This window comes from Haliaeetus leucocephalus, unplaced genomic scaffold (genome assembly GCF_000737465.1).
Source record: "Haliaeetus leucocephalus isolate CR32 unplaced genomic scaffold, Haliaeetus_leucocephalus-4.0 Scaffold295, whole genome shotgun sequence".
Taxonomy (NCBI): Eukaryota; Metazoa; Chordata; class Aves; order Accipitriformes; family Accipitridae; genus Haliaeetus; species Haliaeetus leucocephalus.
In genome coordinates, this window is record NW_010972731.1 from 7,069,845 (window position 1) to 7,120,338 (window position 50,494).

A 50,494-nucleotide genomic window follows, 5' to 3' on the forward strand; every position below is an offset into this window, starting at 1 on the left:
CGCGGGCAGGGCAGGCAGGGCGGGCAGGGCAGGCAGGGCACCCGCGGTGCTGCCCCGGGTAGGGCTGGGCGAAGCTCAGCCTGGGGACATGAGCAGCAGCACAGGGCTCTGCAGCCCCTGGGGGGGGGCTGCCAGGAGGAGGAGGAGGAGGAGGAAGGATGCTCGGAGGGATGCAGGCGCAGCGCAAGGCAGCAGGGATGCTCCCGAGGAGGGCAGGGGGCCTGAATCTGGTCGGGTGTTGTGTTGGGGGGTTTTGCTGGAGCTGGGTGTGAGGGCCATCCAAGGCAGCGTCCCCCTCACCCCGGACACAGCAGGGCTGTAGCGTGGCTTGGCTGTCCCAGCATCTCCCTGAGCAGCCGGGCAATAGTCCTCAGGGAAATGGGAGCGTTGGTGTTGCTGAGGGATTTCTGTGCCGTCCACGAGTGAGGGACGGGGCCCGGGAAAAGCCAAATTCCTCTTTCACATCAGGCTGATGAGAAGGTCTGACTTAAAAACACCTGTGAGGATCTATTACCAAAAAAACTTAGCAAAAGGTGATGCTTAAATAACATTCAGGATAGCAGAAGCTTCACCTACAACACCGAGAGGGACAGCTAGAACACACGAATGTGTGGAGCGCGGTGCATCAGCACTGCTTGAGAAACGGCTGCTGCTGAGCTTTTCATCTCCCTCGAGTGTGGTCGCGCACTTGGACATTAATTTAAACGCTATCCAAAGGTTTACGGAGAAATTGCAGTTGCCTGCAGGGTGGGAGGGAGCAGCGATTTAAACAGCCCCTTGCAGCCCCATCCCTGCCTGCAAGGAAACATCCTGCCCGGCAGCAGAGGCACAAGGACACTTTAGGGAGAGAAAGTGGGACGGTTTCCCATGTTTATTGATCTGTGTGCCAGACAGTGAAGAGGTTTAATAGCCGATTACAGAGCACAAATGTATCACCCCAAAATAACAAAAAGATCATTAAATTGAAGAGGTTGATGGAAAACAATGAGGGGAATAGGAAGTGCCAACCTCTGGGGGACAGACAAATCAAATATCTCGATTTGGTTGGACTAGATGACCTTTAAAGGTCCCTTCCAACCCAAACTATTCTATGATTCTATGATTGGTGTTTGTTGTTAACCATACAACTATTAATAGTGCCAGGAATGGGTAAAAATAGCCTGCTTGAAGCCTTCTCTTAGGTTAACAGGCTTCAGTAATGGAAAATCCATTTGCTCCCTCCAAAAGGCTCTTTGGTGACAGCAAAGGCAGAGCACACCACGAGGCAGATGTGCCGCCGGGGTCCCAAGGGCTCGGCTCAGCTCAGGGGTGCAGGGTGCAAGCAGAGCCACCCTACTAGGGACCCCTTGGGATCAAGGACAGGGATCCCGGGCTGGTGGAAGAGATGTGATGGCTGCAGAAGCTCCTGGGGAGAGGACGTGGGCACTGCCTGCGCTGTGCCAGAGCCCAGCTCCTCGCAGAGTCACGCAGAGCCTGAGAAGAGCATTACGAGGCATTAGGCTGAGTCCCCCAAGATCATCTAGAAACTCATCTCCTGGTGAAGCAGAGCACGTTTGCTGCGAGACAGCTGCCAGTGATTGATGATAAAGGAACCACCTCGCTGCGAGGCAAAAGCCTTCCCACGGTTATGACTCTGTTAAAAATCACTACCTATTTCTGACCTGACTGCAAATAGCCCGAGTCTTGAACAGGGGCAGTTAAAATAGCGTTTTGCCCCACGGCTGCCATACCACCTGCGCAGAGTTTGATCTTGCCATTTGTGGGGTGTTTTGCTCCTTGCCCAGTTTTGGAGGATACAAGCTCTTTGCTTGCTCACGCAGCAGCTCGGTACAGCAAGAGCCGCAGGCAGGTTGCCGTGCACAAAACCCAGTGACTGCAGACACCTTTAATGGAATCAAACATCTTTGGCACAGATCAATCCCCTGTTTCTTGCTATTTCTTTCCCTGTTTGCTCCCTCCTGGGTTTACCAGCCACCTGCCAACGAACAAAACCTGCCCGGCCGCTGTGAGTGAGTGGGTGAAGAAAGAAAATTCCACGAAAGTCACACAAACATCCCGGCAACAGAACATGCGGCTCCCCAGGGTCCAGCTTGGACGAACTGTGCAAGCAGCAAAATAGAGCTCGCAGCACCACCAGCCTCTGCAAAAATGTAGGAAGCAAAATGTACCAGGAGGCAGAAGCGTGCATCGCGCTACCCAGCCCAGGGACAGGCGAGTGGGGGGATACTCGGAAAAGAACGATTACATCAGAACATGACTTTGATTTCTGAGTGCGCTGCAGAGCCGGGAAGTATCATCACCCCAGGGTCGAGCCGGCCTCGGTTCCCGGCTGCATCCTACGGGTCTAAGTGGTGAAAAGTCAAGACTGGAACAGCCGCTTGTGCCTTTCCCACCCCAGCACACGCAGACCCCAAGGCATCTCCCAGGCCACAGACAGGACCACATCCAACATGAGCTCCTTATCGTTGCGTTAAGATGTTTCACGTCCTACCAAGGGCTTGTCCCCTGCACATGGCATTCCCTGGCTCCGGAGCAGGGCTTTGCAGGTACGCACATGGAGCCAAGCCAGCTCCCCAGCCAGGCTTTCCTGGCTTCCCTATTCCTGCTTTTTTCCCCCCAGGACAGGGACTTGTTCTTCAGACAGGGACCCTCTCTCTCTTTGGTGTACAGCACCCCAGTGTGCTGCTCATTAGCCCACTCACAAATAACCACAGCGTGGGCTGTGCGTTTCCCAGCAGCTGCTGGTGAATAGCGGGGTCTTGTGGGACCCCAAATCCTGCCCTGGCTGCTCCCTGGGATGGGAGGAGCGGGGGGATGGAGGAAGAAGGGAGCAGCTGGGTAGGGAAGGGAAGGGAGGCTTTAGCTAGAGCTCTTGCTTGTCCCCCTGGGGAAAAGCATCTGATTAAATCAAGATGCAGCATCCAGGGTTGCTATTCATTCCCTATATTATTAGCTTGTCTCATTTTATTAAATCTCCTTTAAGGCTTTTCAAAAGAAGCACGTAATTCACAACATATAATTTTTCCCAGATGAGATATGATGCAGAAGCAGGCTGCTCTGCCACTGGGGACCAGGGGGGGTGGGTTTATTTGTTTCCTTCCCCCGCCCCCTACTTCTTTAGCAACACTTTTCATGTCTCTTGATTCCTTTTAGCATTTGGGATTTGATTAACAGAGAATTTGAAAGCCTGAGACATGTCTCAAATCCCCAATTCCTTGAGTCATCCAGGCAAGGGGTGGTGAGAGCTCCCTTAGAGACACCATCCCTGTGGCCGGTGAGATGCAGTTCCCGAAGCAGGCTTGTGCCATGCCGTGGTCTCCAGACTTTCTGTATCTATTCCCCTTCTCCCATCTTTGGTGTGTGCTTGCTGTGATAAACTTGCCAAAAACCCACGGCAGGGGCTAAATGCCCGTATTGCGGTACAAAGCCGGGAAGCGGCACGCTCCGGCAGATCGCTTGGTGCTGCTGCTTTCCTTACCGGCAGCGCAAACGTGTTCTGGATGGCTGAACACATGGTGAGACCTGGGGTTTCGGTGGCACCGCTCCACAAGGAGACTTGGCTTCGCCGCCCGGCTGCCCTGGGGATGGTGCCCCACTCTCCCACCATGGAAACATCTTCCTTCCAAGTTCACCAAGGTGACATTAACTCATCGTCGATAACCACGTGGCACAGCTGGGTCAAGAGCTCTGTACAGAGCAGAACTGGGGTTCCCCGAGCTGGGGGCACCCTGGGAATCCTCTGCTCCCAGTTTTCATCCCATCTTATGCCATCCGCTCGCCTGCGGTTTGCTCGGAGACAGCAGCATCCCGCCAGCATCCGGTATGGACAAAGGCGTTTGTGTGTCCTGGACGTGTCCCCAAACTCCGGCACCTTCTGCTCCTTTCCAAAGAGCGGCAGCCTCCCTGGGATTAGAGAGAAATGTCACCTGTAACCGGAGACGGGCAGCAACTGGGCTTGGAATATAAGGCACGGGAGAGAGGGAGGCTTGGTGTCCCCAGCAGACGCATTGTTACAGATTTCAGGAGTGTTCCCATGGAAATAGTGATGGCTGCCAGGGTTATAGGTATATAAAAGCCCAAGAGGAGGCAGGGAGCCGGCCGGGCAGTGACAGGCTGGAGCTGGCAGAGGGATGGGCAGCTGGTGCTGAAGGCTCGGAGCCTGGAGGTGTTTCGTGTCTAGGTCCCGCATCTGCCCTCTCTGCTTCGGCTGTGGGGACCGGAGGGTGCTGAGGCCAGCGCAGGGTTTGAGGCTGCGAGTGGAGGTGTTGAGGTTGGGGAGGGTTGAGCTGGATGAGGGCTGAGCCCTGCTCGGTGCCAGTGCCCAAATTGAGGACCCTCGAGGCTCTCGCAAATGCTCAGCCCTGGTGCAGCAGCAAAGCAGAACTGCAGGCAGAGCCTGGCCCCAACTTCTCCTTCCCGGGGGCTCTGCCTCCCTCCTGCGATCCTGATTCAGAAAGGAGCCGCGCTCCGTAAGCAATTCCCCTCTGAAGAAAACACAACATGGAAAAAGCAGCACATTCCTCAGATTTTTTTTTTTGAAATAAGATCCAAGGAGGATGCAGCGCAGCGTGGCCAGCTCACCGGGCTGTCGCGGGGCGGCTTTTTAGTGTGCAAATTAAAGAAAACAGCCTCGTAACTTGTCCTCTGGCACATGGTGGGAGCTCTGTGCGTAAAGGCCCCTGGGGTGGAGGGCGGAGGTGGGCCGGGGTGGGTTGGATGACGTTTCCGTGCTGTCCCTGGCAGGATTGATGCGGAGGGCAGGGTGCTGGTGCTCTCCTGGCGCTGGGGCTCATTTTGAAGCATCCCCTGGGCACCCACGAGACGGGGGTTGCCTGCATCCGCAGACCCCAGAGCAGGACACTGCCAGCGGTGCCCATGCGGCTCAACCCCAGCTCTGCCAAGGCGGGACGGATCCTGGTCCTGCCCCAGGCATTTGTTTGGGGACCAACACTGGTGGTTTCCCACTTGGAAATAGCTTCCCACCAGGGCGTTCTTCCCATCACATTTTTTTGTGACCATTTAAAGCCCAGACTGCTTTCCCTACGCAGTGGGGATAGAGGAGACTGGTTTATTCCCCTGTAAAGATAAGTCCTGCCATGTCCCCCATCTGCCTTCTCTGGATTAAGGGGTCTCTGATAAAGTAGTCGGTGCCCAAACTGCTCCTGAAAGCCCCTGTACCGCCCGCGCTCAAAGCTCATCTTTTTTATTTGCATCAAATCCCAACTGCTGGCAGAGAAGCACACCTCCCCTGCCCACCGAACGGCCAGGCGGAGGATCAACCTCAGCATCGGGATGGGGGCAGGAACCACCTCCAGAGCCCTGAGCCCCCCATTTCCCTCCATCTTCCCAAATAGCAAAAGTGCAGACTCAGCAAGCCAGGCCTGGCAGGAGCCCGATGAGAATCGTGACTTCTCCATCGCTCCATCGATGTGACATGTGCTGCCTTGATTGCACCATGTGTTTATTCTCTGTTCCTGGCTAATCGTGTGTGTTTGCCACCTAAGGGCCAGTGGCCATCCCTCCCCTGGGTGAAGGCAGTGCAGCTCCGCTGGATGAAAGCAAACACAGGCATGGGATTACGGGTAGTCACAATGGAGAGCAGAGCTTTTGGGGATGTGTCCCCGGTTCTAGATGTCCCCGCCATCAGGTCGCCTTCAAAGGAAAGGACCTCAAGATGTAGCCTCCATCTCCCAAAGCATCCCTGGGTGAAGTATCCCACCAGCGTGGAGCTGGCCCTGCATCGCGTGCCTGTCGCTGGGGCCGTTTGGCTTTGTATGGGGGATCCCCCCACCCCACCAAAAATTACATGTGGTTTCAAGGAGGGGAGACACGTGCTGGGGAGCCATGCAAGAGGCCACATGGAGAAAACCCGGGTGGACACAGCCACTGGCGGGGGCTGCGCAGCAGGACGGGTGACCCGAGGCAGCGCGGTGAGATGGACTTGGTGACCCTGCCGTCCCTGCCATGCAGGAGTTGAGATTTAACCAATTTCTCCTTTCTCAGTGTTTGCTCTGGAGAAATGTCCCAAACATCAAGGGAGGTGTTATCGGTGGCATCTGCACACAGCCTCACGTGCGGCATTTCCCAAGCCCGCAAACAAACCACCCTGCCAAACTCATGTGGGCCCAGCAAGCCCCACACTGGATTTTTTAAGCCACGAAGTTCTGAAAATGGACCCATGACCACTTTTCCAGGGACCCCCCACTTGGTCCTCAACACCTCCCCAAGAGCCGGAGGGATGCGCCCAGCCGTGCCGGCACGGCACCGGGTCTGCAACCAGCTGGTCCTGCGGATCGGAGAGTGCAGATCTCTCCTTGGGAAGCAGCAGGAGTCCCCCGTCCTGACCTGGAGGCCACGAGGTCCATCCCTGCATCAATGCAGGATACGGCCCAGCTGCAGCCAGGCACTGGCCCTGGGGATGGGAAGGGGCGAAATAGCTCCGACACCACTAATGCTTCATGCTCAGCCTGAAGGTTTCATCCCCACCCTCTGTAATCTCAAATTCTTAGAAATATTAGGTAATTGGAGAGGAATCCATCTTTTTCCTTAAAACCGGCGAAGGAGAGTTCCTTAGTCCCTCACTGTTAAATACTATAAAACAATATAAATAATGGTCTCTCTGTTTTTCCTCCCCGCAGCACCGGTGTGCAGCACAGCACCACCGGGACTGGACCCGGCCAGAGCCAACCCCCCCACCCGACGACCCCACAAGATGGGCTTGAATATCACCTTCCAGCTCCTTGGTTTTGCTTTAGGAAACAGAGCAGATGCCTCTGAAACGTCAAACTCCAGCTTTACGGCAGCCAGAACCAGTTCTGCGAACGCAGTGACACATTAATCCTCACTGGCTGCTGTGGGAAGAGCTATTAAAAATGGGGATATATCTGGCATAGCCCCAGAAAAACCCTTGTGCAATGCAAAGCCAACACGGAGCGGCTGGGAAGTGAGAAGGGTTGGGTTTGAAATGGCAGAGCAAGGGGGAAGGAGTCCATGAAGCCGGACCCAGCGCAGCACTAAACCCCTGTGCTTTTGGGATGCTGTGGGCATGGAAGGGGAAGCAGCTGTCATTGGGGTGACAGACACCCATCTAGGGGGGCTGATCCTGGCTGGGGATGGGAATGGTACAACTGGGGTCCCCCCGGCCTCGCAGCGGGGACAGGGAAAGGCGTACACGGTCTCCAGACTGGGAATGAGACAGCACGAATACAGCCCTCGCTGTGTTCTCGTTAAGATTAATCCTTCCTGAACAAGCATGTGTCTCTTCGGTAAATACTGATTTCACCTATCAACAAATCTGAATTTATTTACATCAGAGACTTTGAGCCAGGACTGCCAACTCTGACATAAATTGTCTGAATAATGCAACGTGTCCTCTCCTTGCTGGTTGCTATGGGTACTGGGCTGTTTTAGCCTCCTTCTATAAACATTAACCATGAAGGGGATGTGGAAACTTATCTAAAAATAAAATACTATGCCCAAATCTTTTAAGAGGAAGGTCGTTGAGATGGCGATAAAAAAGTCCTTGGGTAATGGTTCTGAAGCAGTGAAACACAGCATCCGTGAGCCGGGCCGAAGGAAACAGAGGCTGGACTGAAAAGAAACCAACGCTTTTAATTCCTGCTGAGCAATGCCTGAAAGGTGAATTACAACATGCAAAAGCAAAAGGAAATCGGACCGTTTCGCGGAGGTGACGCTGAGAAAAGGGAGGACCCTCTGCAGAGGTGCCTGCGTGGGAGCTGGCAGCAGCACAGCTCCCTTCTCCAGCGCCACTGCCGGGGGCTTTACGTTGCTTTTTTTTTGGTCATTTACAGCTTATTTCTCAAACTGTTCTGGGAATCTGTAAACACTGAGCCTGGGTCTGGAGCATCACCCTTGGGATCTTCCCATTCAGGGCAGGATCCGGCACCAGGCTCTTTGGGACTCGCTGAGGCTGGTGGCAGGGGCGGAGGGGCAGATCCGTACCTGGCTGCTGCACAGCGTGGAAAGCAGAAGCAGCCCTTTCCCTCCCTCCCACCCACTGCCCCTGCAAGGCAGTGAAAAATAGCTGGAAGGCACTGGGTGATGGGGAAGGCAGGCAGGACCCTCACGTGGTCCCTGGGGAAAAGGAGTGGGAAAGGCTGGGTGGGTGCAGGGGGAGCCAGGGCACGGACACGGCCAGGAATGGGATATCTGCAGGGTGCGGATGGGGACTGACTCTTCCCCTTGGTCTTCTCCATGCCAGGGCTTCCCCGCGGGATTGCTGCTATCCTTCCATCATTCCCCTTGGGCGGTGGTTTAGGTCATACGTTCACATCTACGTGCTTTTCAGTCACCTTTCTCGGAGCCTTTGCAAATAGCGCAGAGATGCTACAGGGCTCCGCACAGGTGGGAAACCACAGCTCTGGATGGGAAGGTTTCCCTCTCCCAGAAAAGAGCGGGTCTGTTGTTGGGTTTGCAGCAGGTTTTTGTTGTTGCTGAGTTTGCAGCAGTTTCCCCTCTTCCTTCCCCAGCCGTGTTTGAATGCCTCAGGGGTTCCTGAGCCCTCTCCGTTGCTTCGCCTGAGCTTTTGTTTGCTTCCTGTGGCTCTTCAGCAGCATCTTCAGATGATCTTCAGGATCAGCCGGAACCAGTGCTTCCTTGTATTCAGAGCTCGCTTACGAAAGCCCCGCCGGTGTCTCCATCATTAACTCTGCTTGCCCTCCAGTCCGGGGCTGGAGCTGGGTTGCTTTTTTCCCTGCAGATCTCCAATAGTCGGTGTGGGAGAAGAGGTCATGAGGTCCCACACCATGTGGCTCCAGGGAGAGCATCGCCTTTGTGGCAGGAGCCACAGTGACCCGGCAATGGGGACAAGGACCTGGGGACAGGGACCTCCAGCTCCCACGGGCTGCAGCGAGGAGGTGCCGCCACGCTTGGGCTGTTCCTCTGATCGCTTCCAATACTGCAGGGTGCTCAGTTGGCTCATTAAGGGTTGCTGGGCTAATTAGTAGGATACATCTCAGTAGGAAAACGGGCAAATCGGACAGCGTGGGGACTGGAGAGGCACGCTGTGCCGAGGTATCCAAGACACTGCTTTGCAAAAGGCAAAGAGATGAGAGTCTGTTAGGGACCTCACTGGTGCTACAGCATCTTAGCATCTACAGCATGGCAGAGGCTACGGGACTGCCAAAAACTCAGCAGTGCCCTGTGCTCGTCCAGCCTCTCCAACCACCAGCTGGGAGACGCACTGGGAGTTTCATTTAACCCTAGGGAAAGGAGTCTGGGCAGGAACTTAACCTTTTGTAGAAACTTTTGGCCCAAAAAAGCGAACCCAGACTGAGTTTCTGGGGTGAGCCGGTGCAAGCCTGCATCCAGAATGGTCCCGGCTGGGGCACGGAGCAGCCTGGAGGGGGGATACCCCATTTCCCTGTGGGGTGGTGGGGCACGCATGCCCTCTCGCACCATCCCTGCCGCTCGCTGGAGCACCCCCCATGGCCAATAGCTGCTTTTTTTCTACCTGATTTAGACTAAGCCTGGAGCCTCAAAGCTCTCCAGCAATTTTCCCCCATGCTGACTCTCAAGTATATAATCAAACCAATTTGGGGGTTGCTGGTCGAGTGCCAAGAGGCGGACACAACCGCCACCGTGTAAAGCCTTCCCGCCTGGGTTTTTGTGGAGCTTTGAAGCCCAAATCCCTTGAGAAGTGCAGGAAGGGCTCTGGAGGAGCTGGGGAGGGCAGGGCTGGGCAGGGGTGTGCTGGGAGGGCAGGTGGTGCTCCCGTCCCCATCTAACGCGCTCGTAGGTGGGGGAGCCCAGCAAAGAAGCCCCTCTCACCGAAATGCTGATCGGCAAACATACCTGTCGCTACTTGTTCTTCACTCCTTTCTGTTTCTGCCGATATATTTCCTCTGTGAAAGGCCTGTGGTTGGGAGGATGGGAATTTGGGGATAGAGGGGGCAGGGACACAAGAGAGGGGCAAAAGAAGGGGGGGAAGAATTAAAATCAAGACTACGGTGTGCTCTCCTTTGGGCCCAGAAACTCTGCCCTTCACAGGTTGGCACAGTCTGACTATTCCTGTGCCATGGCAATCCTCGGCTCGGTCTCTCTGGACCACAGAGCAGCTCCAAGCTGCTCCCACCTGGGACCTGCCCTGCACCGAGCAGGATGAGGCTCAGCACACGCTCAGACTCCCCCTGCACGCAGACCGGCCTCGGCTCTCTTCATTTCCTCCTCCCTTGCAAACACAAAAGACCTTTTACTGCTGAAGTACAACCGCTGCTTCTCGGAATAATTCTGGGCTGCTCCATCCTGGGCTGCCGGGCTATTGTTGCGCAAAATATCAGAGAAGCCCATCCGAGGAACAACAAAATGCAAGCTCTTTTTGCAGGGTGTCTTCAGATGAGACAATGAGTCCTCTCACTGCCTTGCTTATTGTTCTTGTATAGACAGAATCAGGCACCCGAAAGAAAAAAAAAGATCTCATTTTGGAAAAAATAAACAAATGCATAAATGTTCCTAGAACTCAGCAAATTGTTTCAGAGAGGAATCTGCCCATTATCAAAACAATTGAAAAACAATCCTCTGTTTCCCTTCCTCCCCACTGAATTAATTGGAAAAAAAACCACCTCTACTTCTGCAGTTCCCCGAAACCTCGGGAGTTAAAGCTGGTAGAAATAATTAGAAGCTCTCCAGTTTTACAAAGCTACTCACCCCTCATACAGCATTGCGATTGTGTAGGAAATTGCCACTACAGCTGTCAGCAAAAGGCCAGCTGGGCTTGCATGCCTGTTTTGAAAGAGAAGGAAAAGATCAGGTAAGTACCTGGGCTTATGCAAGACCTGGTTTAGAAAGTGAAATGAGACGCTGGGCTCCATGAGAGCACTCTCTTGCTCATTAAACAGAAGCGAACAAAAGGGTGGGGGTTTTTTGTACTTAATGTTAAGTGCCTTAGACAGATGTTCCTTGGCAAAGACTCTTCCACAGCCTACTTCGGCGACTTCTTTTAAGTCTGATCCCTGCTCCTCTCTGCTAAGAGAGCTTCTGCTTTGATGCTAAGTCCTGAGATTATAAGGCTGTTTAATAATAGCTGAGCAGCTGCTTACGTATGGCTGTGGCTCCCAGCCAGCGCGCTATAAGGGAAATGCCTGGTGTGCACCGAAAGATGGGCCACCCAAAGTGCAGGAGGCACCTGGCAGACGGAGCAGCGTATGGTACCATACACATCGAACCTGTGGCTGAGCCAGCACAGGGCTGGGGATGGAAAGGGATGGAAATATCCATGCCTGCCCTGTGAAAGGTGCTGGAGTGGGTGCTGTGTCAGGGCCGGGTGCGTGGGGGCTCAGTTCACAATTAAACCCATTTCAAGATACTTAGGGATATGTCCCGTCACCTCCCCAAGGCCCAGATGAATGGTGTCCTTCAGCAAGAGGTCACCAGGCACCGCACCGTGTGGTTATGGGCACGGGTCCTCGAGGGCTGGGGATGCGACGGGAGCGGCTGTTCCTTTTAGCACCAAGGCCAAAGAATCAGGACCAAAAAATCCCCATCACCTCCTGGTCTAAAGAGAGATGTCAATGTAGGCAGCAAACCTGCACCACCCACGTGGGGCCACTTCTTTGATGCTTGGCCTGAAAGTGTCTGAGATGCCAGCGAAGGCAGCGGGGGCTTTGCTAAGGCACCAGGATTTCAGCGGGCGGGTTACAGTCCCCAAACCAGATGCCGACATCATCCCGGGGTGTGTAAATTCCCCCAGGTGAGAGCGGCTACACCAGCAGCCCTTCCCCTCTTGCTAACCCAGCACCCACGAGGTCCCAGCACCATCTCTCCCCAGCAAGAAGCGTGGCTGCGTCTGGCTCACCACAGGCACCAGCCCCCTCGCAAACACCCTTTCTGCACCCTACACCTCCAGCTAACGGCTGGAAGTGTTGCTCTTAATTAGGACACTGCTGATTGCCTTTAATTGCTGGTCACAGCTCAGCTCTGAGGGAGCTGGCTGTCAGCAAAAAAAAGTACTGAGCTGGTCCTTGGTGAGGATTAACATCCCACAAGCCTTGTGCAAGGGGACTAGCCCTGTCAGGAAAACGTGCCTTCAGAGGAGAGACCAAACCACCTAAACCTCGTGCTGGACCTGCCGTCAGGTGCTGCCCGGCCACATCAGTTCTTGGAGAGACGCACACAAATCTTCACCTTTTCACTGTTTCCATTTTGCAATAAGTTTTTCCCTCATTAGGAAGCATCGGGCAACTTCTTCCTCTCCCAACCCCCTGCTATTACATGCTTAGTCATGTCTCCTCCTTGATTCCTATCAGAGAGAACAAATTTACATGATTGTTTGTTGACAGCAAGACCTCTAATTGCATCATTTGGCTGCGGCTCCAGCTCTGATTTACACAGCCTGTTGCCATGAGTTAAAACACTTTCCTACCAGAGATACACAAAGCTGTCCCCAAACAGCTAATGCTCCATTTGTCTTTCAGGAGAAACGAGGTTGCTCGACGCGGGTGATGAGAAGCATTTGGGTGAGTTGTTTCTCTCCTCTTAGGAGCTCGACCTACTTATTGGGCAACGGCTCGTGTTGTAGCAGCATTGACGATGAGTCAGCCAGGAAGGTTTCTTGGTCCTGGTAGGACTTTTCTGGGGTAGGAAATCTGTCCGTCCCCAACCCTTGCTGCAAGAGCAATAGCGTGGGCTCGCATCCTTCCCCACTGGCCTCACTGGTCCTGGGTGTTGGACGTGGAACACCCACTTTGCCCTTTCCTCTTGGAGCTCCTGTTTTCATGGTGATCAGCAGAGGTGCCTTCTCCAGTGTATCTGGCGGACACATTTTTGGCTGCAGAGCTGCCATCAGTTGAGCTGGGGATAGCTGCAATTTCATGCAAGGGAGAAAACGGCGGCTCTCGACCCATGCGATGCTTTTAAGGTTGGACCGGAGTTGGAAGGCAGGCTGTCTGGTGTGCTGCCAGGCTCACTTACGTTATGTGGTATGTGCACTTACAGATGAAAATGAATCAATCCTTTGGGCTCCAATGCCACAATATGGAGCGTGATACATCACCAAGGGAGGACAAATATGCTTTACGTTTTAGATCTGACCAGAACCAGACGGCAGACACATTCCTCCGGCATCCCTCCCGCCGCCACGGAGCTGGGGCGTTAGCTCTGGCCTCCAAGGGCAGATACCTAACATCTTCTGAAAGCCCTGGGACCTCAGAAGAGACCTAGGACTCCCCCCAAAAATCTCAGCAACCTGAGCAGAGATCCCAGGGAAGAGAAAGAGTCAAAACCACCACATGAAGGGTTGTGCAGAGCTTCCCCAGGGCAGGCAGGCGGTGTCCTGGTGCCACTTTGCACAGCTCCAGCAATTTGTTAACAGCAATTATTTGTCATGCCTCGCTGCCCTTTATGGTGGCAGCCTTTTAATGAGAAAAAGGAGGCAATCACACTGTTGTCTCGAGCCACTTCAAGTGGCTTTTGCCCAGGATTGCGGTGGAAGACCAAGCGACGTGCACCTGGTGTGAGGTTGCTGTCTCGTGGCAGCAAAGAAGGGATTTCTGTGACAGAAACAGCTCAGAAGGGTTCAGCTGGTTCTGCAAAGGTTCTAGGAAATAGTTTGATGCTGATCTTAAACAAATAAAAACCTCCTTATAATTCCTCCTGGTCAAATTCCTCCTTCTGTGCTGTTGTAGGGGTAGTGGTGCTGGTCATCTCCAGTTGCGGTACAGTATGGGGGGGCTCATCCTGCCCCAGCTCTGCTCCACTCTCCCCAGCAATATCCACGCTGCCAACCCCATGGCTGGCTCTCCTGCACTTTGCTCTGGCTCTTGTGCCCCACTTCCCGGGGTTTAGACCCCATCCAGTGTCGTGGGTCTGCCAGGAAGGCAAACAGCCTCGTGTAGCCAGCCCTGACAGCACCGAGGGGAATTTCAAGTGCAGAATGAACAGCAGCAAGTCTCAGTGGAGACAGGAGAGAAACCATCAGCTGTTACCATTTACTTATTACCAGAGTCCAGAAAGCACTGCACACATGGCTGAAAAGGTGACTTCGTTTTTCCCACCAAAGCAGAAGAGAGCTGGTCACACTCAGGAGCACCAAAGAAAGTATTTAGTGATAAAGGCCCACAATGCTCTACAGGCTCCTGATGTAACACAGCCAGGGTTTATTTCTCCTGGGCAAATAAATAAAATGCGATATTAAATGAAAACCACATAAAACTTGTTACACAGAATAGAGTATATTTCTCATTTGCTGCTAAATTACAGCCTATTCATTTCCTCCTAAGCAGGCTATTGAGCTGTGTTGTATCACATGAGGAGTGTTTCGGAAGTGTTATCACCATGCAGTGGGGAAAAGGGTGTGTTAGCTTATTTTGCTTTTTTTCAGAGGTAATTACAGGGTCACACTGATTCCCCCGTATCAGTGCCCTGCCCCTGCCGAGTGACACCCACCATGAATTCGGCCCTGACTGTTGATTTTTCCATGTGCAGAGCCTGCCAAGGACCTCATTCAGCTGCAGAGCATTTGCTGATACTTCCTCTCCCCAGCACTTGGCTGTTATTTATTTTTCTACAATTAATGCTGCCAGTCTTTTATGATAGCAGAAGATTTTGCACGCACAAAAATAGTCAGGAAGCAAGAAGTTAGGACATGTTACGCTTTCCCTGCCTTTTTTTTTTGCTGACTGCCATCACCAAGAGTTTCTTTGGCCCCTGATGCAGCCCAGCACCTTATTCCCTGCTGAGCACAGACCCCTCTACTTGTCCTACAACCGGTGCTGTTTGCAGGGGCACGTACTTACATGAGAGACCAGCCCAGGTAGACGGCTGTGCTGCCCCAGTACATGGGATTATCCAGGATGCTGAAGGGGAAGCTGGTCACTTTTGCCTCCATCAGGATGCCAAAATAATCACCTGCAAGGCAAATAGAGGGTTTCTGGTTAGGCTCCATAAAGCTGGGAGTCGTGCGGGGCTTTGGCACCCCGATACCCTCCCGGTGCCATGGGGCATCCCTGCCAGGGATGCAGAGCGAAGGTGAATGAGGGGTTTTGCTGCTGACTTCCAGGCTGAGAAAACAGCAACAAACAGGTTGGCTGTTTACTCGGTATCTATCAGCTTTTCCAGGAAAGGCTCTTTGCCCACGAGGAAGGTTTGTGCATTGCAATGAGGCTACAGCAGCCACATCCCTCATCAGGAGGCAGCTCTCAAGGTCCCAACTGGCTGATTCTGGCTTTCTCATTTGAAAACTGCCCATCTGATGCCACCTGACAAGGAAGCAAGTGGATAGGATCAAATTCATTTAATGGGGAAATAAGCCCAGTGCACTGTAATAGTGTTTTGAGATGTTATAATCACGACCGCCACCACCAAATGCCCTCATTCAGTGTCACCTTTATCTCACAGTTCAGAGAATTTCTCAGAATTTCAGAAAATAGCACCTCTGCCTACAAAACACTCAATTATCAGCATGATGGTGATAATAGGTGATTGTCATCTGTAATGAGGAAAGCTTTCAGAACTGTCAGCATCCAACCAGCTTCCTATCTACCTCGGAGTAATCCTTCCACCCTCCTGAAAGGAGCCTGGCAAAGAAATGACAAGCAAGGAGATGTTGTGCAGTTTGTGAATGGCATTTTGGGGGGAGAAAGGGCCAGGATACAGATCTCTGACTTCTGTTGGTCTTACCAGCGAGACCACAAAGCCCAGCAAGGATTTTGCTCCATGTCTGCCGCATAAGACGCAGCATCAATCAGCGAGAAGCAGTGCCGGTCATCAGCCCAGGGAGCTGCCACTGACCCGGGTCACGTTCCCAGCTTTGCTGCCAGCCTGTTCCCTGACCTTGGGCAAGTCTCCTCTGTCCCTCCCGGTGCTATTGTGCACCGATCATAATATCTGTCTTTCTTATAGCGTGGAGGGTGGTGAGGATTAATGTATGGTGAGAAAGTGCTTGGAAATCCAGATAAAAGGCATTACAGGAGTGCAAACTATTCAAGGTTGTTATTATTATTAGCTGGATCGTAGTGTAATTTCTTTGACCTCACATGGTGCAAAAACATTTATTTCTAAGGATAAACAGCGCCTGCCCAATTAGACAATGCTTTTGGGCTTTAACTATAGGCCACTAAGTGAGATAATTGCCTGGTATTCATACTATATGTTCTCACAGTTACTTGGCAATGCATCTCTGAGATTGTTCTGGTAGAAAGAACACATCACCCCCTGCCACAGCCCATTTCTGTGCTTTCTTATGTGTCAAAATGCTTCATTATACCCTGCTCGCCTTCGCCTTTGGGCTGAACACCTCGCTGCCCAAACGGTGCTGGCACCGGGGAGGTTCGCACAAAGCCCTGGGTCCGTGGGGCTGGCAGGGGCTTATCTGAGCCCAGCACCGGTGGGGCCGTGGGACCCTCCAGGCAGGCTCCCTGCAAGCAAAAGCACACAGCAGCTGGGGGGAGCAGGCAGCTCTCCCAGGACACAAGCTTTTCCGATGTAAACCCTGCCTCCAAACCCACACAGTTAAATGAACGTGACCACCAGAGAGGACCTATGATATTTTTATATTCAGGCAGGTGCTAAGGGAAAGGACCGTGCATCAGTTCGCACACCATCAGCCTGAGCATCTCCAGTGCCTCCATTAAGCTCTCAAAACAGGAATCCGCTCCTTGTCAGGCTGAGGGACTTTGGGATCTAATTTGGGTTATTTTTTTGCTGGAGGTCAGTGTAACCATCTCGCTGCACAGGGTAGACACTTTGGATCGCAGCAGCAAAAAGCCGGTTGATGCACTCCGCAGGGACCCCCACGGTCCCTGGAGCCCAACCTGGGCTGAAGCACCACCTCCGCTTCGCTCCGGAGAGCCACCGGCTTCACCATAGCCCAGTGACAGACTTCAATCAAGTCAGATTTACTTGAAATCTTGGTCAGCGCTGGAAGGAACCGCGGCCGGGTGCGAGACAGATGGGCTCAGACAGGCAGAGCCGCCTCTCGATGCCCGCGGCCTCTGGGAAGCCAAGCCCTCGTTACTACATTTGTCAGGAAATAGGGCAAACGGCGAGGCAGACGGCGCTGAACTGATGCCCGAATCCCTGCGAGGGCATGGTGCGGAGACGGGGTGCCAGGAGGATTGCTCTGCAGAGAAGGCTGCTGGGGCGAAGGGCCACATCCAGCCACTGCAAACAGAGGCTGGGGTCGGTGCTGGTGTGCGGGAGACGGGGTAGCACCGAAAGGCTTCTTGCAGAAGGGTGACTCCCGCTGCTCCCGCTGCACCGTTTAGCCCACACATAAGAGACAAAGTGCTCTGCAGCCGCTCCAAAGCTTAAATGTCCTGTTAAAGAGGAATCTAACAGGCAGCCCCAGTGCAGTCTCTGTGCCCTGCATGTTTTAGCCCTCATTGCCATAGGAAAACCCAAAAAGGAAGGGTCAAATGCTGTGCTAATCAGTTCTTGAAGTGCTTGGGTGTCAGAGGCTCTCTCAAAACTTCTCTCGAGCTCAGATATTGACTGTGAGAAGAAGCTGGATGATCCTATAACCCCCTTCTTGCCAAAGCAGCCCTTTGCTAACCTGGAGTCAGAAGTGCTTTTGCTGCTGGGGGAGCCTGCTCCTCCCGCAGCACCAGCACATCACTGAAACCCTGCGTGCAGGAGGACGTTGGAATTACCAGTCCCAACTGAGTCCTGAGCAAGAGACCATCCCACATGAGATCCTCGGAAACCAGCAGACCCCTCGTCTTCCCCAAAGCTGGGTAAGAAACCATGCTGAACAGCATTCTCCATTAAGAGTTTGCTGACTTGGGGGGTTGCATGGAGCTGAGAAGTCATGCTCAGTCCCAGGATGGATGCTCTGCAGGGCTCGAGCTGGGCCATGCCTCTGTGGCACAGAGGTCCTGAGCCAGCCGGCTGCACCAGCACGTGGTCTTGGCATCTCCCCACCCTGACTCAGCTCTGCCCCAGTGCCCGTCATGCCCCAGCTAGCAGAGAGAACTGGCCTCGCTCCCTGCTGTGTCATGCAAGACTCGGAGTCATGCAGACTCAACCTGGTGTGCTGCCGGTGGCAGGGAGAGCCTCCGCTGGCCGAGAGGATGGAGCAAAAGTGCCCGATACGGGCCACTAACGCCTGCCTCTTCCCTGCCCGGGGGGATACCGGAGCCTCCCACCGTGCAGAGTGGAGCGGGACAGGGCCACTCTCACCACTTAACACTGAGCCTGACTCACTTGTTTGCTTTCCTCCAGCCGTTCAAGTCCAGTGGATCTCCTGGTTGGATGAATCAGGCTTTACGTAAACAACCCCAGACCTGGCTGAACTTTAGGAGCATTCGAGCAGCTCTTGCTGGTGGGTTCTCCTATGCCCAGCCTCTCCGGACATGTCTCCGCAGGCACCGCATCGCTCCTGGGGGCTGCAGGCGATTCTGGAGGATGCCAGTGCCCGGTAGCTGGGGGACAGGGGTGTAACACAGGGCGAGGAGCGGGACTGCACAGAAGTGTGAGGGCACGTGTTCAGGAGTGCTGAGCTCTATTTCTGGCAGCAGGATCTTGGCCAACTCAACACATTTCGTTACAACTCCACTTGAAACCAGGAAGGCTTATTACCTCCCTCTCTTCTTCCTGGCGACGCTGCAGGAACTAATTGAATTTGGTTTGTAAAGCACTTGCAAAAGCACAGCCTAAATGCAGTGTCAAAGCTGGGGCTGTGATTATTTCAGCCAGCGGGAGCTGCCCCTTTCCTTAGATATTTATTGTTCCTGTCTCTATTTTATTTTTATGAATTCCACACATACTGGCATGTTTTTAAAGTCAACAATGCTAATAGAATTACTCTCTAAATGGGAAAGCAGGCACAGTGGAAAATGCTTCTGCCATAAAGCGGCAGATAAAAGAATCTGTCAACGAACATCAGGTTTATTGCAGAGGGAAGAGCAAACGAGATCCTGCCTCGGCGCATGTGTCGAGCGTGTGGGGGCTCAGAGCAAGGCTGCCGGACAGCTCGTACCCGCTGTGCTGCTGCCGATGTGCTCGCGGGGTCTGCACTTGGGGTCCCTTTTCTGGAGGGCATTTGGATGGTCAGAGGATCAGCTGCTTTCCATAATTTCAGGCTTGACACGGAAGGTGATGGGACTCATCGTATAAACCACTGCACCATCTTCTCCATGAGAGGTAACAGCATGGCTAGATCATGCTTTGGCATCATAAAGACCAAATCTAACAGCCCTGAAGGCAAGGACGAGGAAATTCTTACTGGACTCTGCCCTAGCAAAAGACCCCTGCAAGGATTAAATGCACTTTCTGGTTAAGCTGTTGAATTTTCAGTGCTTACCTAGGAACGTCCCGGTGAATCCCAGTGCTAAGAAGCTGGAGATGACAAACAAGGTCCCTACAGCCAAGACGGCCAAGCCTAAGTAATAGGCCCAGTGGCAGTCCAAGCCCTCCAGCTTCGGCTGGCTCTTCATGGCTTCGGTGAAGCTGTCAGAGAGAAAACAAGGGCTGTTAAAAGCAGCGACTCATTACTAACACCACTCACCTCTCCCTGGGAGATGCGGAGCTTTGGAATAGGATGCTGCTGAGGACCCTTCACCAGGTCCCTTTTTCCACCTGGATCTACTCAACTTCCCAACAGGAGAAGCAAGGAGCCAAAGTCTTGTGAGCAGCCAGGGTTTGACCCGGGGCAGCTATTTCTACTTGTAACCCTTACCCACTTGTGGAAATACCAACCCCACTGAACTGTAATATCAAAAGCTTTGCCTCGCTTGCCAAAGTCCAGGTTTTATCGTGACCGGGAGCTCTGGGAAAGATGCCCTTGCAAATGCTGGAGGCTGCGATGCCTCAGCACAGGACTTGAAGGGTTGGGAACAATCGGCTGGGTTATCTATCTCATGCTCCACCCCCGTTTCTCTCCATCAAAATATTTTGCAGCATTCATGTGTTAGCCACGTGCCCAGGAGTGATTCATGGCTGACGCCTGACAGTCAGGGGGAGGATTGGAATGGCGAAAGGAAAATACTAGAGACATGCATTTTCAAGTGCGAACGCAGCTTCTCAGCTCCAGGCTTGTTCAGGCATTTCAGGTCTGACCTTCCAAACACTCATTTGTGAAGTGGAATAATTGTGAACCCTCCCCTCAGCCCCCTGAACTTTGCCCGGAGCAGGGCCTGGCAGGCTCAGCATCTCACGTAGCTCTGATACAAACATACAACTACAAAGGAGACAACACCGTGATTAAAAAAAGATGCCCATTAAGAATAGCAAGAGGAGATAACAGACCCGCAGAGCCATACACAGTGTTTCTCCACATGTTGCTGACACATGAGGTAGGAAACTTTGAGTCTTTTTTTAATGAGCACCCTGGAGGCTGAAATTCAAGTGGAATAACAGCTCTCCCGTGCCTCCTGCCACCGCTGCCTGCCAGGGCTGGGCCAAGAGAGCTGCTCCTGCCCGCTCTCCCAGGCTCCTCGGCTGGAAAATGCTTCCATGACGTTACCTGTAGGGCTTGGGACAGTTTTTTTTCCCTGCTGTCCAGCTTCCCCAAACCCTGCAAATTCCTGGATTTTCTCTGTTGCCCAAATGAAAGCTGAGAGGGACAGTCCCGCCTGATGGACAAGCAGCTGGAAACGCACCTTTAGAAGGCTCAAAGACCAGATGGCAAGTTACAGGCACCAAGCAAAGTCCAGGATGATATTTTAAACCTCATGGTTTAGGGACCTGGATGATATTTTTTGTTTTCCCTGGAGCTCGTTCCTACTAGGTTTTCTATTGTTGGGGAGTTTTTAGGACCCCAGAGCAAGCCATTCAATCTTCGTTTTGGACTGGAGCAAGGAAACAAAACACAGAATAAAAGTAACGTGCTTGGGAGCGAGCAAGAACACAGCATCTTGGTGATTTATGCTCTGCTCTGCCACACTGGAAATTACAGGGAAATTCCCTTTTCCAGGGAGCAGAGCGCAGGCAGAGGAATGACAGCGTGGCCCTGGGCGATGTAACGTCCCTGGGGCTGGTCCTCCTCCAGCACCCAGCACACCTCCCTGCACTCACCAGGCTGACGGTGGTTTAGCTTAAAATCATTACTGATTGGAACACACGAATCTGGCTGCAACACGAAGCAGCAGCAGCTGCACAACCTTTTGCACAGTTTCCCTGGTATTTATTTTTAAATGACACAAGTCTCCCCTATGAGGAAGCCCAAATCCACATCCCTGCTGCCAGCGCTGCCTGGGATTGGGAAGAAAGCAATCCCCCTGCAAGGACGTGCCTTGAGCAACCCTCGTCTGGCCGTGCTCTCAAATCACAACATGACATCCCCGGGGATGCTCTGGAGCAATTTGCTCCCACAGAGGAAGATGCTAATGCCTTTTCACAGCATTGGGGGGTTGATTCCGCAGCTGGCCAGGACCTCTCCGCAGGGCATTAGCACCGGGAAGGAATCTCACAGCAATCAAAACCCACTGCTGCTGATCCCTGGGGAAGCAGGTCTGGGAGAGCAACACTGAGCCGGCCGCTGCCTGGATCCCAGCTCCCAGCAAAGAGATGGCAGAGCAGCAAAAGGTACAGCTAGAGCACAGCACTCGGAGGCTGCTTCTCACTCCGGATGAGCTGGATTCGTGCTATCTTACATCCTTGAGGCTCTTCTATCCTATGCTAGTGACCTGACTTGGCCTTGGAGCACGAGAATAACAAAGGTGGCTTCAAGAGCGTGAACTGGCTGACTGCAAATCAACCTTGGAGGTTTTGCAACCAGCACGTGATGTGGTTTGTTTTGGCAAAGCCGTCTCCCCTGCTCCAGATGATCCCATCCTTCCTTTTCATGGTCGGATAGGCCTGCATTAGTTATCCTCATCAGCATGTCTTGCTCGGTCCCCTGCTGTTTGGCTTACAGCTAGAGAGGGAGGTGTTTGCACGGAGATAATGGACTGCCTTTCCCTCTAGTAATGTTTTATATCTTCCTAAACACACTCTCTATTTGCATTAAACATGATGCACACAGGAGTTTTCAGAATTGGTAAATAAACCTTTTAAGCATTTATGATGCTGGGCCATGACAAGCAGCACGGAGTCGTCAATTATTCTGGCATCCGCGACTGCTCCTCGGTGGCAGAGGAGCCTCACCACGCCGCATTTCACCCTCCCTGGCAGGGGGAGGACAAGGTGTTGGCCGTCCCCCCCTGCTAGGGGAGCCAGTCATGCAGCCAATCTGTCATGAAAGCAGTCCCTTTCACCATGTGCCTCTGAGTCACGTTTGTTACAGCATTTATTTCTGGCTGCACGACAAGGCAGCGGCCCAGCTCGGTACCCAAGAGGACACCAATTAAAGCCATGCTTTGTCCCAGTACCTGGAAATGCTTTATGGGCAGAGCAGAGCGATTGCCATGGTGAGGAGCATCCCTGTTACCAGCACAGGGGAGGGGTGGGTGGACTGCAACCTACTTTAATCACATATCCAGCTGCTATCACGAGGATGCCTGTCATCAGTGGGGAGGGGGGGCTGGAAGGTGCCCCCAGCTTTGGCAAATGGAAATTGGGAAAACGGGGCTTCCCTTGACATCTCCCCACACTTGCCAGTGTGAAGCATGATACCAGAGGAACCCATTCTCCACCCCAGCAGGGAAAAAACCAAATCCATCAGCTCTGCTCTGGCCGAATTGGCAGATTTGGCCAATTCCTGGCAGGGTGGGAGCAGCCGCAGTGGCTGCAGCGGGGCTGCACAACTGCCAGAGCGTGCCGCAGGTTTTGCATGGGGAAACCAAGGCAGCGGGTGTTGTTCCGCCCACCCATCCCAAAACAGAGATGCGCTTGCTCAGACACTCAGCTGTTGCTGCTGCTTTGTGGGGATCATAGACTGGTTTGGGTTGGAAGGGACCTTTAAAGGTCATCTAGTCCAACCCCTCTGCCATGAGCAGGGACATCTTCAACTAGATCAGGTTGCTCCGAGCCTCGACCAACCTGACCATCCCAGAGATGGGGCATCTCCCACCTCTCTGGGCAACCTGCGCCAGTGTTTCACCAGCCTCATGGTAAAAGAATTTCTTCCTTGTATCTAGTCTGAATCTACCCTTTTTTAAGCTTACCACGTAAAACCACCTGAACTGGAAAAACACTCAAAAAAGGAACTGAAGCATGGGGATGACATCACACCAGTGGGCTCACTGGAAGAAAGCGGGAGTGAAAGAAATCAGCTGCAGGTCCTCTCGCTGAGACACGGAGAGGACATGCAGCCAGGTTTGCACAAACGGACACCGATTTATTCAACCAGACAACAGAAACTGCAAGACCAGAAAACTTATCAAACCCACAGCCCAAAATACATCCCCAAAGGCCGCGCGGAGCATGAAACAAACCTGGAAATACCGTACTGAGAGAGAAGCTGAGCTTTTTAGGTCTCTAAGCCTCTCTCAGTGGCCCAAAGCAAGCATATTTTGTAATCCTTTCCCTGCAAAGGAGGGCAAAGACGTCGTCCAGCAAACTGGGTCGCTGCTGGGAGCAGCCCAGCAGTGCTCCCTTTGCCTGATCCCAAAAATTAGCCTGGAAACTGGGGCTGGCAAATGCAATTGGGGCAGAACTGGGCCAGGGACGGCAGGCAGTGAGGAAGCAGCGGTGGTGCAGGCGGCCAGGGTTTCGGAGGCAGCAGCTGCCGCTCCAAGGTGCCGTGCTTACCATGCGGGACGTCGGTCTGTCCCCCACGCCTGAGGTTTTGTTCCTCTCGGCAAAAGGAGGCAACGGGGGTAAAACCATCCGGTGGTGCCCAGCAGCACACACTGCAACAAAAGATCTTGTTCATTTGAAAACAGCAACTCCAACAACACTAAAATCGTCCTGCCGATACCACTGGCAATTGTTAGCCCAGTCATCATCTTCACAGCTTCTTTTGCCAATAATGACTTTGCTTTCCTGCCAGCGCCGGTGCGCATGTTATTTAGGTCAGCTGGGGGCTGTGGCAGCTTCTCCCCCCGCCTCACATCTCAGCTGCCCGGTTTCCTCGTCTGGATGCCCGGCAGCTGCACTGGTGGGGGCAGGAGGTGCTGTTGGCCACCTGGGGCTTTTCCCAGACACCCATCAGAGATTGCTGGCAGCGTGGCTCAGAGGGGACATCGGCTCCTTCAGGCCACACTCGATTCCCATCATCAGACTTGGTCGCTTCTGCACAAAAGGCCATGTGGCTCTCCAATCGATACCGTTTACACCATGCTCGTTCATGGTACTAGCTTACAAAATTAAACAGCATTGACCATAAAGCTGAGAGGCACTACCTGGCAATGACAAACAACCCCTTCCCTGTGCAAAACCCCGTCCCAGGGTGGATTAATTTTCTCGGAAGCATCAGCTTCAAGCGAGAAGCCCGTCCATGCAGGAGACAATACCCAGCGGGTGGCATCAACGAAGGACTTCATGTCAGCCGGCAGCGCGGTACCCACCGAGCACATTGCCAAAGGTACTGCTCTCGCTTAGCTTCTGCGGGGCTCACTCATGGCCCCAGGCACCCCAAGACCCTCGCATCTGCAACCCCCCCCATTCAGGGTGTGCACGTGGGTCTTGCCTTTACAGCTCAGGCGAACACCCCAAGACCCTCAAGGTGGGAAGTTCATAAGCTCCCTGAGTACAAAACCACTTGCACACACCTGCCTCAAGGGGAGTTTGCCAGGGTGCGCAAAAGGGAGCGCAGGAGGGCTCAAAGGCAGTGCCAGCGGCTGATTGTAGAGCTGATGCAGGGAAAGATATCAACAACGTGGTAAGGCAGGAGAGAGTGACACTGGATGTAAGTCTGGAGGACAGGGAAGGTTGTCACGTCCCGTGTCACACAGATAACAGTCATAAACCGCTGGGGTAGCACATGCAGCGTAGGTAGTTCAAAAGTTCAGGAATTGTTTTCACAGATAAGAGCCTCAGTGATGGAAGTTCCCTGTTTCTTGCAGAAAGAACATGGCTGTAATGAAAATAATCATTGCACCAAAGCAATTAAGCATGCTTCTCTTGTGCAGTTGACTAAGCAGGTCACCCCCTGGTCACAGGTCATTCTGGATTGCTTCTCAGAAGCAAGCCAAGGCTGATAATGAAGCTCAGAGCTGGGAAGCACCTAATTGCTTAATTGAGCACAAGACATTCCTCTTCTTACACCCAAGCTATCCCTTCCGAGCAAAGCTTGCATGAGAGCATCACGGTGCTGAACTGGGCACAGGACCACAGCAGAGACCCCTGCGTGGGGTGGGCGACGAAGCAACCGCGCAGCCCAGCGCCCGGGTGCTTTTAGCTGCAATGCCAACCCACTCGCAAAGTTTCTGTCTGCTCTGCCCTCCCCTCCTCCGCCTCCAGCTTGGAGCCTTTCAAAAATTCAGCTGAAAAAAGGAAGCAGGTTTTTAAAAACAAAAGAGACATCCCGTGGGCTCCTCAATAGCTCCCTGGCAGCCCCCACCAACATAAAAAGTCCCCAAAGCACGCAGAGAGGAGTTTTAAAGGCTGGATTGCAGCACTGGGGGTGGAAGGACCCCCTGAGGCTGCCTTTTCGCTTGCTATCAGCAGCCAGCACGCTCTGCGCAAGCAACCCTGACCACCACGTGCAGCCGAAGCGCAAGGCACAGCCTGCGCTTTGCCGGCTGGATTGCCTCCATGGGACTGAGGAGTGGAAAACCTGCTTTCATCAGTGCCCTCGGAAAATAAAACAAAGGGAAAAGCGAAACAGCCAGAGCGTCCCTCCTGCCATCACTGGCCAGAGAGATGACAGTGCCTGTGTCGTATGACCTGTGAACCCCCTCTGGCCAGCCGAACCCCGGTTTGGAGCTGGCTGATACCTTCATGCAAGGGCAAGGGGCAGGATGAATCCTTCCCAAACAGCACAACCTCTCCAGGCTTGAGGAATAAACCTTGGGCAGCTGTGGAGGGCTCACTATGCTGGGAATGGAGGCAGGGAGTCTCCGAGGTGCATTTCAGGGCAATTCCACTAGTTGCTGCTCTGATGTCCACCTTGAAACCATCTCATCACTCCCACACTAAAGGGCTTGCCTTGCTTGAACAGCCTCCAAAACCTGCTAGCCATCACTCGGGCCAAATTCAGTGCCAAGGAAAGGTAAGGGAATACCCAACCATGTTGGAACACCTAGGCAAAATAAACTTCACGCTCCAATCATCTGAAATGGCCTTGGCCCATCGTGGTGGGCTGGCATCTCCTCCGTGTTCTGCTGGGGCTGAGCTGCCCCATCTTCTAGAGCCTCTCCTCCAAAACCAAGGTCCAAATGAGGCTTTTCCAGCCCCCTGTATTGACCTTGCTGTTTCCTTCAGGACCCAACTCATGGGCTGCACAGGCAGAGCCACCCCCAATGAGCCCCACAGCACTCACAAACTCATGACATAGAGCAGAGCCAAGACAGCCAGCAATGCCAGCCCTGGTAGGACGCTGAGGGGTCTGTAGGGGGAAAATGTGATGTAGTGCTGGGACAGATGAGGTCTCTTTGGCTCTTCCAGCAGTTCCCCATCAGTGCCTCACTGTGACCCAGAGATCCTTGCTGACCCAGGAGCCAGCAGGACCACTGGGAACAGAGACTGTCTCTCCATCAGCTGTGTTTTTAATTAAAAGCAGGCACAAGGCTTTGCATTGCTTCCCAGACAACAAGTGACTATGTCATCTGTACAAGAGACTGCCGAGACATTCCCCAGCGAAATCCAAGCCCACTGTGACACTAAGACATCAGCAGAACACACACATTCCCTCTGCATTGCCTGCATTCAATTACAGCCCCATTCATTGCAAGCTTTCTTACAGTTTCTGCAATAAGCAGTAGCTGGGACAAATGCAGAAGGGCAAGGGCAGGTCTTGGTGTCACTTCCAGGAAGGCAAAGCTCTTAAATACATGTGCAAACTCCAACCTGAGATCTCTGCACCTGGGAAATTACCTAAAGTACTAAACAACCCATTAGCTCTGACCCTGGCATAATTGAATCTGGGAATTTAGTAAGAGAGTCTGTCTCTCCTAACAGCGCTGAAGATAAAGCCTACCAGATCACAGATAAATTGCTGGCATTGAGGAAATCTTCTGCAGTAAACCTCTCTGCTGCACTCAGAACGTCAAAGGACATATTCCCATGGTGTACGGTGTACCAGTCATACAATACTATTAGCTAGCACAGGTGGTATTTAAAGAGATCGCAGATAAGAGTTTAAAGAGACTGCTTGCTAACTGCACAGATAATCCTGCTCTTTTACACAGGAAACTGTGGCTTCTTAAAGGCAGTTTTAAATTTTTTATGATTTCTACGAGAAAATTAAAAAATTCTGCTGTTACATATGATCCATCCTGTGCAAACAGCCCTCCTGTCACCTGGGCTGCTCTCAGGGCAGGGGAAACTGCCCCCGGAGAGCAGAGCAAGGAAGCCTGCGACACTCAACGGCTGTTGACACTGATGGTTTTGGCCACACTGCTGCATCCTTTGTCTTTACTACAAATCCTGGAATAAATCTGCTGCTGGCTGAAGGTATCCAACCACGTAAAAGCAATACGCTGGGGCTGGATCCAGCGCTGCAGAGCAAGTATCCCTCATCCCCCCTGCCCTGTAGGGGCATTTCTTTGCATCAACACATAGCAGTAGAGTTAGCTCCTTACCAATGGCTCCGCACACAGTTAAGCATCAGGATAACAGCGCCCAGGCAGTAGCAGGCAGCATGTGGAGAGCCGAAGACTCGGCTGAGCGCTCGCGTTTTGTGCTCCCATCTGGCTACCTGAAGAGACAACAGAAAAGAAAGCGGGTGGTTGGAGGTGCCTGGGCACGTGCTGCCCCAGGAGCGTGAATCCCACGGCCTCGGCCCCACGCCGGGGGATGCACACCGTCTGCGTGGCTTTGCGCAAGAAGCAAGCAGAGGCCACTGACGAGACATAGCTTAAAACAAGCCTGGGGATGAAAGCTCTTTCTCCTACCCATGCCAGCCCCTACTAGTGCTTGCATTGCCCGTGCATTGCTAGTGCTTGCATTGCATATGTCCTTGCATTCCAGGCCAGCCAGCAGCACCGAGGCACAGGCTCATGTTAAAAAAAACAAACAAACAAAAAACCCCAAACCCCTACACATCAGTTTTGGGGAATATGTGGCTGGACAACACGTGTCCAACGAGGCCGAGAGCATTGCTAAGGCTGTCCCCAGGTCTCCAAAGCCAACAGGCTCCTGCCACAGAACCTGGTATTGCTCTCCTGGAAGGAAAACAGATCCCCAAGTAAGGGATGGATCACAAGGACACCCAGCTCTCATTTTCTGGGCTCCATCATCTCCTATATCCAGCTGTAGGGATTATACCTGAGAGGAACAACCCCCTCCCTGCTCACTTCCAGAAAAGTTTGCAAGCACTCCTCCTCCAGACAAGATCTACCAGCTTCGCCCAGTGAACTGCTTCCACTTGTACAGGCTGAACAAGCTGGCCTTCATTAGCACTCAGCAATTGTAGCCATTAAGGGCTCACCTGCACTCCTCACCCATCCCTGCACGGCTGTCTCAATGCAACCCGTACAGCACGTCAGTGACAGCCCAGGACTCACACCTACACAGGCAGCATCTCCAGGGAGGCATCAGCATCCTTTACAGCATGCTTTTCTCTGGCTGCAATTTTAAGCTCCACGTTCTGCAGAAGCTGATGGGCTCCTGCCCAAAACACCTCGCAGCTGAGGAGGTGCCCTCAACACCCTCTCAACCCGTGAGGCTGCTGCAACGCCGGTGGCTGGAGCTGCTCCCAAAATCTGCAGGACTGCACCCACCCAAGTCACCAAATCCAGGACCCTCATTCCCAAGCCGATGAAAATACTTATAGCTACTCTGTTTTCTACCTTTCCTGTACCCCTCAGAAAGCTGTCGCTGTATTTATTGCCTTTTTTTAGGCTCCACTTCCAGGCGCCACGCCTGGGGTTTGGATCAGACCCTCGATTCAAGCCAAGCAGGGCACACCTGGGCAATGAAGCGAGAGGTGGGAGTCAGCAGAACATCTCGGCACCAATTTGCTTCTCAGACACGGCTGGCACTTCATTAGCTTCAAACGCACTTCACTCCCTCGCATGGAGCCTGGGCAGCTTTTGGGAGGCACCTGCAACCCAGCTATTCATCTACTCTGAATGTATTTGGTAATTTATTGGCTCTATTTGAGCAGAGAAAGGCAGCTTTGCAGGTCCGCTTTCTTCCCAGGCTAATGCAGAAGCACAAAGTGCTGCTGGTGGAGGGGGACTCCTGGCTTGGGGAGGGGAGAACGATGAAAACCTCTGATAAGCAGGGCACTGATCTCACATGCTGAGAGCTGATTCAATTAGTTATGCAATGATTGCTCTGAAATTACAAATCCACTCATGACAGAGAGAGCTGCTTCACTGCCTTTTTCTGGCTGGTATAAATAGTTTGTATTCTAAATTGAATTTAAAATACCGTGCGTCACGCTGCTGCTAAAATGGGAGCCGCTGTTTGAATGCTGAGAGAGTGGAAAAAGAAATATAGGGTGAGTTACCACCTTTGGAAAGTAAAAAGAAGTGACCGTACAGGTGACTGAATCACAGATGGAAAAATGCAGCCACGTGCCAGTTATCTGTACCGACTTCCTAATTCCCTGGAAATTATTCTGCCGGCGTTTGCATGGATGGCAGCTCCTGGTTCGCTTCGAGAGCTTCGCAAAAGCCTCTCAGTCGGCGGCAGAGCTGAAGCTGAAAGAGAAGGCAGCGTCGCTGGGATCAGAGGGGAGAGCCCGCGTGCCTCTGGGAGCCGTCAAGGCGGCCTCGTAATTACCCTTGCCTTTAGAAAAGCATATCTGGGCAACGACAGAGCGCAGCGGGGCGAGGGGACGCGTTTCCGAGCCCTTTGGGGCACCAGCTGGCTCGACTGCGTTGGGATCGCTCCCAGCAACAGCCCAACTCACGCTGCATCACGTCGCTGCCGACTCCCCGGCTGGGACCGAGACGCCAACTTTTATTTAGCTGTCACAGCCTTCAGATGGGACCCCGGGCTCTTTTTCTGAGCCCACGCGGGAGTCATCCCGAGCAAAGCAGAGCGGGAGCCTGCGTGGGGCTGGAAGCGGCGGTGCCCGCCAGGCCCCGCGGCGATATTTCAGCAACAATTAATTTGTTCCGGTTCTGGTTCTATTCCTTGAACAACTAATTAGTTCTGGCTCAGTTCTAATTTTCTAATTTTAGTAATTTCTAGCTAATATTAGCTCTCGTTCGACCCATGGCTACGCAGCTGGCTTAATGGCTTTATAAAATCATGAGCTGATGTGTTATTATTTACTGCATGACGGATGCAAAACGCTTTTAGCATCCTCCGTGGCCGTGTGCGGGACACGGCAGGGCTGAGACCAGTGGCCTCCTGGGGAGGGCTGCAGCCGTTCCCAGTGTGCTGTTTGCCCTCCCAGCCAAAGCCAGCACCGTGCTGCCCGCAGGCGAGCACGGCGTCGGGGAGGAAAAGCCCCACGGCCATGGCTGTGTGTCCCGGTGAGGGAGAGAAGGATGCATTTTTATTTTTCTTCCAACCTCCAAGTTTGGAAACGGAGTTAATACAAAGTTTCCTGACTTACCCAAGGGTCAAAGCAATAGAAAAATTCAAGGCTCCTTTTCCAAAGCTCCCAGCCCTCTGCTTTCACTTTAGGATACTTGGTGAGGGCTGTAAGTAATTTTTTTAATGTTTCCCCCAATGCTCGTTATTGAAATAAATCAACGAGCGGATGTGGCTGCAAAGCCAGGGAGTGCTCTTGGGTCCCATGTTCTGCCTTTGGCAGGCCGTTTCGGCGCTCGTCGGGGGCAGACACAGCCGGCTGATGTTCCCAGGGAATCGCCGCCTCCTCTACGTAAATTCAGGGCTGATTTCTACATAACCGAACCGAGCCATCTCCCCAACCGCTTGGGCAAGTGCGTAAACAAAAATGAAAGCACCAGCACGCATTCCCAGTGGCTGCCCAGATACAAAATGGAAATGCTCTGAGTTTTCTTTTTTTGGGCAGGCAAACCTTTCCGAGCCACCTCGAGAAGGGCCACAAATAACCATTCGAAAGGCAATTTCATCTCACCAACGTGTCTCCACAGCTGATCAACAGGAAATGCTCTTTACAGCTCTGTGTGCACGGCAGACCATTGCCTCTCATTAATATTTAGTATTTGTTTCAAGGAAATTGATTATTTTTGTCTGCCATCCAGGGAAGCTGGCTTTTGAACACGCTACATTTTAATTTGCTCAACCCCAGCTCTGAAATAGAGACTCTGTGCTGTTTCGCGTGACTCCATTTCTATATCTGGCTCGCCCCAGAGATGGGGAACGAAACCAGATAGCCCAAAGGCTCAGGTCTAAGGGACATTTTGCATCTCAGTGCTAATCAGCCGATCTACGTCCTCACATTGCCCCATTGCCATAGTATCTGAAGAAGACGGTGTGGGCACGAGTGAATTGAGCCTTGCGGCATGCCTGGGAAGCTGGGATGGATTAGCAGCTCCCTTCAACCCAAGGGAAACTGAGGCACCGGAGGGTTGAGGCAAGCAGTTCCTTCCCAGTTCTCCAGGGAGCAGGATGGAGGGGCTGTGCCCTCATCCCGGGAAATCCTGGACCCATTGCCCACTCAGGGGCATGCTCTGCCCACTTCTGGGGATGCTCTTGCCCTGCCCAAACTGTTGGCATAAAAATATTCAGTGCCCAAGTCTGGGCTGTAGAAAAGATGGCAGTGAATAGGATACGCTACCTTCACCATCCCTGTCTTGCAGTATTTGCCATCATGAAGGATTTTGCCCCATCATGTGGGGTCTAGGAAGCAGCCCACCAAGGGACCCAAAAGTCAGAAATTTCATGAAAAGCCAAGAGGAAGAACAATCAGCTCCCCAGGGCATGTCTGCACCCCAGTCCCAAGAAGATGTGCGTGGGTAAGGTGAGCCCTGGATGCACAAATGATTCAGCCCTAAGTAAAAAAAAAAAAACCTTCAGACAAAACTGACCTGAGCAAACTTTTTAACTTTCTCCTTCAGTCTGGCCTTTCCTAGGCCAGCCATGGGGGTACGTCCTCCTGCAGGTGCTGGGGCAGGAGAAACCCTGGCTCTGGACTTAGCTGGCTCCGTATGAGCATCTCCCATCGGGGCAGACGTGCCCTGCCTAGCCCGTAACCTGATGAAAGGGCAGGAAACCTGATGTTACCCTTATTTCACCTGCGAGGACCAGAAGCACCGACCTGTTCCCCTGTTATGAAAAATCCATTTTTCCTTTCTGATTCGCTGGAATCCCTCATTAAAATGTAATGACATTCTCTGTCACTGCTTGGATGCTGGAAAACAACCCTGCTTGCAGCTGCTGCATTTATCTAAAAGGGAGGAAAAAAGATACACCCGAGCACCCAAACTCTGACTGTGGTGCTCCTGGGAGCGAGCAGGGAAGCAGAACCAACACAGAGCCCGGCAGCAGAGCAGGCTGCAATGTAAATGCACGTCCACTACCCGCCTGCGAGCGCTGGGGCTGGCTGACCTTTGCCGAATGCCAGAGGAGCCAGCCTTTCTGGCTGTCCAAGTGACCGCGGAAGAAATGAGGGTGGTCTGACCTTATCCCTCCTAATGAACCGTGCTCGAGCCCCTCTGCAGTCGGCAGAGCTTAGTGCAGATGGTTTATTGCCCACGTGCCGGTAGGGAATCGCCGATAGTGCCGGCTGAACACCATGGCCAGGCTGAAAGCTCCAGCCTGCGCTCCTGTAGTCACTCAAGGCAAATGTCCGAGTGCTCGTGCTGCTCCTAGGTGAGAAAAAATCTTGCTTTTCTAGGAGAAACCTCAGGAGAGATGGGAAGGGAAACTGCAGGGCTGGTCCTGGGGAGGATCGTGCATGGCAGCCCCGAGGGGTGTCCAGGTGCCGTTCCTGCCGCTCGCTGGCACAGCACCGAGCCCCTGGCACAGGAACAACACCAGCCGAGGCTGGCATGTGCCCATGTGCAGCCTCATCCAAAACACCAGCCCGCCGAGCACCCACCCCACCACTGGCACAGGCTTTCCGAAGGCATGTGCAGAAAACGCCCCAGGGACTGGTGTGCCACTGGCAGCAAGAACATGATTAGCAGGAGCTCTGGGCAGCGAAGGCAGGAGAAAAAGAACAGAACAAACCACGGTTTAATTTGTACAAGCTGGTAATTATAGTTGCTATCTGTCTGAAATCTCTATTGAGTTTATTTAAATATGTTCTCCGTGAAGGCCATTCAGACAGGAATTATCAAGGTGTTGCAGCAGAGGAGATAATGCCATGCAGTTTTCAACAGATCAAGGGCTGATTAGGAGGAATTAATTAGCTGCTTAAACAGTCCTTGACTCGCTGCAGCAATTAGCCGTCACCTCCCCACAGTCACGTTCCCGGTGCAGCAGTGGCGGGGATACGAAGCACCCATCAGCAGAACTGCCTTCCCTGCGCTGCCGATGAGCACCGGGTCAGCCCCGGGTGGGTGCGTGGCCCCGGGAAGGTGCCCTAAACCCACAAGGTTTAGCCCGTGGCCAGGGCTTGGCAGGCAGGCAGCGGTGCGTTAGGGCTGCGGTGACTCCCTTGCACCCGCCGTGACACCCATCGCCGGTCGGTACGCGTCCATCCGCCGTGATTCCCAAGATGAGGCGGACAACGGGTATCTTCCCTCTTCCAGCCTTTAGCGGGCCAGTCTCTCGTGCATCCCTCATCCACCATCTCTTATATGTTATGAGCCACCAGTTCTCAGCCGCTCTCCACCGCTGGGGCCAGCTGATCATACAGCAGCCTTAATCCCACGTGCTGTCCCTTTGGCAGGGTGGGAGCATCGTCCCCACCTCTGCCCATCCGAGCCGTCACCCAGCCTTCCCCAAGCCCTCATCCCAAACCCAGCCCTGCCTGCTGCAGCCCCTCCGTCCTGCCGCAGCGCTGCTCGGGGTCCCTTTGCTGCTCATCCCTGTCGTTCCCAGTGCAGCCCATGGCCCAGGACCCGTCTGCAGGGTGCAGCCGAGGTGGGCACCGGCTCCAGGACTGGCTGGGACTGGGTGCCACAGGGGAAGCACTAAACCATGTCAAGCTGGCGTTGCAGAGCCGCCTGGGGAAAGCAGGCTGAGCTGTCCCCAGCTGAACACTTTCCAGAGGCAGGAGGAGAAGCCAGCACTTGGGGTGACCATGAGACCACCTTCTTGTCCCTCCTGCCACCACAGAACCCTGGGGGGAGCCGGTTGCAGGCTGCCAGCTCCTGCCAGCACCCCGACAGGCTCCACTTTGTTTAATTGCTTCCTGCCTGCACTGGGAAGAGCCGCGGCGGCTCTGGACTACCTGATCTAGAGACCAAGTTATTTCTCTGAAGGCTTCTCAACTCACAGGCACTCAATTACAGAGAGCCATAAGACGGTAATGGAGCCTGAAAGCTTTTTAGCAAATGATTAAAGCCCTGCGAAGTTCCCCCACTAAGTACTGGAGCAGCAGCTTCCAGTTCATGCAATTAAAACACTGAAGTGGTATTAGAAGAGACAGGCACCGTCTTAATGGTTTCATGTGAGCTGTAAGGCAACGCAGGCCGGAGATTTTGCCCATGCAGCTTGTAAAGGTCTTTTTTATGGTAATGCACCAAGAAAAGATGGACCCAGAGATGGACTGCTGATGAGCAATAGGCACTGGGGACAACGGGTGACAGCCCGTGCCCGTGGAGCCAGAGCAGGGCAGGGACTCCCATCAGAGCTTGGAGGCTCCAGGCACCCTGACCTGATGGGCAGAGACCTGACAAGTGTCCTGAGAGACGGGGACAGGCTGGCTCGGCCAGGAAAGGTCTCCCCAGGAGGCTACACCAGTTAGTTTTTCCCCTTTCCCATTCCCCACTGGTACGATGGCAATAACAGCTGTCAGTAAGCTGCAGCCAAGGAGGTCGGCTTAGCTCATCCCTGCCTGCCAAGGGCTTTCAGTTTGGAAAGGAAGGCGTCGATTTGACTCAAGGAAGGCTTTTCCATTGCCTTTCACGGGCTCTGGATGGAGGGGGGTTGTTGTTTATTCCAGCCAAAAGAAACAGCAGCGGGGTTTCGGAGTATGTACACTGGCTACACAGCAATACTACGGCATAGAACAGCCAGTTGGAACGACGGGGCTGTACACCCAAGTGACACGGAGTTTCACGGAGGGAAAAAACACACGTTTCCAGGCTCTCGCAGCGGAACCGGAGCCTTGGAAAGCACAAAAGGCTGCAAAAAAATGAGAACACCCAAGGGGCTGAAGAAGAGAACTATCTACAAGAGGAAAGCAGGGCGGGCTCCTCTCCAAAACCAAGGGGCAGGCTGGGGAGCTGCAGTGCTGAGACAAGCCGGCGTGACAAACCCTCACTGCCTGCAATGTTGATCGCCCAAACGAGTGAGTTAAGAGGATGAAAAGCAAGCTGGAGTGCCTCTTCTAGTGACTTTTCCCCAACAAAGCCTGTGCACTGCCATCAAGGGGGTCAATGGGGTCTAGTCTGAGCACTTTGACTCAGGGAGAAGAAGTGGCTCCACTTCTTTAGAAGTGGAAAGATGACTACTAAAGAAACCCAGCCTGCCTCTACCATGTATGAGTTTAGCCTAAAAAATAAAGGCCCCCCCGCATCCATCCCCAGTGAAAGTAATTGGACTGAAATGGCACAGGTCACCTCAGCTAACAGCCTTGAGTTGGGGAAACAAAACAAGCCGGCAGGTAAACAGATAAGGGTTTCGTAAGGACTAGGTACGCTTTACCTCAAAGCCATCCCTTGAGATTACCTCCACATGAGCCTTTACCTTGAATCCACTCATGATCAACAGCTAGATAATAAATTTCATTTCTCTAATAGTGTTTATGTGATTTGTCAAAGTACCATCTCATTAGCTGGTTGTAATAAAAACAAGCCCCTGCTTAACGTATGCCAAGGCAGCCCAGGTCCATCGATGTTCCATGAGCCACATCCTCTCCTCTTCAATAATAACAAAAATGACACGCAATATGGGCTGTATTTGCTAGCAATTTCCAACACAAAATCTGAACAGTTTCTCCTCAAGGCAAGGAGCTCATGATTTATGCCCGAAGAGCTGGAAGCTGAAGGCAGGTGATTTTGAGTAACTCAGAATGAGCTGTGTTAATTAATTTTGGGAGTGGACATAGGAAGCCCTTATGAGCAGCTCCCCAAGACTGAGCAGGGGAAAGTCGATGCGCTCCAGCTGCAGGGAATCAGCCTGCACGGCCCAAACAGGGTCTCCTAGCCAACAAAACCCATGGAAAAAATACCTGGGAAATAATGATTTCTCCAGAGCGCAGCACGGGATGGGGAAAGACCTCTCCGGTCCTAGTCTGGGATGCAGTGGGGATGGCCAAGTACTGGGAGGGACATGGGCTGCGTGGGGGAACGGGGAGCAGCTGGGACCCACCCAGCTCCTCTTATCCTGTAATACAACCTAATAAACTAAAGTCCCGAGATTAGGGAAAGGCAGAGGCTCCCCCTGCACAAGTATTTGGGGCTCTGCTGGAGCCCAGAGGGAAGGCCAGCGCTGCCAGATGAGCATCTCGTGCGCAGGATGGTGAAGCATTTTGCCCGGTGTTTTGCCGGTCTCTTTTTCATCTTCCATGCCCAGATGACTTGGCCCACACTCAGCTATCCATTGCACACAGTCCCATCCAGAAAACCACAAACCTCGTATTTTCATACATTTTTCTGAAACTCAGAGCATTGTCTTTGAGCAAAACGGGTCTGATTTTGCTCAGGCGGTCCATAGCAGGCACCTTCCCAAATCAACCAGAAGCAAAGGTGTGTGTCAGTCTCTTGGGTGAGTGAGACTATTCTGCCCATCTCATATTCTGTATTTGCTTATTTTTTTTCCTGTTACTCATGCAACACTAAAAAAAAGCAAAGCTGGGGAAAGTGCTTGAAGTGTTATACACACAGCCACTTTACTGAAACAGGCCGTCTACCCAAAAGACCCATTTTCAAACAAAGCGATCCAACAATAGCACTGACAATGTTTGAACTGGCATCGATTTAGAAAGACAAGCTCTTTGCTGCACCACACTGTCAGCAAGCGTTCAGTACAAATGCCACGTTACAAGACAAACGCCTCTCTTTTTTTTAAGACTTGCCTTCTATTTTCGCACCTCCGCTCCATTGCGTTATTTCCAACTCAAGCCCTGGATCCCAGCAGATCCATAGCGATGAGGTCAAGTCCCTCTGAATTTGCTGCAGACTTCAGCGCCTTAGGTTTGGTTTTAAATGTGGGGACAAAGCTTTCTATCTCTGTCACAAAGCATCTATCCCGCTCTTCAAAGCTTTCCAACGATTGCTGCAAACATCTAGTTCAAATTGCTATTGCTGTTGCAAATAAGGTCAGCCTGATTAAAAAGCAGTTATTCTAGCTGGAATAAAAATGGACAGTCTTCAGCAAGTGCATCCTATGTAAGAAATATCCTCTTACGGAACTGAGACAAGCCTTCACTGGCTCCAGGTAAAAGGAGATTGAGGTCACCTAACGACTCTGACATTTCTTGCAGCCTCTGATTCATTGCAAAGAGACCATATAAAGCTATACGGGAGATGGAAGCTAATTCAAGTGCCTTTTTGCTCTCCTGTACGACCTGCATTTAGTTGCAGATACGTGTTCAGGTACCAGCGTGAGCACCCAGCTCTGTCACCATGTCCCCACCTGCAGATGTGCCCCTGCCCGCAACCGAAAACTGCGGCTGGATGCTGCAGGACTGCAAGTCGGGCAATTCTTCAAGCAGATGGGAGTGGAAATACTTTGGCTCTGCTGTCTTAAAGATTAAATCAGAAGCTCCAGTCCACCCAATGTATGAGTAAGAAGGAGCTGGCAGGAGAGAAGGGGATGGAGAAAGGCTGAGGGTGATCGGCAAGCAGAAGCCTCTCGAGACGCAAACACATCAGCACACAACCACACAGCCCCACGCAGAGGAAGAAAAAGCAGCCAAGCCATCCCAGCGCTGCCTGGGATCTTGCCTTTGATGTGAGGGTTTTCAGACCCGGGCATCATCTTTGCCGTTTGCTCTCGTTAATAGGTTTGCTTGGATTCCAGCTCAGCCCAGCTCATTAGCCACACTGCCGAATCTGACACTAATTCTGGATGACTCCTATTGCTACAAATAAATAATAAAATTGCCTCCACGCAGGGGTTGTTTTCTTCCTCTCTCCCCCTAATTCAGGTCTGGTAGCATCGCATGTATCTGTTAATGAAGTCCATTATATCCAGAGTTTCTCAGCAAGTAAAAATTACAATCATTAGCCAGTGACTGATGAGAGACAGAAACACCATTTCTGCCCGGGCTGGCAATAACAGTACGCCAAGTACACGTCCCAGCGAGTCGAGCCTTGCTCTCCTGTAATATGGTACCCAATGTTCTTCATTAGCATTTCTCTTTTTAATAGAGCAAGACAGCGTCCTGCGGCAGGTCGCAATTACACACAACAATTAATTCAGGGAGAAACAATGACTGGTGTCGCAGAGTCACATTTTGCAGCGGGGTTGTCAAAAGGTGAAGTGGAAGATGATTAGGAACTTTTTAAAGCCCTGCCTAAAACCAAAAACAAAACAAGTGGAGGCACAAGTGACAGCACAGTAGAGGAGACATGGCTGGTTTCCTTGTACACTACTTTGCAATTTTTGTTTTAAATAGTAAAGAAACACAGCAATTATTCTTTTGGTCATAATACCCCAATGACAAGGACCGGCAGCCTCGGACCAGGACTTCTTGTGCCATTTGCAAACAACACACAAAGCTGGTTCGGCTTCTCCCAGAGCTGCAGCCGTTCTCTTGCTGCCCTTTTGTGAAATTAGGGTTTAATTCTCTGGAATAAGTCTGCTAATAAGGACTCCCAACACACCCATCCTCTGGACAGCGTGTACTCGCTCATCGCTCCCCCAGGGGCTGTGACGGGAGGGGGAACAGCAAAAGGGGGATAAAAAAAAAAAAATACGCCTCGCAGAGCACAAAATGCAAGAGAAATCTAATACCCCTTCGCAGAGTAGTGAGAGTTCGTTGGAAAAGAGGTACTGGTTGCACCGGCCGCGCTCAGCGGAGCGCCGATTTTGGCTGGAGGGCCTCCCGTCCTCTCGCTGCTCGACATATCACGTTCCACGTTCCATGTTAAGCCTCCCCAGGGAACATTTCCCACGGCGCCGAGGACACGCATGTTTGCGATGCTGCTGTCGTCCCAACGGCCAACAATAGAGAGGGACAATTTGATCTTTATGTAACGCGGGCAGCCGCGCGCTCTGTTCCCCTCTCCTCGGGGATGAGATGTTCAAACCGCGCGGCACAACAAGTAATAACAGTCTGAAGGGTTAAATACAACCATCGAACCCCTCGGGCTTGCCGGTGTTATCACTGGGGTTCCTGTGGGTGTTAGACGGGTGTAACCACGTGCCCCATGGTATTTGTTCAACGCAAGAAACGTAACCCAAAAGCCGAGCGAACGCTCAATCATCCCCGGGCCCAGTGATCTGCACCCCAGGGGAGCTCCTTCCCCCTTTTGCAGCCTCAAAGCCCAACGCTGAGATGCATTTACGAGCCCTGCACGCAGTGCTCAAACCCTTTTACAGTCTTTTGCTCCATGCATTTGTACCAGAGCCCTGCACGGAGGTGGATGGGGGAGGCTGAGAAAGTCCTTCCAGCTAAGGATCCCCACGTATCCGCACCAGGGACCAAAACCTGATGGGTGCAGGCAGGAAAGTAATATTCAGTTGGGCAATGCACTCGCTTTGGTTTCCGAGTACATCAATCTCTGGAATATGATTGCATGACAAAGTGTTGAAATGAAACTAACTCATTGCTGCTCTCCAGCCTTGGGAATCAAGTGAGTAACTCTGCAGTCATTAAAACAATGTGCTGGTAAAAATAAGCAGGAAAGGGCACTTAATAGGAATGCTTTGTAGTTACAAATATTGTATCTTGTCTGAGGTCATTCAGTTTTTAACAGGAACAGCCACACGTGCCCCAAGGTGATCTGGTTTGGTATTACTCCAGTCCTGTTATGGGTATACACCGTAGTCACAGACGGATGGACAGGGTTTTTTTTCCCAGCTCAAAACCCTCCATGGGATTTTGCCAACTGAGCATCTGCTGTCGGACTCACTGCAGAAAATACAGCTCTGAGGGCAGGAATAGGAACATCCAAGTACACGGGGAGAATTGGGGTCCTGCTTCTCTTCACCCAACAAGAGTGACGAGGAGGATGCTCAACTTTTTCCTTCTAGAAGGGGAATTTCTATAGCAAAGGAGAGGCTCGAGACAGAGGGGGTCACACTGAGCACCAGGCAGGCACAGAGCTGATGCTGGAGAAAGGGCAGGAGGTGAGAAAAGTAGGCAGAAGGAGTACCGTATAGGATCATAAAAGCTGCATGTACATTTTCCTTCCCTGAAAATGTCTTTGTGCTTTTATGGCAAGGAGCTGCTACGATTACAGCTTCTTTTATAAGCGAAGCACAAACCAGATAATGAGCAAACCTCCCACCGCACAAAGGAGGCAACGAAGGCGTTCTGTGAGCCCTGACGGTCAGGCTTCCCCACAACAGCCAAAGGCAGAGAAAATTGCTAAAACCCATCTTCATTTCACCCACTTCAGGGGTGTGAGCTGCTCGCAGCCTGCTTTTTCTTCCCAAAAGTGCAAAAAGGATCACACCAAAAATGATTGTGCCTACACAGACAGCAAGTGAAAACCCTTCAGCCAGACAAAGCAGCAGCTCGCACGTCCTGACCTCCAGAACAAGCCCACAGCTGCATCATCCCTGGTCTGGAGGAGTAAAGAGAGGGAACAAAAAAGGTTTTGCAAGGCAAAAAAAACCCAAGCAAGATATTGCCAAATCTGGACGACTAGGTAATGCACCTTGGAGGTTCACGATTTTAATGACACGTGGGAAAATCAAGAGCTCCCATCAGCCTTCCTCTCCCTGACCCCAACATTTGCTGGGAGATCGGAAGAGTTTGACGAAGCCACACGCAGATGCACAAGCCTGGGGCTTCCAGCTTTTCTGGCAACCAAATTCATAATTTTCTAAGAGAGTTGCCCCTCTTTCCCTGCACGTGAGCAAGCACGGAGCTTCGGATGGCTTGGCAGCGAAAAGAAAAATCAGGCAGCAGCTCGCTCGGTAGGGCTATTTCTCACCCCACTCCACAACCCCTCCTCTGGGTCAGGGCCACCCTCCGAAATCAAAGCTCCTTGCTCTGAACAGCCCGCGCACCGCTGCACCCATCCTTCTGCAACATATCAACCAAAGCCACTGCCCAGGCACGCTCTATCTCCATAGCTCATGTCCTCCATCAACGTAATACATCAGCACCAGCTTCCAAAAATCAACTATTTCTCTCTAGGTTGGGGTTTTAAAGCTTTGTCAGGATGCCTTAGAAAAGGGAATGTAAGGGAGCTGCCACAGGCAGGCAGCCCTGGGGGGAGTGTGGATACTTGTTTGCTTTAACTGAGATGAGGCTCCTAATATTTACCAGGAACCAGTGCCCGCCAAGTGCTGCTGTCATCGGGTTGCTGAACTATCTGGTTTCACACTCAAGAGAGCAGGGATGTGGGATGCTCCTGCCAAGTGCCATTTCCAGCTACTTGTGTCACCAGGGACACAATATAGGCGGAAAAGAGAAGGAGGGTTTTGCTTTACTGATTTACTAATCTAATTTACTACCCATTTGCTACTGCCCTGTGAGCAACTGGAGATAAGTGTCCCCTTGGAGTTCATCAAGGGGGAAGAAAATAGAGAAAACAAGGAAGCATTTTCTTTGGGGTGCCAACCCTGTGTGCCACCAGCCTGCCACTAGGCAGAGCCAGCACCCCCACCATGAAACCCCAACGCCTCCCTCCCCACCACGAGTCTCCAGGCACGCAGGAGATGCAATTGCATCATGATGGAACCCGGGCAGCGGACCTTACGGAAATAACCTCCCAAGAGCACCCAGCAGACTGCGTATCTCTGCATTTCTTTGTCAAAACAGCTGGAAAACACCCAGCTCACGTCTGTGATTGCAGCAGGCACGCAACCTGGGAAGCTCCCGTCCGGCCCCCGGACAGCCGATGTCCCAGGGGAGGCAATGGGTTTCCCCGCTCAGGGCTCCAGCAGCTCCCAGCCCCAGGACTACGCACAAATGCTGCCAAAGCCCAGGGCCACACGGGAGGACCCACTGTCTTCCACACCTCCTGGTCTGGGCAGATCATACTACTTTCTTTTTTGCATTTTTTGCCTTGTCCCGTGGGATGCAGGTGGTCATGGACTTGCCATTTCATAGATTAACATCTTTGAGCAGCACCTCATCAGCAGGAGAAAGTGTTTAGCAGCAGCATGGCAGGATAAGGATGGAGTGGGACAGAGAGAAAAGGGCCTCTCCCAACTTCTAGGGTCTACAGATAATCCTCTTGTGTATGGAAACAAGACTCCTGGCTTAAATATATTTTTTCATCTTCTGTGCATGTGCTGACTTATTCCAGCAGGGCTGCCAGCAGTCCGCAGTTTATTTTTAAAACACTAAACAAGAAAAGTCCAGTATATACAACAAACACCCTGGGAGAAGCATTTTTAGAGAAGCATTCTGCAGAAGCTAAAAAAAGAAGGTTGCTTTTTGGGTCAGCTTGGCCATGATCCATAGGGGACTGTGAGGTGAGAAACAGATTCTGACCTCGGGTTTAGAGAAACACTGAGCAGGCACGTCGCATACCGGCTGGATCCCAAACCCACGCTAGGAACGGGCACGGCAACGGTTCAGCCGCCCAAGCACGCCCTGCCTTGGCAGGTACCCACGCACGGTGGCCGGGCAGCTGCTCGAATGATTGCCACCGCCTCGCCTGGAGCCCCGAGGGCTGAGATCCTGCCTGGCTCGACACACAGATGAAGCATCTCAGTTCACAGCTGCCCAGCCAGGCTGGGCTCCACGATCCTCCCCCCGCTACGGCAGGCAGCTCAGCCTGCAAGGACATCATAAAAAGATATTGCACAGCTTCTTAAAGAGGGTCTAGATGAAAACACCACCACCCCTAACTGGGAGGCTGCAGGGAAGCGGTGCTGGGACGAAGGATGTGGCTCTCCCTCAAGGTGACAGCGCTCCTAATTGTGTCACTCCAGCCGGCAGGCCGGAGGATGCGACCCAGTTTTGGTCCCTGTTATGTGGCTCGCAGCGGTGCCGACATGCTGGAAAAGCTAAATTTAGGAGCCAAACAGGCGCGGTGTTACACACCCGGCCAGGACTCGCTCTGTTACGAGACGGCTGGCGAATCGATGCCGTCCACTTACCGCACACGTTACAGCATCGCTGCAAAGCCCTCGCCGCCTGAGTGGGAAGCGTTACCAAGTCACTCGGAATAAAATTGCCACTAAATGCTGTTTGGGGGGGTGGAAAAGAAAAAAAAAGCAAACCCTCGCTCTCTCTTAGGCATTGTACAAAATGAAAACGGCTATTGCTGCCTGGTAGAGAGTCCAATTACAAATAATGTGCATCCTCTCCCTGCACAAAGGATGAAAGGCATCAGAGCTGGTGGTGACATTTTAAGACAGGAGATGTAAGAGCGAATCCAAGCTCGTTGCAAGCCCAGCTTTACCCCAATAAAGAAACACTTTCTGCAGTCAATTGCCTTGCAGCATAGCTTGAAGCCCCGCTATTGATCTAGCATCTGTTATAAGCAGATAATCATCGTCACTGTGCCGTGGCTTCTATGACAGGATCTAAAAGCACTTTCCAGAAGATGGTTGAGGGCTGTTTTTCTGCTCTCACCTGCGCTTGCAGGCAGGCAGAGGTTTGCGGGGGAGCCCACAAAACTCTCGCAGGTTTGCAGAATTTGAAGGCCAGAAAAAAAGAAAACAAATCAATCCGACTCATTCATTTCCCAACCCTGCAAACTTCAGCTAACGGAGGTGTACTCCCCACGAGACTCTGCCTGCCACTCCAGCCCCAGCCCTTGCACAGCCATTTCATACCCTGTAATTTCCTTTTCCCAGCAAGGTGCTAACACACCGCCATCAAGCCACCGCTCAATCCTTCCCTTCTGCAAGACAGACAGCGAGAGCTGCTGAAATCCCCCAGCATCAGGCAGTTTTCTCCTGTCCCCAAAAGGTTTCTTGGAGCTTGACTCACTGAGGTCTGAATCCCGACAGCTCCCGACCACTTCCCAGCAGCGTGGGGAAGTTTTGGGCCAGGTACCTTCCTCCAAGTTTAGCAAGAACTGGTCAAAGGTAGATGAAACCGGGCTTCCAGCGCCTGCAAACTCCCCCCTCCCCACCGGCACAAGCACTTCTTATCCACTTGGCAGATTCCTTCAGTCTCCAAAGAAGGAGAAAAGGATGGGAAATTAAAAATAAATGAACCAAGAGATACACATCCATCAGGAGCCAGGCGTTGTCAGCCCAGGTCCCTGTGCAACTACTTTAATCAAAACCTCATGCAGTTTAAACTCTTGACAGAAGTTTAAAACAGAGATCTTGTAACGCTAAACTGGAAAAGCTGCAACCTTGTACAATAAAATCACGTTTCTCTGATGGGATCTATTTTCTTTAAAATCATGCTAAATTACGCTAAGCCTGTTCCTAACCATGACATCTGAGGTTTCACCCTGCAGATTCCTGCAGGATGCATGGGTGTCTCGAGGTGGTCACCGGAGGTGACAGGAGGAGCAAGCTCTCGGGTGGCAGCTGAAGATGTGCCATTTCTAAATCAGTCCGTGACGCCAGCCGTAAATTTTTAAGACACTCAAATCAAGAAAAGGATTGCTGATGGATGCGCTCCCCACTTGAAACTCACTTGCATGGTGACAGACGTCAGACTACCTGGCTCACGGCTATGCCACTTGCTTGTTTGCTATTGAGAGTGTCAGAAACCTTCCAGCTTTCTAGAACCTCCCCATGTGCCAAGGCTCAGCGAGCTCTGTAAAGCCTTCCGCATGCAGGTTATCTGCGTCTCCTGGCTTGAAAATGTTTGTCCCCAAGGAGCTGTTATTTAATACCTTCCTTAGTTACCAAGGGATGGGAAGTTTCTCCCATCTTTCTGCGGCTTTCCAAACACAGATGGGATTTATTGAAGTTTCTGCTGCTTTGACCTCATTAACGTTTTACAGCACAGCTCCAACGATGTGCCTACTCCTCGACGGGTGCCCCTCTACAGCCCCACAGCGGTACAGGTCTCCCAGCTACGTCAAACATCCTTGGGGAGTTTTAAGTGACTTCATCCCCAAAATGGCTCTGCTGTTGCCTTTCGGGACCTCGCCTGCGCCCTGCCTCATGTGGGACCACAGCTCGCAGCAGCTCTTTTCATAACAGCCACGGCGGGTGGGAAAGCAGAGACAGCATGAGGAGGAGAGAGGAAAAAAAAAAAAAGGAAAAAACCCCAGAGAATAGTGCAGGAACACATCCAAGCTGTGCCATAACCAGGGGGCCACCTGGGGACAGGTGGGATTTTAATTGGCATGGAGAAGGGGAAGCAGAAGAGGGGGCGCGAGCCCTGGGTTTGGTGGGGAAACGCAGCGGGTGACCCTGGGGTGACACTCATGGTACGCCCTGGCACATGCTTGCAGGGAGGAAGCTGGGAATCGGGAGTCCTGAGGCTGTTCTTGGAGAGCTTTTCTCCCCTGCGGAGAACAGGAGGCAGCATCAGCATAGCACGGCTGGAGTCCTGCAAATTGCCCCACTTAGGCTCTGGTCCTCTAAATTGCTCTCTTAACCAAAGTACATAAATCGACCTGATGAGCATCAGGGTTTTCTCCGGAGCCATGCTCCCCCACAGCCTCCAGAGTTCATGCTTCGTCCCCAAAGCCTGCAGGTTTTGTCCCAAAGAAACATGCCTGGTGCTTACCAGGGCAAACGCCTCGCTATGCTCGTAGCCTCAAGATGTGCCTCTCCATCGGCCAAGCATGGCACGGAGCCGGGGTTTCCCCACCACATATTTATTCAGAGGCGCTGCACAGCAAGGACAACCCGGCGCCAAACTCTGCAAGAGGCAGACCTGGCCAGAGTTCAGCAAAAACGGGGAATTAAGACACTGAACTAAATCAACGCATCCCCACCCAATTTCTACCCAAATCAGGAATTTCATGCACAGGAGGGTTTTTGACCAGGGTCCCACATTACTTATTAAGCACAGAGAGCAGAGAGTGCTTGGCACGGCACAGAAATCCACTCTTTGCACTAAAGCTCTTGCAAGCCCAAAGTAATTCAGATGCAGAAGCAATCTCAGCTGCCGGGAAGGAACTTGAAGAGCAAAACACAAAGGGAGCCTGTGCAGGGATACAGAGAAAGAAAGAAGAGCTGCTGGCTAGATGCAAGCAGGGGACACCGATCACATGGAAAAAAGGATGGAGCGGAGGTAAAGGAAGCAGGTCAGGGAAAATCCAAGGATGGCTGGGGCCGCTCCTGCTAAAATGCACCCGATAGCGGGGGCTTGCTCAGGGCTGCAGGTCCCACAGCCCCCCCCTGCAAGAGCCTTCCAGCAGTGCCTGCTGCGAGCCATACACCGGGACCGGCAGAGCCTGAAAACGCCAGGGAGATGCTCGGAGACCCGGGCAGAGCAAGCGTATGGACGGAGGCACCTGGACTGCGAGAGCCACCCGGCCCGTTACAGCCGGGAAAACATCTAGTGCCACGCTCACCTCCCCAGAGCTTGCCACCAACACACCAGCTCGGGTTGCTCACTGCAAACCCATGCAGAGATGCCTTCTGCTCCCAGGCACAGGCCCTGCACGTCTTGCTTGCAGTGCCACCTGCCGCCAACGGCAATGCTCTTCAGACACTGGAAGGGGACAACAGCAACGCAGAGCAATGAACTTCCTGCTGTTACATCAGCTTTCCCTGTCCTTTAACAGCAGCCAAACTCTTGATCCAAAAAGCAATGCTATTTCCCAAGCTGCAGGCGTCCCACAAGTCGCAGGCGTAGCAGCAGACGCTAATAAAGTACTTTTTTTTTCTTTCCCTTTTATGCAGTTTCTCGCTGGAGCCGGTCTCTCCCCCCAGAGACCACATCCTGAATCTTGTTCATTGATTCTTTATGCTAAATGATGACTCTGCAGTCGAAATAATGTGGCATATTCTAGTTTGCATTTCAGGCACCGTGAGACTTTTTAATAATGAGTTGCATGAAAAATTAGGGAGGCTGCAACAAAGAGCTCCGACGGAGGTTTCCAAAGTGACTCACAGCCAGGAGAGTCTCGCTTTTCCAAAGCCCAGCATGAGACAATCTCAAGAGCCCCCGCACTCAGAGAGAGCCGAGTCCTCCCCCTCTGAAAAAATAAGGCCTTTTTGAGGAGACTTCCCCAGGGTGAGAATCCCTGCAGGGAGGTTTGGCGGGCGGTTTTGGGAATCTTGGCTGAGGTGACATCCCGTTCCCATGAGCGCTCGCGGGGAGAAGGTTTCACCCCACACCTCAGCAGTGCTGCGGGATGGGAGTCACCTCGTCCTTCAGCCAGCCTGGGCTCCCCGCTCGGCACACTGGCTCTCCAACTCCCCAAAATGGGGCCAGCAACGATTCTTGCTGCTCTCGCAGGGAGGTAGCAAACCGCAGTGGCAAAGGGCAGCAAAGACTTTTCCAGTCTCGGCTCCCAAAGTGGTATCGCACCCAGCAGATGGTATAGCACCCACAGGGACAGCGAGCATCACCCGTGCACAGGTATCCCTGCTCCTGCTTGGGGCTGGCTTGCTGCCAGCTCTGCAGCTCTTTGCCAGACTTTGCAGCATGATGGAGGGGGAATTTCTTCAGGTTAACTTTTGGCTGGTTTTGCTTCCTACCATCCACATAACCAGCTGCCAACATATTTCAAGGGGAAGCAGCGGGCAACATATACAGCACAGCCCCCCACCGGGGGTTAATGCCATTTATGCTCAGTCCCAGTGGTGGCCAGTGCCTGGCTGCTGGGGTGGGAGGTATGGCAGGAGGCAGCTGAAAGATGGGTTTGATTGCTCTGCCCCCTCTCCCAAGCTCAGCTCCTAATTCCTTCTGCATCCCGTACGGGATCCCGCCTTCACCTCCTCTGTGACACCCATCACAGCTACCCCCAGCCCCAGGAGTTCTCTCTGCAGCACAGCTCCCTGCTCACCCACCTCTAACACCTAATAACTGAACACTGCTCTCCCCACCCAGCCCAGCAGACTTCCCCAAAAGAGGTTTTTCCTCCAACGCTGGCCAAAGGAGACCGCCCTGTAGCTGGCAAAGGAAGACAAAAAATGACAGGGTGGCTGGCGCGCAGGCAGCTCTTACCACATTCCAGAAGAGCGGGTTGAAGGCGATGGAGAGGACAGCCACAATGAAGCCAGAGTCGGTCACATCCACGTAGCCAAAGAGCCGTGCCATGGCTGTCACATCCACCTGGGGGGAAGAGCCAGTTACTGGGGGTGCGGGTTCCTGCAGGGGCACCGGGCATTGTACCCGAATACGGGGCACTTCACCTCAAACCAAACGCGTCAGCTGCCCTGCGAGAGCGGACAAATCTTTTAACGGCCCCGAGCAACACGCTGTGTTAGGGTGCAAAGCCAAGAAGAGGGGTGGGGGGTCCTCCAAGCTGTCTCCCCACACCTCGGGGGCACAGGGCTCTCGGGGAGCCGCACGTTTGCAGCAGTGCCCAGAAGGACACAGGCACTGCGAGGACACTGCTGCTGTGAGGACGAGAACCAGCGCTACGGGGCAGCTGCCAACCCAAGCGCATTTCCAAGCCGCAGGAAAGGGAGCACTGTTTCACAGCACCTCGGTGTCCCCAGGGACGGAGAACTGTCCCAGGGCTGCTGGTCTGCGTGGAGATGCCAAGCAATGGACTGTGTCAGCCTCAAACTTGCCTTCCCTAAAGTAAGGGTGATGCAACGCCCCTCCACAGTGAGGGGGGATGCATTTGCACTGTAAGAAGCTGCAAAAGACTTTCCTGTCTTACTTAACGACAACAACAACAAAAAGCCCTTAAAGCTCACTGTTCTTCCCCCTTTCTCCTTTTAAGAAAGAGATATTTTTCCCAGGACGGCTCCCTGACACTGTCAGCATTTTTACGTGCAATAAGCCATGCTGCTTCTCCCTCCCTGCCCCCTCTCCCAGCAGTGGTATTTGGATGAAAAACAGCCAGAGCCTTTCTTTTTTTTTTTTTTTTCCTAAAAAACTTTGAAAACAAAAGACAAAATAGCCCAGCCCAAGCCCTTCCCTCGCTTGAATCAGAATCAAGACAACATTGAGACGTGGAAGGTTTTTGCTTCCCAAACACAGCTGTGTTTGCAAGTCCTTCGGATGCCAGGGGACAGGAAAGGCTCAAAAAGGCATCGGCTCCACCTCGCCCCTCTGGGAGAGAAATTCCCACTGGCTCCTCATGGGTTCTTTGAAGGAATCAGAACTGCAGTGGGATTCATGGAGAGGGGCTGCTAAACCTGGCACCTCTTGTAGCCAAGAGCAGAGGCCCTGGCAACGGCTCCCGTGCTGTCCTGCCCCCAGTGCAAAGTGCACGAGCAAAGGCCGTACAGCCCCGGGGAAATGGGGGGAACCTTTCGGGGGTCCGCAGCTGCCTTCAAACCGCCCCAGCTCCCAGGAACTCCTCCATCCAAGCCCTCGGGATGCAGTTGCTGGCAAGGAACGAAGGGAACAGCCCCCAGGGCCTGATCCTGACCCATCTCCCCCTATTCCTACCCTTCCCGGCCTCTCCTCGCCTCCCTTCACCCCCAAGCAGCCCTTCACCATCAGACCTCGTCCCTTCAAACCGAGTGCTGTCAAGCCGTTAACCTGGGCACCCAGAGAACTGCTGGTGCTGGGGCCAAACTGTCTGGTCCCGCTTCAGTTGCAAACCCGTGGGACTAGGACAGCTTCTATCCTCTCGTTTCGTACAGAGCTGAGCACACTGCCAGCACGGGCTGAACAAAAGCTTCTTGACCTACTAACTCCCGGCTGGCAACATCGTTAACATTGCACTCACCTTCTTCTCTCCTCCTCAACAACCAAATTTGCCGCTGCCAGCGGGAGGCGGATTGGCCTGTGCCTAGTATGTGCTTTTAGGGATAAAAGAGGAGCCCCTTAGGATGAGGCGTCTCTGCAAGCTGCTGGGACAGCCAGGTAACAGGCACAGAACATTCAACTTTGCCCCCTCCTCCCCAACAGGGGATAAATAATGGTGGAAAACACTGCCCGCTTGCCTGCGACCCAAGGTCAGGGAGGGCAAGAACTGCACGGGCACTCGGGCAAGAGCTTCACGGGCACCCGAGAGCTGCATGGGCACCCAGGCAGGGTCTGCACAGGCACCCAGGGGAGAGCTACATGGGTACCTGGGTGTTAGCTGCATGGGCACCCAGGCAAGAGCTGCACAGGCACCCAGACAAGGTCTGCACAGGCACCCAGACAAGGTCTGCATGGACACCAGGGTGAGAGCTTCATGGGCACCCAGGCAAGAGCTGCACAGGCACCCAGACAGGGTCTGCACGGGCACCTGGGCATGGTCTGCACGGGCACCTGGGCGAGAGCTGCAGGGACACCGGGGCAAGAGCTGCACGGGCACCCAGACTGGGTCTGCAAGGGCACCCTGGTGAGAGCTGCACGGGCACCCAAGAGCTTCATGGGCACCCAGACAGGGTCTGCACCGGCACCCTGGTGGGAACGGCATGGGCACCCTGGTGGAAGCTGCATGGGCACCCAGACAGGGTCTGCACGGGCTGCACGGCCGAGCCGTGGGCTGCACCA

General features: G+C 52.8%; 1 protein-coding gene across 1 annotated transcript; it reads right to left on the reverse strand.

The window, feature by feature from the left end:
- Window positions 1–8,989: 8,989 nt before the first annotated feature.
- PEMT (phosphatidylethanolamine N-methyltransferase) lies at window positions 8,990–48,154 on the reverse strand. The gene is made up of 7 exons (XM_010570378.1): window positions 48,053–48,154; window positions 27,519–27,634; window positions 19,256–19,401; window positions 14,751–14,862; window positions 10,666–10,740; window positions 9,814–9,874; window positions 8,990–9,045 (listed from the first exon to the last, which is right to left on the reverse strand). The coding sequence occupies exons 1-6, from the start codon at window positions 48,143–48,145 to the stop codon at window positions 9,820–9,822; spliced, it is 597 nt and encodes a 198-aa protein (XP_010568680.1). The 5' UTR covers window positions 48,146–48,154; the 3' UTR covers window positions 8,990–9,045; window positions 9,814–9,819.
- Between the last annotated feature and the right edge of the window lie 2,340 nt (window positions 48,155–50,494).

Bases quoted from the DNA above. Each gene is read 5' to 3' on its own strand.
- PEMT (XM_010570378.1), bottom strand. From the start codon at position 48,145: ATGGCACGGCTCTTTGGCTACGTGGATGTGACCGACTCTGGCTTCATT. The intron at 19,402-27,518 runs GTAAGGAGCTAA...TCTCTCTGACAG, and splicing joins AACTGTGTGCGGAGCCATTG to CTTCACCGAAGCCATGAAGA. The intron at 14,863-19,255 runs GTAAGCACTGAA...TTTGCCTTGCAG, and splicing joins ATTCACCGGGACGTTCCTAG to GTGATTATTTTGGCATCCTG.